This window comes from Helianthus annuus, chromosome 8 (genome assembly GCF_002127325.2).
Source record: "Helianthus annuus cultivar XRQ/B chromosome 8, HanXRQr2.0-SUNRISE, whole genome shotgun sequence".
Lineage (NCBI taxonomy): Eukaryota > Viridiplantae > Streptophyta > Magnoliopsida > Asterales > Asteraceae > Helianthus > Helianthus annuus.
The window spans coordinates 15475548-15547636 of NC_035440.2; the positions used below are offsets into that span (position 1 = coordinate 15475548).

A 72089-nucleotide genomic window follows, 5' to 3' on the forward strand; every position below is an offset into this window, starting at 1 on the left:
TTTTCTTATATAACCCGAAAATCGCTTAAAAGTGACTTTTTACGCGTTTAAAACCTATAGTATGAGTTAAAACTATTTTAAACATATAAGACTTAATACCTACTGATATTTTTAGTAAATTTTTATACGTCAACAGTAATCAAAAGTCTTGAACCCAGATTTCCAGAATTTTCCTTTTAAAGCCTATGTGAAATTACCAAAATGCCCCTTCGGTGCATAGTTTGGTTATAAATGATAAATTTCACATATATGCAATACCCTGCTGATATAACTTATTAAACTAAGTATTTTTACCGATTATATCAGACCTCAATCTCAGATTAATATTTAAACTCTTTTATAACCTTTAAAATGACCAAAATACCCCTACGGGGCATAATTTTTTTTTAAATTGATTTTGGGCATAATGGAAGGTATCCTACTGATATCACAGCATATTTAGGGCATACTAACTTAAGAAACCTGTTCATGACTCATTTGGTTACCCGATACGCATTTTTCGCGTTCGGTGCGGTTTATGTAACTAGTTTGCATAAATTAGCCGAAACGGGTTAAACGTTATCATTTTTATCTCAAAATCCAGAATGTGTTTAGTTTACCCATATTATACAAGTATACAAACTTGTCGGGTCTAAACCACATTCTAATCCGGTCTTCGCTTAATCGTGCGTTTTGAACCGTGTATCTTCCTTTAAAACTAACCGGTCTAAGTTTAGGCTTAATAAAGACCCGTTAGGAATCTAATAGGTTATTAAAACCTTCGTTCCAGATTTAGGAGCCTAGTAAAAGATACTTGCACTTGCTGAATTGTATACGGCTGGGATAAATTGTATAATTTGCTCAGGTAAATACCTTTAACTTATTTTCCCTATACGGGCTTAGGATACGGGGGTTAATGACCATGTCCCGGATATCCTTGGCATCATTCATTGAAATGGCCACGAGTTAAGCACGAGGTGTAGGCATACACCTGACAGCACTTTATGGAATTAACCTTGTGGGCATTATACCTGTGGTGTGTTAGTTAATCTTGTCCGGCTCTTCTAACCGGCCCTGACGGATGACAAATAAGTAAAACTGTATATAAGATTAAATTTCCCAAGTTATAAAAGATATTTTGTGCCTTGTGCATTCAAATCAATTTTCTTAAACTCTTTTCAAAATGAGTTAGTTAATTGTATTTACCAGTGTAAACTGATATATTTTCCAAAAGGCTCTTCTCACCGGCCCTGACGGACGACAAATAAGTAAAACTGTATACAAGATTAAATTTCCCAAGTTATAAAAGATACTTTGTGCCTTGTGCATTCAAATCAATTTTCTTAAACTCTTTTCAAAATGAGTCAGTTAATTGTATTTACCATTGTAAACTGACGTATTTTCCAAAAGTTTAAAGTGCAGGTACTAGACGGAATAGGCTGGCTACTCCTGAGTGAATAAATAAAAGTCTTGCAAGCTTGGTCACTTAAGATCTGTCGAACAATTATCTTCTATTTGATCCGCATGTGGATCCTATACATTCTGTTTGTAATACTCTAATATTACTTTTCATTCGGTTTGTAATATAATTATCTTTCGACTTCCGCTGTGCATTTAAACTGTGATAATTTGACCATGATGATATCAACTACGTCACGATACTCCCCACCGGGCCCACTGGTAATACGTGGAAATATCAGGGTGTGACACTATCACTTCCTCTTGACTGGAGGATAGTGTTCCACCATTCTAAGGCTGAGTTCTTGAATAGATTAGAGGCAAACATTATTTTATCTTCTTTGGCACACTTGCTTATTTTTAAAACTGCCTCAGTGTTTTCTATCCAGCGTAGGGCTGCAATGGGTCCTTCATTGCCCGAGAATTCTATTGGTTTGCAGGACCAGAATTCTTTGTAAGAACAACCATACGGCATGGTTCTTCTTCTTTTGGGGATGGGCACCTGAAGTACGGGTCCATTGTTTACGCTGTGTTCTGGTTCAGTTGGTCGCATACTCCCTATGTTTACTTTTATTATCAGCTTCTCTAACAGTTTGAATAATAAATGGCATTGCATCTATGATTCCTTGTGCCACTATGTGTTGGATGGCACTATTATCCATTTGATTTCCATTGTTATTGTTGTTTGGATTCTCATTATTCAGATTATCTTATTCGAGTGATTATCACTCTGGTTTTCCTGGTTCACTTCGTTGTCCACCTGAATTTTAAACATTTATCATGCATTAATATCACAAAATAATATTTAACATAGCCAATCACATGACACACACTTTGGTCAAAAGCGTCGATCATTGCGACTTTACTCTATTCATATAATATGCATCTATTACACACCAATACTGAAATTAAAATTACAATACCGACTGAAATTTAGAGTTACACTACTAGTAATAGGCATCCGTAGTTTTGTTTTTCATACACATACACACATATTTTATTATTATTATTATTATAATATTATTATTATTATTATTATTATTATTATTATTATTATTATTATTATTATTATTATTATGATTATAACCCTTTTCACCATCACTTCTACGGATATGGATTCATCCAGAAATCCATATTGCGTTCGCCGTACTTCCAGACGAGTCGCTCTCCCACCTGTCACATCCTTTCACTATTTTCTAAAATTTCCTCACCGAATGTCCTAAGTTCTTGTACGTTTTCTACACTCATTGGGGGTGCAGGTTCTTGGACTGGGTTCGGAATATGGGGTGCGGGTTCCTGGTATGGAGGTAAAGGGGCCTGGTACGGGTAAGGATTTTCTAGAATCTCCCTAATAAATACATCATTATCGTAATAGGGATCTAGTGGGTCTAACCCTGGGTAGGCTCCTAGGTTTTGCATGGGCATGTCTTCGTGTATCGGGTAACGTTGCACATAGTCCCTGTTGTCGTCCCACCATGGGTCGTAATTTGGGTCTAAGGGATTTGGTGCGGGTACCCTAGGTATTTCCTCTGGATTAAAATCATGCATTTCTACTTGATTTTCAGGGTTTTCTATTTCCATTGGTTGGTCAGGAATTGGTGGTTGTGGTTGGGGTGCTAACATTTGCTCCAGGTTAGGGTCAGCTGTAGTGGTTGCTAATATGTGGATATTGGTTATACCCCTATTAAGCATATCCTGGGCATAAGCATCGGTTTCTCTTTTTGCTGCGGCTAGTGCTCTCTATTCTTGTAACTTTTTCATACGCTTTCTACGCTCGTGTGCTACCCTACTGAATCATCCCCTCTTTTTCTGAGGAAATGGCTCTTCAGATTGAGCCTTAAATACGAATATTCCTTCTTCCGTATCAGCAGAGTACCCCGAGAGGGCAGGCTGAGAAGAGGCACCTTCGCTTCTAGGCTAACCAGACAATTGACGGTACGCGTCAGATGGTCCTTGGTCGCTCATACTGTAAACTAACAAATAGTCAAATAACACATAACAAGAAAATACAGTTATGCACGTATTTCCGTAATTTATTTCCTAACACTTTGAGTTTTGGTGTCAACAGAACACTTCTGTGGCTGAATCAGTGGCTTAGTTCTGATACCACCTTCTGTCGCAACCCCGTCCCCCTATTACAAACCCGGGAACGGGCGGTCGCGACCAGTTTCGGTGGTATCTTGTTTTTGTCTATTTTGGCAACGGAATTTACATCAGGACCGCAGTTAGGAAATATTTTATCAGAGTAAAATACCACACTTTCATAATACTAAACACATGGGATAAAACCTAAGTTTTCAATACACACATTTTTATAGGAATAAATCCTATTTTTATTTAGTAAAAACATCTGTTTCTTTTAGGTAACTTTATTGCCACTTTTCCAAGCCTTCAGTGCTGTCCAGCTGGCTTCTATTTGGCTTTTACATCTTGTTACCTGAAACGCGTTTAAAAACATTTTGTCAGTGGGAAATACTGGTGAGTGAATCCCAGTTCAATCAAGTTTTAATAAAAACCATTGTACAGTATTGAGGGCGGTCTCGCAATTACATTTGTTTCCAAGTCATATCAATTAACACTCACGGTACTGTCAACCCGACTTGTGGAAATGTTACCCCTCGCAAGGCAATAACATAATTTTGTATACAAAACCCCAACATACCGACGATAATTGTATTCTTACAAATACTCAATAACTGCTTAATATATAATTAATTGTGTGAGGTTTTGTAAAAACAATTTGCAAAAAGGAGATTACTCACAAAAAGGTTTACACAAAAAGAGAATTACTCACATTGTTGTCTTAGGATTTTCAGTAAGGATTTCCTGGGAATAATCTATAAATTACACAAATGCACATGTGTTAGTATAATAACCCATTTTAACATTAGCAATATCTTCCCCGAGACGGCATTCCAACGACTACGTCGGGCAGAACCACGACAGCCGTTACGGAACCCTAGATCAATCGGGCAGAGTATCTAATACGTATCCAGGGGTTATGATACTTACAACGAAGCAGAACCTCGTTATTTTGGGGGTAGTATGCCCGAGTATAGTGTATACTACTTGAAAATTGAGAGAAAGGAAAGAAATTTGAGCAAATTCTCGTCGCAATTTATAGGGCCTGATGTGGCTTTTCTCGTGGCCCGCGTAACGAGACCAGGGCCTACGCGGCCCGCGTAGTAGGTCGGGTAGGGTTTAGGTAATCCGGGTCATCGACTAGCTTCGCCGTGTGTTGGGCCACGTGGCGGCCCAGGGTTTCGCCAGCTTTTACCTTGTTGCGGCCCGCGTAAGGGTTGAGGGATGGCTTACGCGGCCCGCCTCAAACCCAAAATTCCATTTTTTAATTAATTTTAATAATAATTAAGGTAATCAGGGCCCGTTTTCACGTATGGGGGTATTTTAAGACATATTGGGGTATTTTTTAAATATATTAGGGTGTCGGAAAAAATATTCGGGAGGGTTGTTATATACACCTACACCTACCCCAACCGGACTACCCTCCAACTCCCCGTATATAACTATTTTCCCTCAACCACCACCCGGTTTCTCAACCGAGCCTACTCAAACACCACCCCAACCCCCTCAACCAACCCAACCATCTACACCACCGCCATCGGATCCACCATCACCAAACCCCACCATCCCAACCGAGCCTACTCAAACACCACCCAACCCCCTTAACCAACCCAACCATCTACACCACCGCCATCCAATCCACCATCACCAAACCCCACCATCCCACCTTCGGCACCCAGGACTCGTCCTCCTAATCTTCTTCCTAAGCCCAAACAACCTGCCTGTTATGATCCCGCTGCTTACACTGCCACCACCCACCCTGCTATACCTACTACACCCACATCCTTTACCGTTGCTAACAAGTCTTTAGAATGGTGCCATGCTATGGCCGACGAACTGGCTACGCTACATAAGAATGGGGCGTGGACACTAGTGCCTCCTGTACCCAATACTAATGTTGTTGATTGTAAGTGGGTTTACAGGTTAAAAACAGATCAGGATGGCAATCTTACCAGATACAAGGCCCGTCTTGTTGCAAAGGGCTTTCATCAACAACATGGTGTTGATTATAACGAGACCTTCAGCCTAGTTATCAAACCTGCTACTATTAGAACTGTCGTATCTTTGGCAGTCACAAACAAATGGTCTTTGAGACGACTGGATATTTAAACCGCTTTCTTACATGGTGATCTTAAGGAAACAATTTACATGCACCAACCCCCTGGTTTTGTTGACCCTACCAGGCCTGATCATGTGTGTTTATTAAATAAATCTTTGTATGGGCTCAAACAAGCCCCTCGTGCATGGTTTACTAAGCTATCTACTGCTCTTCGTCAACTGGGCTTTTATGGGTCCAAAACTGACCCGTCGCTATTTATTCTCAACTCATCGAGCACGCTTGTTCTGCTTGTGTATGTTGATGACATTATAATCACTGGTATTAATCTTGGCACTGTCACCAACATTATTGAGCGTCTTAACACTCTCTTTGCTCTTACGGATATGGGTCAGCTACATTATTTTTTGGGAATTGAGGTTATCCATCAGCATTCAGATCTGGTCCTTTCTCAACGGACACATGTGCTTGACATTCTTCAGCATGCTGGTCTTGCAGATTGTATACCCGTTTCCTCTCCTATGGCTACTTCTCAAGTGTTGTTACCTGATGATAGTCCTCTGCTTGATGATCCTTCCCGATACAGACAGACTGTTGGGGCTCTTCAGTATGCCACTTTGTCTCATCCTGATATTGCCTTTGCCGTTAACAAAGTTTGTCAGTTTATGCATGCTCCTACCGAGAATCATTGGGCTGCTGTGAAACGAATTTTACGTTATCTAAAAGGCACGGTCAACTATGGTTTACTGTTTTGTCACAACACGGGTTATCAGCTGCAAGCTTTCTCTAACGCTAATTGGACTTCTACACTTATTGCTTTTTCGGATTCTGACTGGGCTAGTTGCCCAGTCGATCGTCGATCCACAGGGGGATATGCTATCTACTTGGGATCCAATCTCATCTCTTGGTCTGCAAAAAAATAGCGAACTGTCTCTCGATCTTCAACAGAATCCGAATACAAGGCAATAGCTGATACTGTTGTGGAACTAATTTGGTTAAAGTCTCTCCTTCGTGAACTCAGTTTGGATAGCAAGGCACCCACACTCTGGTGTGACAATCTTGGTGCAACCTACCTTTCTGCCAATCCGGTTTTTCATGCCCGTACGAAGCACGTTGAAGTTGATTATCATTTTGTTCGTGAACAAGTTACTCAACGAGAACTAGATATCAAATTCATCTCAACTGATGACCAAATCGATGATATCTGTACGAAGCCCTTGTCCTCACAAAGACTTGAGTTTCTACTATCCAAGTTGCAGGTCGTTCCCTGCCCTCAACTTGCGGGGGAATGTTAGACTATGTTCTTATTATTAGACAAACTTATAATTGTAGAGGGTATCTGATTGTAATTAGCAACTCTATATATAGGACTTTGTATTCTCAATATTTCAATATACAATACCAGATATCCTTTTCACATAGTTTGATTCTCTTGCTACTTTTATTCTATTCTACAATTTGAAGTTACATATACAATAACTCAAGTGGGCCATTTTTTTGTTTTTTTTTTCTATTTTTTTAATCTTTACTCTTCAATATTTACTATTGGCACTTACAACCCTTTAACTTTCTAAAAAGAGTAAACTACCATTTTGGTCCCTGAGGTTTGGTCACTTTTGCCACTTTAGTCCAAATCTCAAACTTTTTGCATCTGGGTCCTGTGGTTTCAGTTTTATTGCCATTCTGGTCCAAAAATGAAATAAGGTTAGATTTCTCAAAAAAAACATGGGTTTTTGTCCTTTTCCTCAGGGGCAAAATGGTCATTTTATGATTTATTATAACAAATTATTAATTATTAAACATAAATAAAACTAAACCCTATAAAATAACTAACAATCTTCATCTTCCCCAGATATCTTCACCAATGCCCCAAAACCCTCACCGACCACCACCACCCACAACCACTACCACCACTAACCTCCGCCGCACCTTTCTTCGGCAGCGATTGGTGGACTTGCGGTGGAAGTGGTCGGTTAGTGCCAAGAACACCATCTTGCCAAGAGCTCCTCTTTTGTTGTACACCAGCCCTGTTTCAATCAACAAATTTATATATCATAATTCATAAACAAAGTATCGACATTTGCTGTTCAGATTTGCAACACCAAACACAAAAATGCTTAAACCCTCTCTCACTAAACTTCACCCTTTTCTCTCTTAAAACACACACATATGTTGTATCATCTTATCTCTCTGCACCCCAATCACTCTGGCTACCCACCCATCGGTCACCCACAATCCACCTGCACCATCAACTTGAAGAATTGTGATGTTAATTTGAATTGATTTGAGATATAGGGATATTGGGTTTTTGACAAGAGATGAGGAAAACACAAAATACTTTCACTAATACCTTCTTCCCTAAATAAATTCCTAATATTCCTTGCACTTGATTACAATCACTTTTCACTCATTTTTAAAGTGTAATCTTGCAGCTTCCACCACCAACTAACACCAAGGGAGGTAGACTTCACATCTGTGGTCAGAGACTGTTCGTCTCACATCTAACCTCCGGCCATTAGATCTTTACTTCACGACGGCTCTGTGTTTCGTTCAGATCTGCAACGACGGTGAGTAGTTCAGATCTGTAAATCAATTGTGAAGTTTAGATTTGGTAGGTGTGATGGTGGTCGATTTAGGAAATTACGGTTTCTTGGTGGCACTTGCAAGTGGCGGGTGTATGGCGGTGGTAATATGGGGTGTCAATCTGGCAGAAAACATTTGGGGATGGAAGGTTGGTGGGTGTGGTGTTGACAGATGATGAAGGTGTGGTGATGACGGTGGTTTAATTTATAATGAGTTATAATAAACCTATAATGACAAAAATACCCCTGAGGAAAAGGACAAACACCCATGTTTTTTTTTGAGAAATCTAACCTGATTTCATTTTTGGACCAAAATGGCAATAAAACTGAAACCATAGGGACCCAAATGCAAAAAGTTTGAGATTTGGACTAAAGTGGCAAAAGTGGCCAAACCTCAGGGACCAAAATGGCAGTTTACTCTTCTAAAAACTTTAGAATCATTTTTATGTGCTTATTTTTATGTATGTGTCGGTATAATTTCAAGTTGATTACGTTTCTTTGAAAATGAGTAGACTCAGATATTATATGTTTTTTTTATGCCCGTTTTCAATTAATCTACCTTTTCTCAAAAATTTTGTTTTACAATAAGTCGAGTCAAATATAATACGTTTTCGTTAGACTGTATATATTCGAATTGCTTTACGTTTCGCGCCACCACTATGCGCGGTACCATTTTTAGCTTAAAAAACATAATTTTGTACTTTTTTATGTATGTGTCTGTATAGGTTTAAGTTGGTGCTCGACATAAAGTTCTTTCTCAAATAAGCTGGGTCAAATATAATACGTTATCGTGCTTATTTTTATGTACACCTTAAGTTTATTTACGTTTAACTTTTGTTCAGAAACGATTCGGGTCTTGACGGTACAAATCCGAGTTACTTTACAGTTGGACCTGCCGCAAAGCGCGGGGAAATTTACTAGTTAATTACATTGTTCTTTGCTTCTATTTTTTCGGTATTATCCAATTTAGAGAGTCTGAAAATGCTGTAGAGACTTTGTTTTTACCAACAACATGCCCACCAACTGTTCGATGAGTTGCTGACCAGCAGGACCTAGGGTGATAATTTTCTTATGTAAACAGTTTAATTGGTCGATAAAATTAATGTAAATTGTGGTAAATGATTCCACAATGTCAGATGCCAAATGTGTTGATTTGGTTTGCAGTTCCTGGAATCAGTATTTGATGATATGGATAGGAGTTACTTAGCATTTTTTTTACCAGAAATTATGGGCCCGAGTGAGCAAAAATGCTCTGGGTTGAGGCAGGGGTTTAGGGGTTTCGCACGATGGGCTTCGGCAATGGGTTGTGGGTTATAATAGGCAAATATGTATGTACAAGTTAAAACAAGTTGGGTTAGGGCGTTGTGTCTTGGTTTATCTTATATTTTAAAATTTACAGTGTGACCCATTAGCAATAACTATGAGGTTGCCATATTGAAGTATCTCCTTACAAACAGATTGACATTGTCACCTTTACCTCTAACGGAATGCTAATTTTTCTAAAATATCTACAAATTTCACTGTTGACCAAGTACTTAAAGCTTGAGGGCTGTTAATCTTGTTTTGGCAAAGGCTTCTATCGTGGATGATTTCCATGGCAAGAACCAGGAGTTGATTAAGCGCAAATAGAAATTTGTGAGGTATAGTGGTTTTAATACCTTCTTTATGGGTAGTGATTAATTCTCTAAATAAATATATCCATGTGTATAGCATTCATTTATAAGGAAGAAGATAAAATCTATACATATAATAAAGTAAACCAATGTGTGACACGTGTCATTCATTGGAGACATCTATTTTTTGGTTTTCCCGCCTTTTTTTCATATTTATCTTCTAACAATTTATCTTTTAATTTGTAGATAATATTAAATAGAAAAATGTTTTAATAATTGTAAATAATATTAAATAGAAAAATGTTTATCTGATAACTATAACCCTCTTATTGAAGTTTTAAAGGGTTTCACGCTTTTTTGCACCTGGTCTTTTATGTTTTAAATTCTAGGATTTGGCTAAAACACACTTTGCCATAATCACATAATTTTTTTGGATTTATTAAAAATTCATGACTATATTATATACTTATAAGCTTGAATATATATGTCAAACTTAAAAATTATTCTTCAAAAATTCAGTAACATCTATACTCTATATATAGTAACACGTGTCATTTATTGAAAACACATATTTTTTAAGTTTTCCCGCTTTTCTTTCATATATATCTTCTAATAATTGTAAATAATACTAAATAGAAAAATGTTAATTGAATACAAAAAATATAGGATAACATCAAATGTATATCGATTACTTGATTACTTAAATGAGTATACACATGTATGAGATTTTTTTTACTATTATTATTAGTTTCATTATTTATCAAATATGTATAAGTGTGTCCATCTTTGATTTGCATTTACAAGAAATATTTATTATACAGGATTGGCTCAACCATTTTAGAGGCCTAAAGCAAGTTTCAAAATCGGGGCCCTTCTTGCCTATTTTTTTTCTTATCCAAAAAGAATAAATGACGGTTGATCGGCCTAACGGAGATTCAAACCCGCCCCCTTAAGGTACACAGATGACATGCGCGCCAACTGGGCTACAACCTTTTAATAACAAGGCTCATACCCATATAGTATAATTTTTTTTTTAAATCTTGATGCCCTATAATTTGGTGGCCTGAGGCCCAAGCCTCAAAATACTTGGGCTTGGGCCGACCCTGTTATTATATAGTTTAAATTGTTCAACCCGTGTAACACACAGGGAACTAACCTAGTTATAGATAAAATCTAAGCGTGACAACTATAGCCCATTCATCAAGAAATGGGTTGACCAATGCAGCCGGCAACAACACCCATAGCCACTAATCGCCATAATAGCAAATTTAATAGGCTATTCATTTTGAGACTTTGTCCCCTTAGAACGACCCCTTTCAAGGCAAGTCCATTTTAATACTCGTTTTTGACCTGAACCGTCAGAAACACTTCATTTTGACCCGAATCCAATTTGTTTAGACATTTGGCCCAAATAGACCCCCTTATAAATAAATGGATCAAAAATGTCATTTTTTTTTACCATTTGATTGAAGAAACTCAATTTATGTTTACAAATTAGGATACTGGAAGCCACACACACACAGACATAAAGGTCACCATTACCGAACCCCACCAATATTATCGGTTCATCAGATGGATAAACCATGAGCAACAGTCCTACACGTTGCATTCTTTAGGTGGAGTAAATAAATTAACCTAATTGCCCTCCAATAGGTTTTTGCATACAAAATCATCCTTCTTTCTAATTAACCAAAATGAAAATGGAACATCAAAGACATTTCTGTGATTCTGTAGGTGGCTTTCGTATGGTTCGAAACCGGTCTCATTGACCCAACTTGTAATCTGGTGAAAGAAAGGGAAATGAGTTTGAACGGTTCTTATCTAACCGTTTTACTACAACTCCTGTTTCCGTGTATGATGTTGTGTTTGTTATTTTGTATGGTATATAAAAGTGGTTGCTTGAGTTGGGTTTTTTTAGCTAATTTTTTTCCTTCTTAAAAGATATGCAGAAAACTTGTATAAAAGATCATACAGCTCTGCCTGCCTCCTGTTACCATCATTCTGATACGCTTAGGAAAGTTATTGTATTTTTCTCTTTGGTTTTATGATTCTTGCTATGTCGAAGCCTTAAAACTATATGATTATGAGTTCCTCATCAAATTTAGGATTTAGTATTCTCTTGTGTTGCTCAAAACTCATAGGTTTGAAGGTGCACTCCAACTGCTCGATTAAATGCTTCAACCAAAACTTCTGTATGTTAGTTCTGGTATGATTACTGTTGTACGTAATCTCCTTCTTGTGATACCATATGTGGACTGCTTCCTCTTGAGATTTTTTTAACATTATAATTAATTCAATCTTTTTACTATTTAGTGTATTTTTTCCATCATCAGTTTCTATTATTTAACTATGATGTACTATACATACTTACATACTCTGCTTGGATTTTTAGTAAGTTTAAAACATATTTTGACTAAACAATATTTCATGACGAATAATAGTCAGCTTGTTCGCTGTGATATACATAACGTTTTTATCCGTTTCTTCATTGGAGAAAGTTCAGTTGTTCTGTGCAGCTGCTATATAAATTACTACATTATATATGATGCTTTTTCTGCTGTTTTATCTCTTTTACTAGTCAAATTGTGGACCCTGAAGGACCTGCTATATTATTTCTTTGATTGGTTAATGGTTACCTAATGTTATTCTTGTGGTTCCTTCCAATCAGATGATGAGGAGTGGCGTTTCTTATTTTTGTGTTGTTGCCATAGTTGTCAAAAGCAGTTGCTGTGGTCGATAATTTGTTGCTCAAGCACTAAATGATAAAAGGTGTGTTTTAATGTATCTGATTATGCATGCTCTTCATTTTCTTTCTGTAAAAGTTTTTTTTTTTCTAATTATCTCTATTTCAAATTTAGGGTTGATACTATTTTTCTTTCAGGTATAAATAAAAAAAAATAGATAGACTCTGATGACCAGGGGCGATGCTTTGAAAGGGGGGGGGGGGGGGGGGGCTGAACTTTTCGCCCAGTAGTGTTATATATGTAGTTTTTGTATAGAAATTTTTTGGGTATATACGTTTTCGACCCCCCGGTTCAATAGACATATTTGGGTATATACGTTTTCGACCCCGTCTTCATGGTCAAGCTTCGCCACTGTTGATGACCTTTGCTTATGTTATGTGTCATGTGAAGCCAGGAAGTTCTTTCAAATCCTTGAAACAGGAATTGATGACGTGGGTAGTTCAAGCTTAATAAACTTGCTAGAATGCAATACAACTTAAAGGGTTCGGAATTGACCAACTGTCGTGAACAGCAAAAAGCACAAGACAGTGACCGGTCACATCACACTTTACGTGTGAACTCTCTCACTCAGCCGCAAAAGGAGCATTTGGGAGAATACATCCTTTTACCCACAGGTCCAAAACCTTTTACCTACCAAAAAGGGAAAGCCCTCCACTGCAGTCATGGATCATTAGTCAAAGGTTTCTTCTTGTGGCTAGCCCTTCCTCTATAAATGACAACACCTTGTCATTCAGCTATACACTCCTGAATCTCACATCTCATCTCTAGAACTTGCTCCTTACATGTCTATTCTTCACCCACTTTAATACAATCACATTACACACAAACATTCTGGGTTGAATTTTCTTCAATCCAGAATTCAAAGCAAACAATAACAAAGTTATCCAACCCTACGTATTTGCATACGTAGGGGTACCCCGCGATCTGCGTTAGGCAAACCGAAACCCTTGAACCCTTTTGCCTAACCCGTCCATTCACTATCTTTGGTCTTATATTTGTTGTAGCAACAGGAATTAATGACCTTAATGAGGAAACATAGATGCTTTATAACAAACATGTCAGCTATCATGAATCTATCAACTTATTTTGCTGACATTGTTTAGCATAGTTGTTTGTGTTGTTACATGTTTTGCTGAACCCGATCTAGGTTGCGTGCGTTTAGCTTCAGAGCTTAATCATATCATGCGTTGATTGAGTGGGTTGTTTTCTATGTGCTATGGATTGTATAAAGAGTGTTTAGGATGCTATTTTTTACGTTTGAATCTATATACTTCAGAAATTTGAGAATGCATCTTCCTTAATCATGGTTAATAACTTTTGTTTGTAACGGCAGGACTGAGTTGTATGGAGAACTGTTTTAACATACAGTTTGTTTAAAAAAAGCGTGTAATTGATCTGATGTAATGCAAACTATATGTTATAGGTGAAATGCCGTAACAGTTTTTTATTGTTTGAAACTAGAATTATATAAGAATAAAACTTCCCTTTCCTTTTTGTGCCCCCCTCTTGTTCGTTTCTTACAATTATTTTATTCAAACAAAACATGAGCATTGTCATGTATGGATATATATTAAGGCACATATTGAGAATATAAACATAATTTATATATGTATCTTTTTCAAAATCATTGAATAAATAGCCTTACACATTAGAAACATACTTTTTGCTATGAAACACAAAGTTCTAGTACAAATGAACTTTTCTTGAAACAATAGAATTTAACAACAATCAACATTGAAAAACGTACTTTATCTATGAAACATATATAGAATATTATAGTATCTTTGAAGCACATGATGCATGTTCACCGTCCCTGAAAACATCCAATGAAGAAGGGTATCTACAAATGACAGAATTTTAGTAAACAAATCAGTGCATGAATCTAGAGCAACACATATTTTGTTATGGAGTAAATTTTATTATTATCTCATTCTGCCAATCCAAGAATGTACCTGCTCATCAGAAAAAAGTCCTCCTTAGGCGAGCAAGATTCACTAGAATAGATACTGCTAGCCAACCGTAAACATTTTCAAGCATCTGAAAGTAAGCCACCCTCCACCTCCTAATGAAGTGCAAACTCCCAAATAGTCCCACAAATCCAACAACGAAACCTGGGCCCATGCCAAAATAAAACCACAAGCCTTCATCACCATCTTGACCTTTATCTTCACCAACATCATTATATGATGAATTGTTTCCTTTGCAACTACTTGATACTGGTGGTCCACATAGTCCACTGTTTCCTTCATAAATATAGGGGTCCACAAGAGTCTGGAGCTGATTTCCAACAGGGATTGCACCAGATAAGTTGTTGAATGATAGGTTCAAGTAGCTTAGAGAGTTCAAGCTAGTCAAACTTTGTGGAATCTGACCAGACAACATGTTCATCGACAAATCTAAAGATTCAATTTGTCTTAGATGTCCAATCATTGTTGGAATCTGTCCTTTGAGATGGTTTCTTGCGAGATTCAAGCTGTATAATCCAACAAGGTTCATCAAAACATCGGGAATTTCTCCTGTAATGTTGTTGCTTGAGAGGTCTAAGACTGTGAGAAATTGTAGTGTCTTGGTGTAGTCCCACTGAATTCCCTTCACAACAGCCAAAATATTTTCTTCATAGTAATAAATCGGGTTTACTGAGATCTCTTGATAGGTGATCATACCACTAAAATTGCTGAAGCAGTGAGGCACCGTCCCAATTATGTGATTCTGTGCCAAGTTCAAATATTGAAGAGCACTGAGCTGACAAAGCTGTAGTGGAATCTTACCAGTAAACTTATTTGATTGCAGATTCAAGATTCTAAGGTTTAATAGGCTTTCTCCAATCCAAGAAGGGATACTACCTGTTAGAAAATTGTTCCCGGTATCCAGTGTGATCAACCTCGTCAAATTCTGTAAAGAGAGCGGAAGATTACCCTCAAATTTGTTGTTGTGGAAATGTAATGACACGAGTTGTGTGAGAGAACCCAATGAGCTTGGAACAACACCCGTTAGAGTGTTATTTGAAACATCCATCGCTCCCAAACCAATCAAATTCCCTAAGCACCCAGGAAGTCTCCCAGAAAACTTATTTTGTGATAAATCCAAAACATAGATGCTAGGGACTTTGCATAAGTGTACTGGAATGCTTCCTGTGAAGCGGTTATTAGAGAGTTTAACAACTTCCAGTATTAAGTTCATTGTTCCATCTGTTTGAGGAAGATGTCCCGACAGTAAATTGTCTGAGAGATCCAGAATCCTCACATTTGATGGGAATGTAGCTAGCAATCCCTCAAATTTGTTTGATTTCAAATTCAAGATCCCATCGCCCCATCTATTGTCACTCTTATTAAAATGAAATCGCGGCAGTTTGCCACTAATCTGGTTATTGGACAAATCCAATACAAGAATATGAGACATGATGTTCTCAAACCACTCTGGTATTGTATCTATAATACTCGAGTTAGAAAGATATAATCTTTGAAGATGTGTCTGTGTTTGTAGCCAATTCGGGAAGTGGGGTCCATTGTTGCAGAAACTTGCATCAAATGTCTGCAGTTGGAAGGGAGGAATCCATAGAGAGCTGAAATTCAAGACTAACGAATTTCTTGACAACGCCAAATAGTTCAGATTCTGTAGCTTGCTGAAGTAAGTTTCAGAAAGAACGCCGACCAATGAATTGTAGGAGAGATCTAGATTCTTGAGCTTTGAAAGTTGCCCTAGACTCATGGGAATGTTCCCACTCAATTCATTACCCTCAAGATAAAGGTCTTCCAGCATCAAGAGTTGTCCAAAGCATGCAGGAATTTGACCAGAAAACCTGTTCTCTGCAAGGACCAGATGAACGAGGCTGCTCAAATTACATAACAGATCTGGCATCAAAGTTTCAAAGGAATTGGAGGAGAGATCTAGATTCTTGAGCTTTGAAAGTTGTCCCACACTCATAGGAATGTTCCCGCTCAATTGATTACCCTGAAGATCTAGGTCTTCAAGCCTCAAGAGTCGTCCAATGCTTTGGGGAATAGGACCAGAAACCATGTTTTGCGAAATGTCCAGATGAACAAGGCTGCTCAGATTACATAACAGATATGGAATTTCACCATGGAAGTGGTTATGATTTAGGTACAGATGCATGAGGCCAGTAAGATTTGATAACCAGACAGGAATGGTGGAATTGATGTAATTGAAAGAGAGGTCGAGTGAATTAAGAGAGGTGAAATTGATGAATTTAACTGAAGGGATATTTTTGATACCAGAGGATACCAGGTTCAATGTAAGCAAAGAAGGGAGCATGCTTATAGGATGGAACCAATCAATATGTTTACCAATACTTATCCCTGATAAATCTAAGTACCTTAATGACCATAGTGAAGACACCCATCCCATATCATCCAACACAGGCAGTCCTTCGAATCCAAAAAAACGATTAGGATCTTTGACAAAAGGATAACTAAGATCAAGATACTGTAACCTTGAGAGATTTCCTAGATGATGAGGAACTACTCCGGCAGGAAATGAGTGTGACAAATTAAGGTACTTCAAACGCTGAAACGATCCTAAAAATTCAGGAATATTTCCTGAGAAATTGTTCATGCTCAAGTCCAAGTAATGCAAATACTTCAAATTCCGTAATGAAGGACTCAACTCACCTTTCAGCAGTTTACCGTCTGGATACGTTTCCAGAGACACTTGAGACCTAAGATCAAGTTTGACAACATGACCATTTCGATGGTCACACCCAACTCCATGCCAATCACAGCATTCTACTCCGCTCCATGTTGACAGAAGGTTAAATGTATCTGTGAGGCTATGTTTGATTGCAAGAAGGGATTGCCTCTCTCTTTCGCTACATGTAACATTTAAAGAAGGCATAAGCATGTTGTTGCTTAAGCCAAATCTTTGCAGGAACAACAATGTTGTTAAGATGAAAAAAATATTGGTTTCCATTTTGGGGTAAGATAAATGTTCAGTTTCTCAGTAGTGGAGGATGTATAGCATGTTATATATATAATCTTTTTTTTTTTGTAATTCCAAAATAAAAACGAAAAAAATTAATTAATATTAGATATACTGATCATATCTTTCAAGAGTTGAATGGAGATTAGTCATGGGTCAAAGTCTTCCAAGAGTTCATGGCCGCACACTTACCTGTAATACTAGCTAGCCGGGTGCAGTTTTTTCTACCTCTTCTTTCCTATCAGCTTTTGTGCACCTCAACTTTCCTATCACGTTTTTTTTTTTCTTTTTGGAATTTGTAAATTTCTTGGCTTGTAATAGGATTCTATGTATTTTCCCGGTTTTTTTAAGGGTGTACCTAGTTGAAGAAGAAGATGTGTGGGAGTGGGGCTACTGAAGAAGAAGAAAGGGAGGGCAAGTAACTTAGGGTTAGAAATGGGGGTATGTTCGGTTTTTTTTTTTTTTTTTTTTTTTTGTATAAGACGGGGTTTAATGATAACACCGTCTAAAGGGTTCTTACATGCGTATAAGACGCGGTTTGATTATAAGACGGGGTTGTTCTGGATTTTGTTGAATATTTTAATCAAATATGTTATACTTATTTATATTAAGACGGTGTTACTGCTTGAACCCCGTCTAAAGCAAAATTGAACACCGTCTAATGGTTGGTTTTGTAGTAGTGACCTCCACCATCTATTTCGGGTTGGCCAATTTCTTGAGGAGTTATCGATTTGAGTTATTGAATATAAACGTTACTTTTGGTCAATGATGACAGTTGGGGATGATTTAAAAAAAATAAACCCCCTATAAATACATTTATATCGTTGTAGGTGATATAGAAGGAAAACATGAATGGCTTCAAAAGGGTTTAGAGGAGAGGATGAAAAAGAGTTTGACGACGATACAAAATATTACATAGGCCGTTAAACAACTCGCAAGCGGTAATCCTCCTGACAAAGCCAATGGGTATTTATGTTTTCCTATTTGGATATTTTTTTAATCATGTAATTTTCAATTAGTAAGTAAAGGTTACCAGGTACTTTTAAGAAGTATTACCAATAATTAAGGTGTTATAGGGTAATTGAGTGCAAAAGTAAGATGACAATCTATGATTGGTGGAATCCAGTGTACTCTCATCGAACAACTCTCCCATCCTTACACTATTATTTTTAATAGATTATTTTGTTAAAATAAAAGTTTATGTCAAGTTGATAAAGTTTCAAGTGATAAAATCAAGATTAGAAATAGATTTTTTTTAACAATCAACAAAACGCTTTATTAAAACGCTTTTTTAACACTAATGTGCCTATTGGCACACCAAACCCTAGTTGATCAGAGTTTACCTACGCTACGTATAGGTCTATACGCAGCGTATAGGTGACACCTATACGCTGCGTATAGACCTATACTCAACGTAGGTAAAGCATGGATCTCAGTGCCTAATCAGCAATCATTGCACAGAAAACAAGGGTTTATATACGCTGCGTATAGCTCTATACGCAGCATATATAAACCATCTAAACTTTTGGGGTCATTTTGGTGGGTTTGAAGCATCAGTTTTTCACAAGGTTATATACGCTGCGTAAACGCAGCGTATATAAAGGTCAGAAAATGTCCTTTATACCCTTGTATTGAGGCTATACAAAGCCAAATACAAGGGTAGTTGTGTCATTTTCGTTTCATACGCAGCGTATATAAAGCTCCATTTTTGTATTTTTTTTTGTATTCCTTTGTTTATTTATATAAAAAAAATTAATTGTGTGTATTTTGGGGTATTTCCATGTTTATTTATAAAAATACAATATTATTGGTAAATAATACAAATATAAATTATAAAAATTAAAATTAATATGAATATTATGAATTATAAAAAGTAAAATAATACAAATATTATGAATTACAAGACCTATAGGGAACCTATACGAGACTTATAGTATATACTATACGATACGATATAACACCCATATAGGCTTATAGGTGTGGTTTAGGTCCCATATTGACCTCGTATAAGTCTATAAGTGTGATATCGTATCGTATAGGTGTGGTTTAGATCCCGTGTATTGACCTCGTATAAGCCTATAAGTGTGACATCGTATCGTATAGGTGTAGTATAGGTCACGTATTGACCTCGTATAAGCCTATAAGTGTGATATCGTATCGTATAGCGTAGTATATGTCACGTATTGACCTCGTATAAGCCTATAAGTGTGATATTAGCGTAGTATATGTCCCGTATAGGTGTATAGGTGTGGTTTAGGTCCCTTATAGGCCTATATGCATATACAAGACCTATATGAAACCTATACGAGACTTATACTACACTATACGATGCGATACGATATAACACCCGTATAGGCCTATAGGTGTGTAGGCCTATATGCATATACAAAGACCTATAGGAAACCTATACGAGACTTATACAACACTATACTATACGATAGGATACTATACGATACGATATAACACCCGTATCAACGTGTGCAGATAGTTTGGCCCATTTTTTTATTTCAAGTTTTTGTATTCTTTGGGTTGCGTTATTTATTTAAATTTTTTGGTCTTTGTTTTCTCATTTTCTAGTTTTTGTATTTATATTTTCTTTACTTTTTCTTTAATGTAAGTCTTATTTTTTATTTTTAAAATATGTATAAAGTTTCAATCAAATATAAATTTATAGAGTAAATTGTCAAAATCGTCCCTAAGGTTTGGACACGTTTACCAGTTTCATCAAAACAACTTTTTTGTACCATTTCGTCCTTCACTTTTAAGATTTTTTTGCTATTTTAATTCTAACGTCTAACTTTTTTTTTTTGACAAAATCGTCCCTGAGGTTTGAGATTTTTTGCCATTTTCATTCAAATATATGCCCTCAGGGACGATATTGGTAATTTATAAGATATATCAAATTATACAATGTTTATAAAAATTAGTTTATCAAATAGATAAATTAGATTTTTGGAAAAATTACATGTTTTGTCCTTTATCTATATACCATTTTTGAGGCGGTGTCCTTTTCAACGAATTTTGACAGGTTTTGCCATTTATAGGGAAATTTGTTGCAAGTTACGTCCTTTGAGTCTAATGCAGTTAAACTTTTCTGTTAAATTTTATTACACATGGGTAATTTAGTCTTTTTATTTATTTCAAGGACAAAACTATTGTAATTTTTTCTTTAAAAAATATTTCAAAATATATATATATATATATATATATATATATATATATATATATATATATAGGGTTAGGATCATTGCAGTACTCTATATATTTACAGAACTTACAGAACTCTTTATAGCCTATCATTTTATTTGATTTATTTTTCTTTTATTTTTTAGTAAAGGGTAAAAAAGTAAATATTAATATCCCAAATTATCATGTATTTTTAAATCTCCTTATTTTTCTCAATTTCAAACGTACTATAACAAATTATCAATAGTTTATTTTGAAAAGTCATTTTAATCAAATCTTTCATTTTTTTATTAAATCATTTAATGGAAAATGTAAATCATGGGGAATAATATCTTACGTATACTTTTTTTTTTTTTTTTTTTTTTGCAATGAGAACTTTTCATTTCATATGCTTTTTTATATGTGAAGGCTACTGTCATCATATATTTAGTTCGAATATTTACATCTATATATATCACCAGTTTGCATGTATGTAATTTGCATTTTACATATGATCCATCCGATTAATTATATGTAATTCTTTATTTTTAACATGTATAATTGACCAAATTATATATGTGCAAGTATCCTATATAATTACAGTATATTAACACATATGTAAATCTTCAAATTGATCATAAATATCTTCAAAGCCTAACATCTATTTACATACATGAAAATCTTTATAGCGATCATATTTTTTAGGTTAACCATCTATTTACATAAGACTTCATATAAATCCTCCATTTTTCAAAGTGAGTGTTGATTTACATATATAATCTCCGTACCAATTATCAATTTTTTAAACTAATCGTATATTTAAATACACGTAAATCTTCAGGTTGGTCGTCTATTACATATATGTAAATTGTTACATGTATATACGTACATCTTCAAATTGGTCGTCTATTACATATATGTAAATTAACCGCTTACATATATGTAAATGTTCCACGTATCTATAAATCAACTATTTACACATATGTAACCAAACTATTACATGAAATTCTTAAATGAAATTCTAAATAAAACTTCAAAATTAATAGGCAAAATAAAATAAAATTCTAAATAAAACTTCAAAATTAATATTTATAACTTACTTGATCTGTATTCACTAGATCCACCCAATTAATTACTTTAAGGAAAGAAACAAAATGGATTGAAAACTTTTTGAAACTGTGGTACCAGAATGAGAATGAAAATCAAAATCAAAACTAATTGGAACACCACAATTCATTTTTGAAAAATGAAAAATCAAAACTAAAATATTCTAGACTTCCTTATCAACCAGGCTTTCATTTTGAAATTGCAATTTTAATCTATGAATAATTCTGCCACCGAAGATAAAATTTAGATACACTGTGAAAATAATATATGTTGTAGTTTCATCACAGAATTAATATGTGTGTTTTTCGATCCCATTTTTTCATCGGTCTTAAAAAAGTTTTTTTATGAAATGTAATTAATGGGTGATGGAGAGTAAAACATGGAGAAATATTAGGAAATGACTTTATGGATCTTCCAAATATACCCTTTTTAATTTATTAAAATGTGTCTCAAAATTCTATTTATTACGATAATGACATTATAATTTTGATCCATTGATCAAATGATCTAACGTTTGTAATTAGTTCTGAAAGTTCTGCAAAAAAATAGAGTTCTGAAATGATCTTGACATATATATATATATATATATATATATATATATATATATATATATATAGGGTAATCCTAGACAAAAAACCCTAAAAATTTTAGGAAACTCTGGAAACTCAAAGCTCCCGACTTTTTTTTTTTGAAAAAAATAACACATGTAATATACATGTTTTTAAGAGTTTTGGGCCAAAAAAAACAAAAAAGCACCGAGTACTTTTTTTTTTAAAAAAATAAACCAGTTCCAAAAACTTCGTTGACTAACATGTGTTAGACAAAAAATGCTGAAAGTTGCTAAAATTTGTTTTTTTTTTAAAAAAAAACCCTTCGGCGCGTTTTTGATTTTTTTGGCCCAAAACTCTTAAAAACATGTATATTACATGTGTTATTTTTTTCAAAAAAAAAAAAGTCGGGAGCTTTGAGTTTCCCGTGTTTCTTAAATATTTAGGGTTTTCTATATAGCCCAACCCTATATATATATATATATATATATATATATATATATATATGTGTGTGTGTGTATATATGGTCAAGATTTAGAGAAAATGGTGGAAAGTGTAAGAACGGTGAGAACGCTTATGGATCGACCGATCAAAACAATCTATGGACTAGATTGGCGCGGTGCGTTTTCGGAAATAACACGAATTCTATTAAGTGGACGCGCTTCATTAAAGGTAAAAAGGTCTTTACACTTCTATACCAAAATGCCAAATAATGAATAAAACGTCATTACGGACGAAAACACATCCCTATACAAACAAAAACATCACAGACATAAAAACACTCCCCAGAACCTAAAACGCCATATTTTCTACTATATACCATTCATCTTACAAACGCCAAAATCCCCAAAACACCAAACACACCTACTCAAAAAAACGCCATATTTTACTATATACCAATCATCTTAGAAAACTCCAAAACACTCAGACTTCAAAGATTCCAAAAAAATCGACGTTTCTTTCAGATACACTATTTCCTCAGTAAAACACCAAAAATGGTAAATATCGATTATTGTATATTCAATATTGTTCTACGCCAAGTTACGGAGAATGCATTCTTCCCTGAATTGATGTTATTGATGGGCAAATAACATTTTGTTGCATGAGACGGACAAATCATAAACAAAAAGTTGCTGGGTCAGACTTATGTCATTTTTTGTGTTTTGTTATTGATGAATATTATAATATCATGAAAAGACGAATGACACTGATGAGTTGTTTGAAGATACTTATTCAAAGAAAAAGCTTATGTCTTTTTGTCTTTCCAAACGGCCACAAAAACACAAGCCTGACAAAGCCAAACCGCCAGTGAACATGTTTGAAAGATAAAAGAGACTTATGAGTGAAGACTTGGAAGATGAATTGTTTCTATTTTTATTTTTTTAATTCTCTTTTTCTGTTGTTTGTTATGTATTTTTCAACTTAAAATAAAAAAAAACATTATATTAATAAAAAGGCAAACAGTCATAATGCTTGTGAAACACCATAAATGCAGTAAAACGCTAAAACTCCCAAGCTATAATAAAAGTAATTTGCAGAAGTATTAGTAAAAGCTAAAAATAAAAAAAAAAAAACGCCAAAAACTACTTAAATCCATTAAAAAACACCAAGCTTTGGGAGATGGAAAGTATATGACCCTAAAAACTCATAAAAAGCTTAACAAAAAACAGTAAAAATACACAGTAACCGAAACGACGGCTACTTTATTAAAATCATTTATTATAAATAAAATCCCGCCTAAACTACGCGCCAAAAATATCCTATTAGAGAGACGTCTCTGCACAATCAACTGATCACAAACAAAAAAAAAACGCCATAATTCCTAGAAACCATTCACTTTAAAAACGCCAAAAAAATAGTTAAAAAAGCCACAGATGCTGAACCTCGTTTCTTCTATATTGAGTATTGTTCTGAATGAAGTTTCACTGAATGGATTCTTCTCTGAGGTGGGTATCTCTATAAGTTTTTGCTGAATGAGATGGACAAATATTCAAGAAAAAGAGACTGATGACACTGATGTGTCATCAAGTCACTTTGTTCTTGATGGATATATTGATGGCATGAAGTGATCAATACAATAGAGCATGCGTTGATCTTCAACATGTCGTCAAACAAGTATATATCAACCCACAATAAAGGATGCCACAAAAAATAAGCATCTTCTATAGACGAGCGTTATGTAGGAAAATAAGGATCTACATAAGGTATTCAAAAACAGGTTCAAAACGCCAAAAAGGTTAAAGTAGAAAAGGCTGATGACAGTGAAGATTTGGATGAGAAATCAGATTATAATTTTTTATTTTTTTCATTTTCTATTGTTTGTTATCTAATTCTCTGTTGTTTATTATCTAATTCTCTACAAATAAAAAGAAAATGAGTATAAAACGCCAAAAACTACAAACACCAAAACGCCTGATAGTGTGAAACTGAGAGAATGGATGCTAGCAAAGCACGATGTTGCTATAAAACGCCAAAAATGCCAAACAAAGTATTACTGAAAAACTCAACACTAATTGACAGATGAAAATTGAACGAAACAGTAATTGCTAAACAGTAAAATGAAGAGACGGTAACATTATTGCCAAACATTTATTATATTAAAAGCCACTACATGGAAAATTGAATTTATTTATCTTTTCAAAACCCCATAATTGTATGTCACATTATAGACCTGTATCCTACTTGATATAATAAACATCAAGAAAATTACTGATGTTTTTAACATTATAGGCATGTATCCTGATCTAAAAACAATAAAAACGCCAAACATACTTAAAACGCCAAAATATTTACTATGATCCTGATCTAAAAACAATAAAAACGCCGCGTATTTATTAAACACCAAAAAAATGGAAACGGGATGTCACTACTAGAAAACTACATTTTTTCCTACAAAAGTTTCCTACAAATTTCCCACAACTCAAATTTTTTACAATTTTCCTACAATTTTTTGACAAAAAAGAAAAACAAAAAAAAACCCAAAACTTTTCCACAAATTTCCTACAAAATTGCCACACAATAAGCATTTGTAGCAATTTCGTCACAAAAATTATAACCTTTTCGACAAAATTCCGACAAAAATTATAAAATATTATATAATTTGTAACTACAACAAAATAAATAATTTAAAAAATATAAAATATTAAATTTGTCAGAAATTTGTAGCAAATTTACACCGGTTGCTACAAATTTCCTACAAAAAAGCTATTATTCAACATATTAAGAAGAAAACATAATTTAAAAAAATACATATGTGAGATTTGTCGGAAAATTGTAGCAAACTGACACCAGTTGCTACAAGTTTCCTACAAACAAAAGTAATTTTATTTGTTATTTATCAATTTTAGAAAAATAGATAATTTTTAAAAATAAAATGACAAGTTTGTCGGAAATTTGTAGGAAATTGACAGCAGTTGCTACACATTTGCTACAAAAAAAGTTATATTATAATTTTAAAAAATAAAATAATAATTTTGTCGGCATTTTTGTAGGAAATTTGTGGGTAAGGACAATTTCAGACAAATTTGCTACAAATTTGGTTGTCACAAACTAGACAATTTTCTAGTAGTGTGTGACACGCGTTTAAAAAAAGAAATATGAAAGGACAAAAAAGCCCCTCCGCCCTTCTCTATGTCGCGTGACACGTGTTGGGCCAGGATGCGTTCTCACTGTTCTCACACTTTTGAGCGTTTTCTCCTGATCCCGTTTCTATATATATGGGGAAGGTTCAAATGAAAACCACTAGTTATCGCGAAGACTCGAAAACTAACTAAAAAAGCCTAAAAAACATACCAATTTTTTTTGCATACCAATTTTGCTTTTTTAATTATATAAAAAAACGGTTTTTCAAAAAACAACTTGTAGTGCACATGTATATGTGTACTACACATGTGCACTACAATTTTTTTTTTGAAAAAAAAATTTATATAAAAAAACTAGCGATTTTTATAAAAAAAAACTCAATTTTTTTTTTGTGTTTTTAGGCTTTTTTAGTTAATTTTCGAGTTTTCGCAATAAAAATGGTTTTCATTTGAATCATCCCCATATATATATACACACATGTATAATAAACAATACAGATATTTATCGCTCCCCTCCCCCTCTCTCTCCTTTCACCTACCACCACCACCGTCTTCACCATCAAACCACCGCCTACTCCAATCTTTACGTGTACAAGAGTACACCAGTACAAATGAGACCCGTTCACAATAACCATTCCCCAAACAATAATATTCACCAAACATTATAGGGTTTCATTATCATATCTTTCTTGTTTTGTACAACAAAAATGGCAGTGGAGGTGAAGGTGTATTACAGAAAGAAAAGACCCCAAAAAGCAAACAAATTGATCATATTCCCAAGTGTTTTCAGCTTCCTAGAAGCGCTTCTGCTTCTAAACCTCGTACTGTGTTCTATCTTCCAATTTGATCATTCAAAGGTATTGTTTGGATCTTGATTTCTTTTGTTGGTTGAATTTGGATGTGTTTAATGGAATTTTTGATCTGGGTTTTGATGTATGAAGCATTTTGCGTTGATTTGTGTCGGAAATTTAGTGAAAATAATTTTTTCACTAAATATTTTGGACATCAATAATATTTATATATGTGTTGTATAAATAATTTATTTATGGGCTTGTGTTCAAACTATGTCCAAATAGAGCTAAGATGAATCAGATATCGAAGCTTGAAGTTGTATGTTTGGAACAAACAAAGATGAGAAAAATGGATTGAGATTTGTCACCTTGTCCCACATAGGTGGGATGACAAAACGTAAAGTAGTATATAAGGAGGAGCCCTCCTTGTAACTTGTTTCCTTAAAGGCAAACACTAGTGGGGACCAAGGGTGCATCGCACCCGCACTTATGCGCGCGTGACATGGGCTATAGGCCCAATGTGGTGCACTTTGAACTTCGCACACCGCCTTTGTATTTTTGCCCATGAGCGTGTGGTCAGATACATAGCGGGTCCGCTTATGGCGCACCTTTGGGTGGCGTAGGCGTATGCCATGGCATGGCACATGTCGATGCGGTGCGAGCTCCTTAGGCGCATGACGCACGTCATTGGCTATGGCGAAGTATGCATAGTGGCATCCGTGTGGCGCGCGAGTATGGATGGCGCATAACCAGGTGGCGTCCTGGTATGCGTAGTGGCATCCGTGTGGCGCGCGACTCCATATGGCGCAAGCTCCTTAGGCGTGCGGCTAAGACGGAAGTGCAGATGGCGCGTGGGCCTCGAAGGTGGATGACCAGCTGGCATCCTGGTGTGCGTAGCGACTTCCAATTAGCGCATGGCACAAGAAGGTATGTCTCCGCGGAAGCATAGTGCAGGCTCAACTAAGGCGCGCCTGCATGCGCGCTCGACCGGTCAAACCAGTCTACTTCCTAGAGAGTTAATGTTAGACGGTTTCCACTAGTGTCATAAGTTGAATGGCAGTTTCTTTTTACTACCACTTAATATCCATTAAGTTAGGGTTTAATCCTTTTTATTACAAGATTAATTATCTTGTTAATTACAATATTAATTATCTTGTTTATGTCAAAATTAAGAGGATTTAATGAGTCTTGAGGTATTTCATTATATAATGAATATGTTTTATTCATTTTAAAAGGTAGAAGAATGATATACTCAAGAATAATCTCTACATCTTATGAGACTTTAGAGAAGAGCATTCTCTAAATTATTCACAACTTCATCATTTTTACCAACATTTGTAAACACCATTATACTCAGTGTAATCTAGGGTGTGAGTGCCATCTCCGGCAGTACACATACGGTTCCGGTTGTTGTACCCTGGGAGACAGAACCGTCTTATAGGAGGTGTGAAATCTGTTTTAAGGGAAGCGTGTTGAACACGTGCCTCAGCCAAAACCATCAACAATTTTGCTTGTCTTGCAGCGGAGTTTCGATCTGGAAGGTGCGGTTGAAGTTTCCAAAGACGATTGCTTGAATCAAGATTGGTACAATTATATTGTATTTTATATACGTTTATTTAGTTTTTGTAACAGGTATTGTAATAGTCGAATTTCCCACAAATAACGAGAGTCTTGTTATTATTTATTATTTATTTTATAATATTTTAATCAAAATTGAACCTAGTTCTTACAATTTGGATTGATCAATTTTGGTACTTTTACATGTTTGTTTGGATTAGGGTTTTCTTTTAGAGATTTTTTTATATAAATTGAATAGGTGATGTTTGTTTTCTCCAGTTGAACTAAAAGCTCTTGTATAGAATGAAATTGTTATAGCAAAATTGGTAAATAATGGTACCATGTGCTTGCTTGAATTGGGATGGGAATTGTAAAAGGGTATTATTGTAAATTGACAAAGAAATGATCTTGATAGTTCTCTAAGACTTTTAAGAGGGTGATCGAAGTGTGTGAGTAGTAGTGATAAAAATATTGGTTTCCATTTTGGGGCAAGATAAATGTTCAGTTTCTCAAGTAGTGGAGGATGTATAGCATGTTATATAATCTTTTTTTTTTTTTTTTTTTTTTTTTTTTTTGTAATTCCAAAATAAAAACTAAAAAAACTAATATTAGATATACTGATCATATCTTTCAAGAGTTGAATGGAGATTTGTAGTCATGGGTCAAAGTCTTCTAAGAGTTCATGGCCACACACATAAGTGTAATACTAGATAGCCGGGTGCAGTTTTTCTATCTCTTCTTTCCTATCAGCTTTTGTGCACCTCAACTTTCCTGTCACGTTTTTTTCTTTTTGGAATTTGTAAACTTCTTTGCTTGTAATAGGATTCTGTGTATTCTCCAAGTTTTTTTTAGTTTTTGTGTTCTTTGGGTTGCGTTATTTATTTAAATTTTTTCGTCTTTGTTTTCTCATTTTCTAGTTTTTATATTTATATTTTCTTTACTCTTTCTTTAATGTAAGTTTTATTTTTTATTTTTGAATTATATATAAAGTTTCATTCAACTATAAATTTATAGAGTAAATTGTCAAAATCGTCCCTGAGGTTTGGGCCCGTTTGACACTTTCATCCAAAACAACTTTTTTTTACCATTTCGTCTTTCAATTTTGAGATTTTTTGTCATTTTCATTCAAATGTCTAACTTTTTTTTTGACAAAATCGTCCCTGAGGTTTGAGATTTTTTGCCGTTTTACTTCAAATATATGTGGAAACCTCAGGGACAATTTTGGCAATTTATAAGATATATAAAATTATACAAAGTTTATAAAAATTGGTTTATCAAATAAATAACTTAGATTTTATAAAATTAACTGTAAAAGATGGTGATCATGTGGAGGCGGGTTCCTTTGGGGCTTTTAGCCTTTTTGGTCTGTTGATGCACTTTTGTGTGGATTAGGTCGGTTCGATTCGGTTCAGTTCGGTTCGGTTCGGTTCGAGACCTAGGTTAACGACATTCCTCAGTCGTGAGACTAGGAGAACGAGATATAAATAACGAAGACACGATAACGGCACAGTTGGATAATGATGATGACATCATGATGATGATGTCATCAATGTGAATTGAAAGTTTTACAATGCATACTGTCGATGTTAAATGTATGAATCCAACAACATACTCTCGACTTCATCATGAACACTCGATTTGTATGATATACAATATAACTGTCGATCTAATCACAGTTACTATCGATCATACATGGACTATCGGATTCATGAAGACCATCGATCATCTCGCATCATATAACAACCCTCCTAAAACACACCTAAACATTCCTAATGTACCCCGAATATACATTAACGGGCCTAAATAACCTTAATATTATTAAAAATCAAATAAAACAAGAAATACTCGTCGCTGGTGGGCCGCGACCAAGATCCCAAGATGAGTCGCGGGGCATGACTGAGTTACATCTGGCGAAACCACATGTGGCCACATGTCTCTGTGCGTGTTAAAGCTACGGTGTTGATTCACCAAGGCTAGAACCTATCCTACCTGTCTTGCGGACCGCGAAGAAAAAGGAGTGGGGGCTCGCGGGGTGAGCCACCCCTCGACCGGCCTATAAAAGGGGGTTTCAGACCTCATTTGTTTCTGGTTCAGTTTTTCTTTCTCTCTCAAACTTCTTAATAGGCGAAATACTTGGGAATAATACCCCCTAAAACACGAAGCTCTGCCTCGTTGTAAGTATTTTAACCCCCAAGCACGTATTCGTTACCCTACCCGATCGATCTAGGGCTTCGTAATGCATGTCAAGGCTCTGCCTGACCCAGTCGTTGGAGTTCTGTCTCGTGTTGTGTGGCTAATGTGATATGGGTTATCTTACTAGCACGTGTGCATTGTTTAAATTTAATAGATAACAATCAGGATAAGCAACAGGAAGCTATAGTTTTACGTAAGTCTATAATGTGAGTCATTCTCCTTTTTCTCACAGTTTGTGAGCCATTATTTCAAATGTTTTTCCAAAACCATAAATGTTTATCAAATACAATTACAGTGATTAAGTATTCGTAATTCTACAATTGTTGCCAGTATTATAGGGTTTGTATATAGTACTTGATAACCTTCACAATTGGCCACGGGTATCAAATGTGTGATATGACCATAGTCACAGATCCGTCGAGTGACACGTACTGAATGAGTAATTGGGTAGATATAAACATTGTAATCGCCCTTAGTACTGTAATGTAATAACAACTGATGTTTTACAATTTGGAATGTACTCGCCAGTATTTCTTGCTGATAAAATTTTTTTAAAACGCATTTTAGATAACTTAATGTGAAGCCAATAGAAGCCAGATGGAGAGCACTGAAGGCTTAAAGAAGTGGCTATAAAAGTTACCTAAATAAAAAAGGAGTTTATGTTTTCAATAATTAGGGTTTATCCCTATAAATGTATTACAAATGAAACTTGGGTTTTATCCCATTTATTTATTATACAAGTTTGGTGTTTTAAACTCTTATAATATTTCCTAACTACGGTCCTGATGTATAAATTTCGCTGCCAAATTAATAAACACGGACACCACCCGCTCTATGTGCATCTCGTGGCACCCGCTCCCGGGGTAGGGGTCGGGGGCTGCAACAGAAGGTGGTATCAGAGCTATAGCCACTAGTTTAAGCCATTTAGGTGTTCTGCTAATGCCTAAATTTTAAATCAATTGTGTTAGGAAATAATTTATGTGATTTTGTGTATTATTATTTTGTGTTATTTAACAATTTCTTAGTTTACAGTATGAGTGAGCAAAGTACATCTGGCACTTATCGTCAATTAGCTAGTTCCACAAAAGATGAAGGAACCTCATCCCAGCCAACCCCCCCAGGATGCTCTACTGTTACCGATGAAGGAATCTTTATCTTTAAGGCACAGTCTGAGGAACCATTCCCTCCGAAAAAGAGAGGATGGTTTATTAGGGGAGCGCATGAGAGGAGGAAAAGAATGAAGAAACTTCAACAACGGCGAGTGTTAGCAAGAGAAAATAGAAAAATGAATGCCCAAACCCAGGACCAGGAAGTTAATAGACCATTATGGGAGGAGGAACTTGATAGACAATTAGCTGATTTCCATATGTTAGCAGATACAGCAGCAAACCCAAATATGAACCAAGTAGCTGAACCCGAACTTCTACCCTTATTCCCAGATCAACAAATGGAGTTAGAACCAAACCAGGAGAACCAATTCCCGATACCCGCATTCGACCCCAATGAGATCCCTAAAATTCCCGCACCAAACCCCATAGCACAGTATACCGACCTGAACCTTTTAAACTATGATCCGTGGTGGAACGATAACAGGACATATCAGGAATTATACCCTTCCAACCCAGTACCACCCCTATTAACCATCAATGACCCACGAATATATGCAGGAACTTTGCCAATGGGGCAACGAGTTAGTTGAAGAGGGAAACAACATCCGTCAGATAGGAGAGAAACTCGTCTGGAAGTATGATGAGCGTGAGATGCAGTATTGGATGAACGACACCTAAAATAATATATATATATATATATATATGTATATATATATATATATGTGTGTGTGTGTGTGTGTAATTTGTTTACTTTGATAAATGTATATATATATGTGTATATATATATATATATATATATATATATATATATATATATATATATATAATCGCAACTAGAATAGATAAACTAAAAATACCTACCGATGCATAATTACTAGTATGTGTAAGTTTCAGTTGTAAGTTGTAATCGACGCCTATATATAGATATATAAAAAGAGTAAAGGCGCAATGTTCGACACTTTTGGTTAAAACTATTTGAATGTTTGTTTGTGTTAATCTTAATCTGTGATATTAATACCTGATAAATGTTTACAATTCAGATGTCGAATGAAGTAAACCAGGAAAACCAGAATAACGATAATAAAGAGAACCAAGTGAATAAAAGTGCCATCGAACATATCGTAGCACAAGGGATTATAGACGCTATGCCATATATTATCAATACTATTAAAGAAGCAGAAAATAATAGTTCTGCAATAGGCATAAACGTCACACTACTGAACCAAGTCACAGCGTGAAGGAAAATCACGGACCAATGATACAAGCTCCAATTCCAAAAAGAAGAAGAACCATCTCATATGGTTGTTCTTATAAAGAATTCTTGGCCTGCAAACCAATAGAATTCTCAGGCAATGAAGGAGCCATTTCAGCCTTACGCTGGATAGAAAAGACAGAAGCAGTCATAAAAATAAGTAAATGTGCAGATGAAGATAAAATTATGTTTGCTTCTGATCTTTTTAAGAATGCGGCCTTAGAGTGGTGGAATACCATTCTCCAGTCTAGAGGAAGTAACAGAGTTTACAATATGGAATGGACTAACATTAAAGAGATAGTTGAAAGAAAATTTTGTCCTCCTAATGAAAAAGAACAAATTGCCAATAAATTCTTAAATCTTAAAATGACTGGAATAGATTGCAAAGGTATACTACCATATTCTTTGAATATGCTAGGATAGTACCAACCTTAGCCTCACCAGAGCCGGTGTTAATCTCCCGATATATCTGGGGATTAATTAGTGAGATCCGACACGTAGTCGCTAGACCCCAAACCATAGAAGAAGCAGAAGAACTGGCTAACACCCTGACTGATGAGTTGGTACGTACGCAAGAGGAAAACCAGAGAAAGAACCTAGCTCAAAGACTTACTTAAGAATTTTGTTACGGTAATTCCTACCGTGGAAAAGGAACATGTTCCTCTGCACCATACTACAAGTTTTGTAAAAAGAAGCACTCAGGAAAGTGTGCTGTGTCCTGCAACTTTTGCAAGTACTCAGGACATGAGGAAGAAGATTGTAGGAAGAAAGCTAGTGCCAGAATATGCTAAAATTGTGGAGAAGCTGGTCATATCAAACCAAACTATCCGAAACTAGCTCTAGCGACAATCAGCAAAGCTAAGGCAACTGAAGGACCCAAGAAGAATGCTAGAGCATTCGTTCTGAGAACTGAAGAAGCCAAGATGATTCCGGATGTGATTGTCGGTATGTTTTTAGTTAATGATATTTTTGCTAATGTATTATTTGACTCTAGTGCAAACCAAAGTTATATCAATACTTCCTTCTGCAAATTTCTCAACCAACCATTAATTAAAATTCAACAAGACTGTCTGGTAGAGACAGCAATTGGAGAATCCATTAAGATAAGCGAAATCTTGCAGGGAGCAACAATAGAAATTCTAAACCATAATTCTACTGCTAATCATTTTTTCAATGAATCTAGCTGGATTGGATATCGTATTAGGAATGGATTGTTTGGTAGCCAATCATGCCAGTATTTTATGTGATCAAAAGTCTGTACAAGTAAGTACACCAAATGGTGAAAACATCACAATTAAAGGAAATAAGCCAACCAGGTCAACAAAATTCATCTCTATGATGAAAGCTGCAAGTTATGAAAGGAAAGGAGGAATAGTGTATATGATTTTAGTAATCATTGACACTAAAGAAAAAGAATTAAAAGATATTCTTGTAGTATCTAAATTCTCATATGTTTTTTTCTAGAAGAGTTACCTGGATTACCACCTGACTGAGAAGTTGAATTTAGGATTCACCTAATACCAGGAACGACACCAATCACCAAAGCACCATATCGACTAGCACCAAGGGAGATGCAGGAACTAAATTAATAGTTGGACGAATTGCTTGAAAAAAGTTTTTACACAACCTAGTCCATCGACGTGGGGAGCACCAGTGTTATTTGTTAAAAAAAACGACGGTTCAATGAGTATATGCATTGATTACCAAGAATTAAACAAGGTTACAATTAAAAATCGGTACCCACTACCGAGAATCGATGACCTACTCGATCAACTTCAAGGAGCTCGATTCTTTTCAAAGATCGATTTACACTCATGATATCATTAGTTGAAAGTAATGGAAGAGAACATTCCTAAAACTGCTTTTAGAACAAGGTACGGTTATTATGAATTTACAGTCATGCCACTTGGTTTATCCAATACCCCAGCACATTATTGGACATGATGAACAGGATATGTAAGCCATACCTGGATTAATTCATAATTGTCTTTATAGATGATATTCTAATTTACTCTAAGAGTAAAGAGGATCATGCAGAGCATTTGCATACACTTCTGACATTGTTGAGAAAAGAAAAGCTTTATGCTAAATTCTCAAAATGCGAATTTTGGTTACAAGAAGTGCAATTCCTAGGATACCTGGTTGATCATGAAGGAATTCAGGTGGATCCCACAAAGATCAAGGTGATTACCAAATGGAAAGTCCCTGAATCACCAACGGAAGTAAAAAGTTTTCTTGGATTGGCAGGATATTATAGACGTTTTATTCAAGATTTTTCTAGAATAGCCATTCCATTAACCAAACTAACCTGTAAATCAGTTATGTTTGAATGGGGACCAAAATAGGAGGAAGCCTTTAGAATTTTAAAGCAAAGGTTAACCAACGCACCAATACTCGCATTACCAGAAGAAACTGAGGACTTTATAGTCTATTGTGACACGTCTAAGTTAGGATACGGATGTGTGCTGATGCAATGTCAAAAGGTTATAGCTTATGCCTCTAGACAACTTAAGAAACATGAAGAGAATTATACAACCCATGATTTAGAGTTAGGAGCCATAATTTTTGCCCTTAAGATTTGGAGACACTATCTCTATGGTAGTAAGTTTATTGTCTTCACAGATCATAAGAGTTTAAGATATTTTTGGGCAAAAGGAATTAATCATGAGACAGAGACGTTGGATGGAAATTCTTAGTGATTATGATTGTGATATCCAGTATCATGCAGGAAAAGCTAATGTAGTAGCTGATGCTTTAAGTCGAAAATATCATGAAAAGCCAAAACGAGTACGCTCTCTTAGATTAGATCTGCAGATAGATTTAAATGAGCAAATTAGAGAGGTACAGGAAACAGCAATCAAGGACGATGCTGAAGGGTTAAAAGGACTGATTAATGAATTAGAAAAAGGAACAGCTAGAATTTGGAGATTACATAAGAACAGGATCTTGATACCTATTCAAGAAAACCTAACAAACCAAATTTTAGAAGAAGCCCATAAGTCTACGTATACGATACATCCTGGTAGTGATAAGATGTATCAAGATTTAAGAAAGAATTTCTGGTGGATAGGAATGTAGCAAACTATGTTGCTAAATGTCTAACATGTTCACAGGTTAAAGCTGAACATCAAAAACCCTCAAGGTTATTGCAACAGTTAGAGATGCCAATATCGAAATGGGAATTTATAACAACGGACTTTGTTACCAAATTACCCAAGACACAAAAAGGTAATGATACAATATGGGTGAGGTAACTTAACTGAGTTTTTCGATGACATTAGCTGTAAAGGTTAAAAAATGTTACAAAATATGAACATAAAGGTTGGGTTTTGCCGATTTCATAGGGAAAGGTACGAAGTGCAGTTTAGGTATAACATAAAGGTTGATTTAGGCAATTTATTCTAAACTTTATTTTGGCATAACTTTTTTCGTGGGTATTGTTAAAACTTAAAAAATTTACAGGATGATCATATATGATGAAAACAAGAATCGTTCAAAATTTTGTATTTTTTTAGAATTTTTGAGAATGTTTAGTGAATTTTATACTGTTTAATGGTGTTAATTCGGGAAAAATAACAAAAGGATTCAATAAATCACCAAAAATTTCAAGGATGTTGGGTTTGACATGAGAAACATCCTGGAAAAATTAGGGGTTCATTGGTTGAGATTACATATTGTTTTAAAAATGGCGTTGTTGCGAACTTTCGACATCCAGAAACCCAGTTAAGAAAATTCAAAAAAATCTAAAATTTTTGCAAGGAGTTCCTGCACATATTCGGAGATGGCTGTGAATTTTTGGGATTATTTGAATGTCAGATCTTTGTAATCGCCAATTTGTCGGTTAAATACAGTTTTAAAGCGAATTTATTAAAATTAATAAATAAGTTAAATAAGTTCTGAAAATATTTTTCCTGAATTTTATGTATTTTTAAAAGTTTATGTAAAAGTTTTCAAAATTTTATTTAAGTTATAAATATAACTTTGGAAATTGTACGATTAAAATTCGTTATTTTAATAAAAACCGGCAAAATAAACGCTTAACAAACCTGCCGGAACTTGGAAACGGACTGAGTGCATATCTGGCAATAGTTGGAAAATTGGGGTATTTCCGGACTATTCCGTGGTAAATTGGGTAATTGGGGTACATTCCATGCTATTTTTGGGAAATCACCGACGACGAAAACGAACACGGAAATTTGAATGAGTTAGGCTCGGGTAACACCCGAACTTCCTTAACGGACAACAAATCATTTTATAATCTGAACAATATGGAACATTTTGTATGATCATCCACCTGCCCGAACATCTAGAACAGCTAACCATGACCGGCACGCAAAATAGTGCACGGAAGCCAAACACAATTTTGACACTAAGGCAATAACCATGGCCCTACTATTATGCTATGAGTTCATTTTCGGATGAATTTTCCCATCCGAGCCTAAGATATATCAATTACCGTCTCGAGAACTATTTTCGGTAGCTAACTGTTCAATACTGATACTAGGATCGGACTAGCGCAACGATTACATGATTGTGTTGTTATTACATACTATGAACACGCTATGTGGTATTAGACCTAGCTACTTGGATTACGCTATCAAGTGAGTTTTAACTACCTCCTTTTCAAACTGTTTTCTTGTTTTACATGGGGTGAATTGCATGTTACATACGTACATACTTGCACATACAAACGTGTTTAGATGTGAGTTATCTGTGTTATACTAACACATGAAAGGTCCCCACAAACATGAGTGATCAACTATAGGCCGGTGGATACTACTATCGGTTTGACAAACCCAATTGAAATGGTACAGATGCCAAAGCTACTACTGCAATTGTACATATCCATGCATAAACGAACACGCTATGTGGTGTTAGACATAGCTACCTGGGGTGTGAAAGTGCTGATGTGTCGAGTGTGGGACACGGTATTGTGAACAGTCAACGTTTCACTTGTGGGCTCAGTATAATTACATTGAATGTGCAAAACTTGAATTACATTTACATTGTACCATACAAACAGAACTTGTGAAACTCGCCAACTATTTGTAGTTGACCTTTCAAAATTTTAACATGCTTTTCAGGTAACTTGAGACTTGTGTAATACCTGCATTTGATGTTCAATATGTGCTTTATAGATGAATATATTTATAGAAGCATGTTGTTTAGAAGATTAGCGTGGTTCGAGGGAACATGTCGTTGTAACATACATGTAGTATGTAATCAACAGTGTAATCTATAGTATATTTGAATAATAGATATGGAATCTTTATAAACAATGTGCTTGTACCAGAGGTGTCTGTTGCATCTCATATTTTACTTCCATTTCGAGTCGGGGTGTGACAGTATGAGTTTGAATTGAATCGCATAGAAATTCAATGGAATTTGATCGAAGGAATGACCAAATTCAGAATTCAAATCGAACGGCAATTTTTCCCCAATTTATTGAATTAGGGTTTGAAATTAAGAGTGTCAAAGGATAAATCGCTCTGATACCAATGATAAGACCTAGAATTGAGCGAACGCAAGATTGTTAACAACGGTTGAGCTCAATTAGGGTTCAGGAAACTAAGATATTGAGCTAGCTTTCGAGAAGTCGTTAATGGTGGTTAAGAGAGAGTGATTAAGAAGAGTTTGTTATTATTTTTCAAAGATACCCTACACTGTTACAACTTGACACTTTTATACTCAACTTCTCAACAAACCTTTCAACCAACTCTCTAACTAACAACAACTCACACACAACCTATCAACTGCCTAACTAACTTCTTACTAACCACTTAACCATTTAGTTCGTATCAGTAAAACCCTTTGTCAAACAGTTTATTAGATGGTGACAAGCCGATTTTACTGTTGAGTTTGAATAAACTAATAATCATGTGAGAATCCCAACAAGATTGTTAAATAATATGACATAAGAGAAAGAGAGGTTTTAACGAAGTCAATTTCACGTGACGTTATAACAACCAAATCATGTAATAAGAGAAAAATGGCCGGATAGTCCCTGTGGTTTACTCTATTTTCACCTTTAGTTCCTAACTTTCTAAAACTACAGCCTTAGTCCCTAACTTTTTCAATTTCGTTCCCGGATAGTCCCTAGCATGGATGGAGGTTAGTTTTTTATGTTAAGTTGGTGTGAAATGACCTAAATCCCTTTACTGTCACTCCATCTTCCATACTCTTTACCACCACCACCACCACCACTCACCACCATACCACCATACCACCACCATCTTCCCCACTCAAATTTACCCGTAACCATGTGCACTACCGGAAAATCAATTGTGATTTGTGAATGCTTTGAGGCAATGGAGGAAAAAGCTCATTTGTCACATTTACAATCTCAAATATCTGTTATTTAACAGATCAAACAAATTAGTCAAAGCCATTCTTTAATTGCTAACTTTACCAATATTAATGAGTTAAAGTTGTTTGCATAAAGATGAATTACCAGTTCAGTTCTACTGAGATGACCAACTCGATGGCATCTCTGGAGACGACAACAAGTCGTCCAACCCTGCATCAAGATTTCTCAACAAGTCATCCAACTACTAACAGATGTTAAGTTATGATGCTAATTTAGAATACACAGGTGAACCGGGATTTCCCGGCCACCAAAAATAACAATTTTAGAAAACAAAATTGATTTTGAGTTTCAAATAAGTGATTGAGGACAGATACATCTGATGGAAGAAGGGGGATTCAATGTCGCTACTTCCGCTTATAATATCCGTTGAATCAGTGAATCCAGCTCCAATATTAGTCATCGGTGACACCCCTACACCATCGTAGCTCCCACCGACGGCATCACGTCTCCGTCTTCTCTCTTCTTCGTCTAAACACCGAAGGTCTCTTCTGCCATCTCTCTCTCTCTCTCTCTCACTTTCTCTCTCTATCGCCTCTCTCTATCTCCGACGGTGAGTTTTGAAATCAGAGAAAGAGTTAGAAAGGGGAAAAAAGGGGTGGGTTGGTAATGGTGGGCCCACATATTTTTTTAATTTAATTTATGTTTTTCTTTATTAATAGAGTAAATTACAAGTTTTGTCCTTTATGTTTACACTAAATTGCAGGCGCTGTCCTTTTGGCCAAAAGTTTACAGGCGGTGTCCTTAACCTTTCAAAATCTTGCACGTTTTGTCCTTTAAGCCAAAACTGGTTATAAATCTCAGTTAAAAACTGTCATGTGCAATGCACATGATGGTAAAATGGTAATTTCCTCTTAACCTAATCCATTTATAACCCTTGCCCCTCTTTCACTCAGACGACAACCACAAATTCATCAGCATCATCGCCCAAAACATGGTTCCAAACACCTCATTGCAGTCGTATCGAACAATGCTATGAATCAATCGCATCTGCCTTCTTTCAACTCACTCAGACGACTGTTCTTGATTTGCTGTTATCATTTTCTGGTAGCTTTCGAGTAGATGCAGCAGCAGAGATAGAGAAGCCTTTAGGTAAAGAAATATTAACTGAACAAGCCGAACCCAATTTAAGTGTAACCGTTGTTGGTGCTTCAGGTGATCTCGCCAAAAAAGAAAATATTTCCGGCCCTGTTTGCTTTGTTTTATGAAGATTATTTACCGCAGGTTCTTATTTTCTTCGCTTAGTCGTTCATCATGATGTTACCATTTTTTAATATTTGATCATTAATTTGAGTTGTTGAATTTATGTGGTTTCTAAAGTGGATTAAATTTCTTTACTGTATGTTAGGTAAAGTTTGTTCTTCAACAAAATCGGACTACAAAATGATTCTCTCCTGTCTTCTTAATTTTGCACTTTGTATAATATTCTTCACCTTGCAATCAATTTTGGAACCATGTTTTGGGCGATGATGATGAACTTGTGGTTGTTGTCTGAGTGAAAGAGGGGTAAGGGTAATAAACGGATTGGATTTGAAGAAAGAGGGGGGTGTTATAAATGGGGAATAGAAAGGGTTAAGAGGAAATTACCATTTTACCCTCATGTAAATTGCACATGACAGTTTTTAACTGAGATGTATAACCAGCTTTGGCTTAAAGGACAAAATGTGCAAGATTTTGAAAGGTTAATGTCACACCCCCAAAATCCACTCGCGGAGTACCACCGCTCGGAGGCGTGACATGAACATGATCAAGCCACCAATCATATTGAACATGTAATTAATAAGTAAAAGTAAATGTCAATCAACCCAACCAATATGAAAGGTGTTCAAAACATAAGTATAATATCACTGTTTAGCGGAAGCATATAAGTAAAAGCCCCACATGAACAAAGTATGAAATGTCATGACAGTGTTTATCGAAACATCCACAATCCGTGCCCACAACGACCGCGCCTCCCGTGCAAGCTCCTATAGTACCTAAGGTCCTGCAAGGCATGTAACAGAAAGTCAACAACTAGTTGAGCGAGTTCACAGTTGGTAGTTCATAATTGCAATAGTATAGTAAGCCTTATGTTCGTTTAGTAAACCATGTATCGTATTAATTCGTATCACTGCCCTCTAGGCATGTATGCGAAGATTAGGGGGAGTTTCCCAAGTATTCTAGACTAGGTATATTTGTATCGCAGCCCACCCGGCATGTGTGCGAAGTTTAGTGTACAGTTCTCAGCCATTCCAGGCATGTGTGCGAAGATTAGTTCTATTATCGCAGCCATTCTCGGCGTGTGTGTGAAGAGAAGTATATGTATCACTATTCTAGCAATATCTTATCAATAACCTTCCTCTCCCGAGGCCTATTGTATGTAAATCCGATAACAGTTAAGTACGAGAAATCATTCAACACCCATTCCCAACCCTGGGAATCCCATGCCTTGGTAAGAGTGTGAACTCACCTTGGTTTGCTCGGTATGCTAAGTATGTGCTCAGAGTTAATCAATCACGTCCTAAAGTACGCACGTATGCATAATCAGTTTATATTCATGTTGTTCACGCATAGGTATAATCACAATGGGTAATGAATCAATTGCTGAGCTAGTAATACTAAACACGTATCCAATATCATACAAGTCATGCGTATAACTTAACGGTAGTTAATAAATCCAGTTAACTTCTAACAGAGTTAAATTAAGTTACTGTGCAAGTTATCTGTCCGATGAAACACCCCTTTGTTTCGTCGTTAAGCCCCTTTGACGAAACACCACTGTTTCGTCGTTGACACCCTTGGCGAAACACACATTTGATTCGTCGTGACTGGTTCTGACGAAACGCATTTGTTTCGTCGGATCTTTTTCACCGTGAGTTGGTTTCGTCATTAATTCAGTTACGTCGTCATCATATCAGTTACAAAGATTAACACAGAAAACCCTAGTTGCCGTCATCATCTAAACAGCAATCATGCAGAAATCATTTAGCATAGCATCAATATCCAACCATTGATACAATACAGTAATCACCCAGTCATTATAGTTCATATGGAAAACGTTAACCAATTCGTATTATAATAACTCATCTCTAGCATGAATCCTAGATCATGAGATGACCCTAAATAATGAAATACGCGGACCCGATGATCATGCTCTTTTAATCGTAATACTACTGATAGTATACAAAACCAACAACGACTAAATACCACAGAGATGTAAAGCATTCAGGAACAATCATCACATGTATACGACACCATACATCTGAATTCATGTAGTTTACTAACCCTAGTTAAACACATAAGAGCATCAATAAACAGATATTCACTTGATAGGATTTACACAGACCGATTTGAGTTGAACAAACAAGGATTCAAGAGGTAGAGATGATGGTGAACGATGGTTGTTACCGTCGCACAGTGGAGAGAACTCTTAGGGTTTCTTATTTGCCGAAGGTGTGAAACAGAAGTCGTTACACGCTAATATACACGAATTAACGTTCTGGGACCGTGATGGGCTTCGGCGTAACTGGGCTTGGCGAAACAGCTTTGTTTCGTCGAGATATGTGTGACGAATCACACACTTGTTTCGTCGGAGAATCGTATGGCGAAACACACTTGTGTTTCGTGGGGTTGTGCATGGTGAGTGGCACTTCATTATACAAGGCTTAAATAGTTTAAGTTTCCAAACAAGTTACATGCTATAACAACAAACACAAACACATATGCAATAATCACAATACGTCTTAACATATCACAATGTGTACAGTTACAAGTCAAACAAGTCAAACGATTAAACAGTCAAAGTCAATGTGCATTAAATGCAAAAGTGAAAGTCGGAAACTCGAGTTGTCACATTATCCCCAACTTGAAAGAAATTTCGTCCCGAAATTTAGCATGCGGTTACTGAGGAAGCTTGGTAAGTTGTATCGTTTATTGGTTTTCCTGGGGTGTCACATCATCCCCCCGTTGAGTTGGAATTTTGTCCCGAAATTATGTAGTAGCTTCAGCCTCAGTAGTGGTTGCATTGGTTTCGAACAACTGGGGATATTTGAGTTTCATTTGATCTTCTCGTTCCCAGGTGAACTGTGGGCCACGACGGGAGTTCCAACGAACTCGAACAAGAGGTATTCTAATGTGCTTGAGGACCTTAACATCCCGGTCCGTGATTTCAACTAGTTCCTCGACGAAGTGTAACTGTTCGTCGATAGTGAGCTCCTTCAAAGGAACTATGAGGGTCTCATCTGACAGGCACTTCTTCAGATTCGACACGTGGAAAACATTGTGAACTGCCCCGAGTTCTGCTGGTAGGTTCAGTTTGTAGGCCACTTTGCCTATTATTTCTGTGATTTCGAACGGTCCGACATACCGCGGGTTAAGTTTGCCTCGTTTTCCAAAACGAACCACACCCTTCCAGGGTGAGACTTTAAGTAAAACCTGGTCCCCGACCTGAAATTCCAAAGGTTTCCTACGCTTATCAGCGTAACTTTTCTGATGGTCGCGAGCTATCGCCATGCGTTGTCGTATCTGTGCAATTCGTTCGGTAGCATCAACTACAAGTTCTGGTCCTGTGATTTGACTATCCCCCACCCCTGCCCAACAAAGAGGTGACCGGCATTTACGTCCGTATAATGCCTCGAATGGAGCGGCCCAAATGCTGGTGTGGTAACTGTTATTGTACGAGAACTCCACTAAAGGGAGATATTTTTCCCAGCTGTTGCTGAAATCAATAACACATACCCGAAGCATGTCTTTTAAGGTTTGAATCGTGCGCTCAGACTGCCCATCCGTCTGAGGGTGATATGCTGTGCTCATGTCTAGCCGCGAGCCAAAAGCTTTGTGTGTTGCTTGCCATAGCTCTGAAGTGAATCGTGCATCACGATCCGAAATGATAGAGGTGGGCACCCCGTGCCTCGAGACCACTTCCTTTAAGTAGATGTCTGCTAATGTGGAGAATTTGTCCATTTCTTTGATTGCCAAGAAGTGTGCAGACTTTGTGAGTCGATCCACGATCACCCAAATAGTATCGTTCCCACGCTGGGATCTAGGTAGGCCTGTAACAAAATCCATGGAAATTTCCTCCCATTTCCATTGCGGTATCTTTGGTTGCTGGAGTAGGCCTGATGGTTTCTGATATTCAACTTTGACTCTCGCACAAGTCAAACACTTGCCGACATAAGTCGCGATGAGGGCTTTCATGCTCGGCTACCAATACGTAGTCTTGAGATCATGGTACATTTTATCCGACCCTGGATATACCGAGTGCGAGACTTGTGCGCTTCATCCATCACAAGTTCTCGTAGACCGCCATATAGTGGGACCCAAATACGCCCCGTTACATAGTAGGCACCGTCATCCTTTTGTTCCAATCGTTTCCTTGAACCACGTAAGGCTTCAGCCTTGACATTTTCTGGTTTCAATGCTTCTACCTGAGCATCTCGTATCTGTGCAGGAAGACTAGACTGGATTGTGAGCTGTAATGCTCGTACACGCCTAGATGTAGTATCTTTTCGACTGAGTGTAGGTCCCGTTTTCCCGGTGGATCGATAACGTAAACCTATCCTTGTTTATCAAGAACACGGTAACGGGTGCGGAATCCCCGTGACGGTGCAAACCAAATAAAGTGTAAAATAAGAACACGCGTAACCAAAAGATTCAATATCTATTGATTAGGGATGAGTACAACCCGAAACATATACAAACAATGTTTACAGAGTTTCACTAAGTCTCACAGGTCTCTCATACTCGTCCATGTTTCACACAAAAACTATGAGAGCTATTTACAGTAAAACAGACACAGACCTTGACGAAACGCATAAAGGCATTCGACGAAACACTAAAGTCGACGAAACACATTCTGTTTCGTCGACATACATATATTCTAATTTATGTTTCGTCAATTGAAGTTGAAGCCCAATCCAAGTCAAAAGCCCACTTCAAGTCTTCGGCCCATGTGAGAATTACCACCCGGATATGCTTTCTGTTTACAACTTTTATCAATTTAACATATGAGACAAGACTATGTGACATCATCATGACATCACAAAGGTGATGTCATGGTGATGTGTTTGCGGGAAAGGCTTGCGGCGATCCGTGCTTCGCGTGTCGAACTCTGGGGCGCACGACGGAGGAATGTCGTGACGCCGGGCTTGAGCCGGACCTAACCTGTCGAAACCAAGTCGTACCGAGCCGAGTCGAACCGAGCCGAGTCGCGTCCACACAAAGTGTATCAACAAACTCCCCCTTGGACGCTACTCGTGGTGGTTCGTCTTCTGTGATTGTTCGTCTTCTGTGTCTTTCATGTCGGAGGATCTTCAAAGTCTTCACGCTTCGTAAGAAGAAAGTGTATCAACAAACTCCCCATTTCATGTAGGAAGTGTGTTAATAAACTCCCCCTTAGAATGAACTCTCCATTGAGTCATGCTTGTGAATATTTTGATCTTCAATTCTTTAGATCCTTGTGGTGTTGATGAGAGGTCAGCTGCAACTCGATCATGTTTATCTTTTGAGTGCCTTCACGTCGTGTCTTCATTCCGAAGCTTGTCATCGAACATGTTCTCCTCGCCTTTAGCATTTGCACATGCAAGAAATCTAAACGCATAATGAGAACAACCGCTTGGAATATAGTTTCCATAAACAAACGACACATGTGAGATCGAATCTCAATCAAACACCAACCAACAACAGTTTGAAAGTTTAGGAAATGTTCAGTCTTAATCTTTTAACTTTCAAAACTCGTTAACTTCGACCACTTATGAAGATGCAATTGTTTTCCGGCTTACGATCAGGATTTTGGGTAGGATAGACTCGAGTTCCACCATCGGTCAATCAAAAATAAAATAGAAGCAAAATCTTTTTGGATTTTATAAAGTTTATATTAAGACACACCTAAAATCTTTTTGGAATTTTTCATTTTTTAAATTTAAAGACGGAAAACAATAAATAAATATATACAAACATTCTTTTTGCGAGTTTCGAGGGTAAGAGAATCATATCAGTGTACGGTCATGTCAAAACGCTCTTGTTGTTCAATTAATTAACATTTAGATAAGCATCCTATAACAATTATCGGTATTGTTATCCACTTAAGCTCAACTTATCAGATGTAATCATGGCGAGGGGATACAATTAGATATGATTTAAATTTACCGACCGGTGTTCATCCACACACGACACATTCCCGTATCAAGGTATGCACGAGAATTCATCTTACCGGTGAGTATACCGATTATCATCTGTTTGACCGTATAACGATGTGAGATACTCACTTATTTTGATTTGAAAACACGCCCTTTGTGATAAAATCACTTATTGATGAGGAACTTGATTTTCGATGCATGAGGGCACAGGAGCAAGTCCGTGAACAGGTCAGTACTTTCGTACAGCAGAGAGACGAACTTGACTCCCGGATAAATGTGATATTTTATCACTTATTTGTTTGGACATGTGATTGTTGATCACTTATTTAGGTCGAATGCAATATGTACACATATGTTTAGTATCATGGAAGATCTAGACTTGCGTCCCCGTTATTTTTCGGTAAAAGATACAACCATGATACCCAGATGATAAGCAGCATAAAGACCGAATATCTCAGAACCTCGGCAATCTCTCAAACGAAATTTCGGTACTAAGACCATATGCCAAAGAATGGTTCCCACCTGGTCTTCAGTCGATTAAGGTTTATATCACCCTGCACACTTTAAAATGATTGTGAGCCTAACGATCAACCTCAAATTTAGCCTGATCAGCTTCCAATTTATTTAAGGTTTAAAGAGGTTTGGATAGACCACTGATGTACTATCATTTTCTCTTTCTCGCCAGGAAACTCATTTTTGTTTTTCTATTGTTTTTGAGTTTTTAAATTTTTCGATGTTTTTGGATTTTTAAAATTTGGATTTACTCCCCCTAAAATCAACAAACTAAGATAAATTTTAAAAACACAAAGGTATTTACAAAAACGATTTAAAAACACAAAGGTATTTACAAAAACGATTTTCCGATGATGGTTAACTCATGTTTTACCTCAATGCCGTTTACCAAAATTAATTTTAATCAGAATTGATTTGATCGAATTTTGGGAAAATGAGTTGGCACGTCGGTAAGCGGTGCGGACCAAGACAACATTGACGAGTTTCATAGTGAAACAATCACGTGTGAGGTGATATTCGAGATCAACGTGTCAGGTTAAAGAGTGTTGTACGAGATGATAATAATTCATAAAGCAGCTTAACCATCGACAAGTATAGGAGAGATTAGAGATTTAAAACCGTAATCTGCAACCGCTTCGTGCATTGCCAGGAATTTGAGTGTTCTCCCAAACTGGATATCCACCCGGTGTGGATTTCAAAGTCGATTTTTGTAGCTACTTCAATTAATCCAAGAAAATCTTCACAGCAACAAGATCATAAACCTCTGGTTCTGGCTGGTCTTCCACATTGCACCCGTAAAGTTCTTTGTCTTTCTCTTTCAGAAGTAGTGTGCGGTTGTTCAATACACGCCAAGGCATCCGCATACCCGGTTGGTTTGTTCAACAAACACATTTTCTTCAATTACACCACGAATAAATGTACACTGCACGTTCATTTTCTTGATTTTGAACATCAGACGTGTTGCAGGCGCGTACAGTTTGATTTGAATCTATCCTGGGGACCCGATTAAAGCCTTTAACAATCACATTTTGAAATGATTTTTCATTTTATTGAAGCTATCAATTTCTTTCAACAGACAATTTTTGTCAACTTTTCTTTTTCTCTCCATCAAAGGCAACAGTTTCTTCTGTCGCCTGTCTTGTGCAAGGACGTTGCACTATCAACAATCCTATGACTATCGATAGTTCCTCCTGGAACTTCCTGCACACTCACTCAGAGATTAGTTGGAGAGGGGGACCCAAGCCTTCATAGACTTGGGTTGCCCCTGAGAATCAAAAAATGTAATTTCAATCTCTTGATGATTTGGAAATTTCACGCCTCCCCCTGAACCTTCACCCGTTTTAGGTTTCCAAACTTGTTTTTGTTTACTGGATTGTGTATTATTTTTACAGATTTAGAAATCTCCGGTTTTAACAGTTGTGACAAAATTGGTTTCCTTTTAACAGTTTCTGGTTTTAAAGCCTTTTCGATCACCTTCACATTTTTACGTCGTTGTTTTGTTTCCTTTTCTTTAACTGTGCGTCTGTCAGTTTTTGGTGACACAGGACGCCGTTGTTGATGACCTTGTTCAGAAGGGGCTCTTTCAACAAAATTTGGTTTGGGCGCGTTTGTGCAGTCTTTAATGATGTGCCCAAACTTCCCACATTTAAAACAAGTTCTCCTTTCAACAAACTTAGGAGAATCTGATCGACGACCCGACGTAGAAGTTGTAGACCCAGAGGTACTAGCTTCACACTCGTTTGTGTGTTGGGTGTAATTGTTATCACTATTACGTTTCAAAATGTTGACTTTTTGTACAAAATCGGTATTTGATTTATTTTCAAAAGTCTCCACTTTATCAGTACCTTTGGAGGCCACAAACTTAACGTCTTTTGTTTTCTTCTTGTAACGAGCTCCTTTTGGTTCAACCTTAGCCTTTGGCTTTGGAGCTCGTTGTTGTTGTTTACCCTTAAAAGCAATTGGTTGTTGCTTTGTCGGTGATTTCTGTTTTCCAAATTGTTTTCTGATTTCAGCTTTTGGAATTGGGTCACATTGAGTTACAATGACTTCTGGAATTGTCTTTTCCAAAAACTTGTTTGTAGTATCTTCAAACACTTTGTCAATCAAAGATTGATTGACGTTTTTGATTGGAAAATCTTTGTCTGAATAAATTTTACTATCACCGACTAAAGTATACAACAAGTTATTGCTTTTAACAACAGACACACTTTCCTTGTCATCTTTGACATCCTTGACAGGATCTATCACTTGCTTGGCAACAGGTTGCACGCCAGGAGTAGGAGGATCACAAAGAATATGATTCTCAATTGGAATTTCTACTCCTTTTGTCTCATCAAGTGATTCATCCTGGTCACTCACATCTGATTCATCATCTGAAGAATCATAGTCCTTAATGGTTGGAGGACTTTGATTTGAAGCACATGATGACTTTTCTTTGTTATCAGATGAGCCCTCCGATGAATTGTCCGTTTCGAAACCTAAACCAGTTGTAACATCCTCATAATCGAGAGGTACAGATGGTTCAAAACGAGGCATATCCTCTTCATCGGGCATTTTGGTATAGTTGTGTCTTAAAGGGGGTGGACACGCCTTATACCCTACGCCTTTCACGTTCCCTTTCAGTTTTTGAACGTCTATGATGTGATCAAGCACAAATCGGGAGTTAGAATAACTCTCCAACTTTTGCTTGATAGCATCATGCTCGCATTTGGCAATGGCTAACTCCTTTTTGGTTTCCTCAACAATGTTAATGTAATCATTAATACTAACTTGTTTATGATAAACAACTTTGTTCAATTCGGAAACACTTTTCTTTAGGGTTTCAATTACAGATTTAAATTCCTTTTCGTTTCTAACCAGAGCCATATTTGCCTCTTTGCACTTTGACAGTTCAATAACCAAACTCTGATTGTGACTATGAACCGTTTCAGATTCACGTTTCAATTCGGCACATTCATGTTTCATCTTAGCACAATCACTACATATGCTAGGAGTTTCAGATTTTACCTGACTTGTAGAAGTTGTGACATAAGCCATAAAGGCAGTCTTAGAAGAGAAAGATCCATCTTCAGTGAGAATCTTCTCCAATTCGTTCGATGTAGCATCAGCTTTCTTGATCAAGTCAGATTTTTGACTTTTTGTCTCCTTGGCATCATCCGACAAATTATTAGCTTCAGAATCAGTTCCTTCATTCAATTTCGATTCTTCATCCGAACTGCCACTATATCCTGAACTGTCATCATTTCCCGAAGGTTCACCATCATTGACAATCTTGACAATTTCAGCAAGAAACGCAGTTCCTGTTTGATCACCGTTTCCCAACTGTATGGGCGGACCACAATCGACACTTGGATCATATTGAGGTTGTGTTGTGGAAACGTGGGCTTGTGGTGTGGGTATTGATTGTGAAAGATAGGCACTTTGATCGAACTGTGGTTGGGCTTGATTGAACTATGGAAACATAGAAGAGCTTGTATTGGATACAAACGCCGTTTGAAGCTTCGGTTGCTGAACAGAACTAGAACTAGGTGAAGGACCAAAACCAGGCAAATACATTTCTGTGTTTTGAGTGGGCGCAATCCTTTTAGCTTTCCGTAGTTCCTCTTTGTTTTTGTGCTCCAACTTCTGAATGAATTCATAGATATTAACATTGACAGCATCTAAGACGCCCGTATGCTTTAAAAGCTCAATGAATGGGCTCCACTTTGGAGGTAGAGCATCAGCAAACCGTGCTACCATTTCCTGTTGAGATGCAAGAACACCAAAATAATACATTTCACATGTCAAATGATAATAACGAGTAGTTATATCATTTAGGGTTTCATTCTCTAAGAAATGAAATGATTCGAATTTCTTCTTCAACAGATCATGGCGTGTCTTTCTAGTAGCTGCATATCCTTCTCCTCTCGCTACCAAAAGATTCTGTATGTTTTGATTTGGATTCGACAACAAAGCCCATTGACTTGCGTTTATGGATGGTTGAGGAAACATATTTCTTGCCCACGCGGCTGCGGAAGTTTGATCTTGACCTGGCTGTGGGTCCATACTCCAATCCCATGGACTTGTACAACTCATGATTGATGTATGGAAGTGAAATTTTTTTTTTTTGATGAAACCGTGATATTTAGAAGCGCGATTCAACTAAACTTGACGAACACCCGACCCTACTCCCACCGGATGGAAGTCCACGAAAAATATGATGTGTTTTCTTTCACAAGTCAACTTGTTTCCAGCCCACTTAAGACATCTCACGAAAAATGATAATCTAAAATGGCTCCACAAATTAATTATCTTTCTCCAGCCCAAACAAAGAACAACTTGATGGATCAGAATAGAAGCCCGCAAAATAGATTAAGTGTTTGATATCCAGCTCACTTATCCAATAAGCTTCACAAAATAAGACCAATAAACATATAAAGTGAGTAGTTTTGGTTTTTTTTTTAATCAAATCATTAAGGTGGCCGACAACAACATTTAATATCTCATACAAACAGATGAATTAATCTTTGACAATTATTAACTGCTCACATACAAATCACTTTAACACACGCACACTAACCAACTCACATGCAAACAACAAGAATCTCTTGCAATCTGATCATGAATTAATGCTTAACATATGACATGAATCACTAAAGCATTATCTCATTGGACCGTTAGCCAGCACATGCAATCTTGTGTATTGTTAATTAATTTTTTTTTAATTAATCGACGAAACGGATTCTGAAAATATGTGTGCGACGAAACTCAAATATATTTAAATAAAGACGCCAAAACTATTGACGGGTGACCACTTGTTGACTGAATGAGTTTAATTAATCTTTGCTGATGACGAAACAGAACACCTCTTTTGACGAAACCAAGAGGTCTTTGGGCTTTCACGAAAATGATTTGTTACTTTGGGCCTTGAAGACGGCGACAAGCTTGTTAAGCCATTTGGGCTTTCTTGAGCCCATGAAACAAACTTTAATTGATGAAATGGACATTCTTTAATTGACGAAATGGATTATTTTTATGTTATTGACGAAACAAAATTTTGTTTCGTTGAAAAACACTTTGACGAAAATGATTCTTATTTCACCAAAAGACTTCTGTTTCGTCTATTGTCTGTTTCGTCAAAAAGACAACCAGGGTTGGTGAAAAAGTTGGTGACAACTTTCCGATAGACCTTATCTGTTCTGACACAAGATACAACCTTTTCAACACATTCCCATACCCAGCGTACCAACCGGTAAGGTGTGTAATATTTTAATCCTTTCTCACTTCTCAAAGCACAAACAACTTTCCAAATGATTTTTAAAGATCAAAAAGTGAAACATGAAGAACCCTTTGAATATAACTGAAGAACACGATGATGATTTGAACTTTCCAGTGACCGAACAATTTTCCGAAAACCCGAAAATGCACAAAACTTTTACTAAAAACCCGGTGTATCACAAGAACAATCAATTTAACAAGGTTTTTGATAAAACTTTTGGCAAAACAACAAGGTTTTCACTGATTTTAGCTACTTTTTCAGAAAATATATGTGATTTTCAAGAACAACTCGATAAAAACCGAAACTTGTTTGGTTTTAAACAAGGATTAGAGCCAAAGCTCTGATACCAATTGTAGGTCCCGTTTTTCCGGTGGATCGATAACGTAAACCTATCCTTGTTTATCAAGAACATGGTAACGGGTGCGGAATCCCCGTAACGGTGCAAACCAAACAAAGTGTAAAATAAGAACACGCGTAACCAAAAGATTCAATATCTATTGATTAGGGATGAGTACAACCCGAAACATATAAAACAATGTTTACAGAGTTTCACTAAGTCTCACAGGTTTCTCATACTCGTCCAAGTTTCACACAGAAACTATGAGAGCTATTTATAGTAAAACAGACACAGACCTTGACGAAACGCATAAAGGCATTCGACGAAACACTAAAGTCGACGAAACACATTCTGTTTCGTCGACATACATATATTCTAATTTATGTTTCGTCGATTGAAGTTGAAGCCCAATCCAAGTCAAAAGCCCACTTCAAGTCTTCGGCCCATGTGAGAATTACGGCCCGGATATGCTTTCTGTTTACAACATTTATCAATTTAACATATGACACAAGACTATGTGACATCATCATGACATCACAAAGGTGATGTCATGGTGATGTGTTTGCGGGAAAGGCTTGCGGCGATCCGTGCTTCGCGTATCGAACTCTGGGGCGCACGACGGAGGAATGTCGTGACGCCGGGCTTGAGCCGGACCTAACCGTGTCGAAACCAAGTCGTACTGAGCCGAGTCGAACCGAGCCGAGTCGCGTCCACACAAAGTGTATCAACACTGAGGGCGTCAGCCACAACGTTGGCCTTGCCTGGATGGTACTTGATGGCACATTCGTAATCATTAAGTAGTTCAACTCATCGTCGTTGACGCATGTTCTATTCCTTCTGCTTGAAGATATGCTCAAGACTCCTGTGATCGGTGTAAATAGTGCACTTGGTACCGTACAGGTAGTGTCGCCATATCTTAAGTGCAAAAACAACAACTCCCAGCTCTAAATCGTGCGTCGTGTAGTTCCGTTCGTGAACCTTAAGTTGGCGCGAAGTGTAAGCAATAACTTTATCCCGTTGCATCAATACACAACCAAGCCCCTGTATCGATGCGTCACAATAGACCACAAAATCGTCCGTGCCCTCTGGCAATGAGAGGATAGGTGCGCTGCAGAGCCTATCCTTTAAGTGCTGAAAAGCAGTTTCTTGAGGATTACCCCAACGGTAGGTGACACCCTTCTATCTTGGAGTAGAAGCTCAACCCTTGCAACTGGTCGAATAAGTCATCAATACGTGGAAGAGGGTAGCGGTTCTTCACTGTCACCTTGTTCAGTTCACGGTAGTCAATGCACATCCTGAAGGTACCGTCCTTCTTTTTCACGAATAACACTGGAGCTCCCCAGGGCGAAGAGCTAGGACGGATAAAACCCTTATCCAAGAGCTCTTGTAGTTGCTTTGACAGTTCTTCCAGTTCAGTTGGAGCTAAACGATACGGTGCGCGAGCTATTGGTGCTGCTCCTGGTGCTAGCTCGATTTGAAACTCGACCTGGCGATGAGGCGGTAGACCAGGTAAATCTTCAGGGAACACCTGAGGATAGTCGCGCACTACAGGAATATCCTCAAATCTCTTTTCCTTTGCTGATGCATCAGTAACCAGTGCCAAAATGGCACTGTGACCCTTTCGTAAACATTTCTGAGCCTTCAGGAAGGAGATGATGCCAGCCACAACACCACTCTTGTCGCCTTGAATTTCGAGAGGTTCTTTACTAGAACGAGGAATACAAACTATCTTCTCCTTGCATAAGATTTCTGCTTGCTGCAGGGACAACCAATCCATACCAATAACGATGTCGAAACTACCCAGAACTATAGGGATGAGATCGACCGAGAAAGTTTGACCAGCGAGAATAAGATTACAACCCTGAACTATGTGTGTGGCCTCTAGACTTTTACCGTTAGCTAGCTCTACGACATGCTTAGTGTTCAGAAGGTTAGGTGTACGTTTGAGCATTTGACTAACTTTCAAAGACATATAACTGGTATCCGCACCCGAATCAAACAAAACAGTAACGTAAAAGTCGTCGAGAAGAAACTTACCCATGACCAAGTTGGGATCGTTCCTTGCGTCACCCTGACCCAGCACAAATGCACGTCCCCTAGCTTCATTGCCATTATTGTTTCCCCCATTGTTGTTTCCATTGCCTTGATTGTTGTTGTTGCGATTCTGGTTCTGGTTTAACTGGGGGCAATCCCGCTTGAAATGGCCTTCAGCACCACACTGAAAGCATCCCCTGTTGCCTCGCTGTTGCTGCTGGTTTTGAGGAGCTGGGGGTTGTTGCTGATTCTGATTCGCAGGTCGTGAGCTCCTGCAATCTTTAGCCTCGTGCCCCATCTTGAGACATCTCTGACAGCGGCCCTTGTGACACTGACCACTGTGGTGTCTGTTGCATCTGTTACACAGTGGGTGAATTCCCCGATATCCACCCTGCCCCTGACTGCCTGATGATTGCTGACTCGGACTCTAGTAATCATTAGTCTTGCGCTGCTGTGTTTGAGACTGAACGGAAATTGATCCCTTGCTGGAATCCCCATCCCATTTCCGCTTGTTGTCACTGGGAGTAGCAGGAGTAGTGGTAGCAGTAGTGGTAGCACTTATGCGTTTAGGCAGCCTATTCTGTTCCACTGCTTGATCGGTGAGGCGATGAGCAAGACGCTGGATGTCCTGGATGTTGTTAAGGTTAGCCGATGTCACATGGCTCTGAATCTCTGGCGCAAGTCCCTTGAGGTACAACTCAATGCACTTAACTGGAGGGTCCACCATAGTTGGACACAAGATGGCCAGCTCGTTTGACCGTTTCGTATATGCTTCAGTTTCCGACCCTGTCATCTTCAGATGATACAACTCCACCTCCAACTTGTGGATGTCATCACGTGTGCAGTATTCCCTCTTGATAAGTTCTTTGAAATCATTCCAAGGGGTGGCGTTAGCAGCTGCCAACCCTAAGATCTGTTTCTTGCGCGTTCCACCAAGTTAGCGCTATTCCTTCGAGGGTACCAGTAGCGTACTTCACCCTGTGAGCCTCAGGGCATTCACACATTTCAAATACCGACTCGAGCTTTTCAAACCAATGGAGGAGTCCAACCGCTCCTTCGGTGCCACTAAACGTGCTAGGACAACAGTCCATGAAGTTCTTGAAAGTGCAGACAGGTTGCTGAGCGTGTTGACCTATTGTGTAAGAATAGGACAAGGTTAAACACAAGAGTTGGTTTAGGAATGTAGGATCTAAAGATCCTGGTGTGAGTCACAACTGCAGGGTGTACTACCTGCTTGTGCAGCTGCAAGTGCCGCAGCTACTTGTTCGTTGATAAGAGCCGTCAACTGGGCTTGAGTCAAGTTAATGCGTCCAGCCATTGATCTTCACATCAAAGGCAACATAAGTGAGAAAGGTTCGCGAAAGTGCGATGACAGAAGAGAGTAAGCACACAAGTGTTCTCAAGCAATAACGAATAGTAGGCAATGTAATCTAAGCATACCACGAGCAAAGTTCTATGTAATTCTAGCATGTAGGCAATAAACATAAACCTTATTACCTAGGATATTAAGTCTTGCACATGGAGCGAAGCGTCGTTGTGGATCGTTGAGAGCACTGTTCTGGTTATAGTCTGGTTTTAATAAAAACGTTTTCCCCTTATTAAAACCGAGTTCTCTATAACCAATGTCTCTGATACCAATCTGTCACAACCCCAAAATCCACTCGCGGAGTACCACCGCTCAGAGGCGTGACATGACCAGGATCAAGCAACCAATCATATTGAACATGTAATTAATAAGTAAAAGTAAATGTCATTCAACCCAACCAATATGAAAGGTGTTCAAAACATAAGTATAATATCACTGTTTAGCGGAAGCATATAGTAAAAGCCCAACATGAATAAAGTATGAAATGTCATGACAGTGTTTATCGAAACATCCATAATCCGTTCCCACAACGACCACGCCTCCCGTGCAAGCTCCTATAGTACCTAAGGTCTTGCAAGGCATGTAACAGAGAGTCAACAACTAGTTGAGCGAGTTCACAGTTGGTAGTTAATAATTGCAATAGTATAGTAAGCCTTATGTTCGTTTAGTAAACCATGTATCATATTAATTCGTATCGCGGCCCTCTAGGCATGTATGCGAAGATTAGGGGGAGTTTCCCAAGTATTCTAGACTAGGTATATTTGTTGGTGCACTTGTGTTTGTACTTTGTCTTTATTCTGTATGATATAAGACGATGTCCTTTGTTAGTCTTGTAAGTTTGACCAAGTCAACCATCCTCCTGGTTTGACTTGGTCAAACAGTTAGAACATGATTGTAACTTGTCTGTGTCGAAGGATGTCTCATCGAAGGATAGTTTAGATCCTTCGATGAGCTCGAAAGATGAACCTTCGATGGATGTTGATGGACCTCGATAGATCATCCTTCGAGGTAAATGTAGATCCTTCGACAGGTTTAACATCGATAGATGATCCTTCGATCCATCTACCTGATCCTTCGGACAGACAATCTGTGACGGGTATATATACCCATGTAGTGTGTTCACTTCACTTTAGACACTAGAAAGACAAGGAGAGACACTTCACTGTGAACACACACACACTTAGAGAGTTTGCAAAACAGATTTGTAGACATTGAGCTTGTAACCGAACCTTTCATACGTATTAATACAAGTGGTGTTAATCGGTGAAGATTGTGTGTTGTGTTTGTGCTTGTTTCATCTCGGTTTGCACTCTAGCTTGGATTCCGCACTTGCTAGTGTGTTTCACATAACAAGGTTAAGGTTTGACCTCATCCTCAGAGGGACCTACAAGTGGTATCAGAGCAAAGGCTCTTTTCCTTGTTAAAACCGAGTTTTTACAAGACATTGGAGTGTTTGGACACATGGTTTAGCACCGTTTTTAGTGTTTTTCTCGCATTTCTTTACGTAAAAACGTGTTCTAAACTAACTGGGTGTGTTAAAGGCCGGGTTGGGTAACTTAAAAACTTGTTTTTAAGAATTTGGTGATTTCCGGCCAAAATTCCGGCTTACTCCGGTGACCGGTTTCTGGATAAGATCTTTCCATTTTTAGTATATTTTATTAGTCAAATCTGGTTTGGTGAAAAAGTATGGTCTGACCATACCTTTCTGCCGAAAGATCTCTACCAACCCATCACCTTTTCACCAACCTGTCACTTTTCGTGTCAGCTGTGTCAGTAGATCGAAGGATATCCTTCGAAGTCGAAAGATCATCTTTCGATCAGAGGAGGTTCGACAGATAATCATCCTTCGAACATCCTTCGAAGTCTGTGACTTATCTTTCGAGCCAAGGAATCTTTTCGAAGGATTTATATTCGAAAGATAAGGATCTTTCAATTGTGAATCTTTCGAAATCATTGTTCGAAATTCAACAGTGATCTTTCAAACACTGTTGATCCTTCGAACAAGTCTTGATCCTTCGATCTTAGTCTGTTTAGGGTTAACAGGTTTGTGTTTGTTTTGTCTTTCGATCAGGATTGGATCCTTCGGCTGGCTGTTATCTTTCGGGATATTCATATAGAATTCAATTTTCTTTTCAAGCATGAATCCGAGTTGGTGGGGAACTCCGGCTCCAGATAGTGGAAAATACACAAGTACAGGTTCCACTCCCTCATGGTGGGGTACACCGGCTCCAGATAGTGGAAAATACACAAATACAAGTCTATCTCCTTCATGGGCCGAATCTCCGGTGTCGACATCTTCACAAGCAAATGCCATATCGTCAGGTCAATGGGCATTAGTATCAAATCAAACTCCGAGCATTCAAAGTATTTTATTGAGCGAAAGCGAAACCGGAAGTTTGAATCGACCTCCAAAGTTGATGCACTTAAACGAATATCCGGGCTGGGTTGATAGATTTCGTACATATGTTCTTGGTCAAAATACCGAACTGTGGATACGTTTCACTACAGATTTCGATCAAGCTATAGAGGTTGCTGCTTCAGATACTGCTACGTTTGCCGATCTTCTTGAAGATCAAAAGAAAACGTATGATCTGGAAAAGAAAGCATACGCCATTCTCACTCAGGCGTTAAGCAAAGATATCTACCACCAGTTTGTCAGTTTCAAGACAACGAAGAAGTTGTGGGACGGGTTGAAAACCAGAGGAGTAGGGAATGAAGCAACACGCCAATTGCGTCATGATCTTTTCAAGAAAGAATTTGACTGTTTCACATGTATAGATAAGGAGTCTTTGGGAGACGTGACAAGCCGGTTTTATCACTTGCTTACAGAGCTGAACAATTTTGGAGTAGCGACAACTACAGCAGAGGTGGTGAAGAAGTTTGCTGATGCTTTGCCTCCCCAATGGAGTAGTTTCTTGGAAATCTTGAAGTATAACGGAGTCTTGAGAACTACAAACATCAACGACTTCGTGCAGCTTTTAGAAAACAAGGATCAGGAGGAAACATTAAAAGCAAAAAGAGTTCCATTGCCACAAAATCCAGAAATGTATTATGGAACTTCCAGTTCTTCGTCTGCAAGAACCGGTCCACATGCTCCACTTCAAACGGCGTTTGTCACAAGCACAGATATGTATGGCAATCCAGTACAAGTTCCTGTTAGCCAGCTCCCACCACAGACATGTATGGAAATCCAATACAACCACCTCCTCCTCCTCCTGCTCAACAACATGCGTGTTATGGAGGGACATCATCTGCTGGTCAGCAATCAAAACCAAATACAGTATAGCTCGACACTTCAAGCCTCTCTAAGGTCAGTGTAGAAGTAGCAAGGGAACACATGGAGCTGCTTAACACTGTAGTGAGCGCGTACTGTGGGTTAGTGGAAGGTCAGATTGGCAACATTAATCTGACACAAGAAGACTATCGGCAGATTGATAAGGAAGAGATGGACTTGATGGATATCAAGTGGGCCTTTGCTAGTGCTGTAAGAAGGGCAAAGGATTTCATGGAAAGTACTGGCAGAACCAGCTTGGAAAGCAAGAAAGACATCAAGTATGGGTTCGATAAACAGGCAGTAAAGTGCTTCAACTGTGGTGAACGGGGTCACTTTAAAAGGGAATGTACAAAGCCAGCACAGCACGGGAACCAGAACCCCTTTAGAAACCAAGGCAACCAGCATAACCAGAACAGGAACAATGAACGTACATTGATACCTGTCAACAACCAGGGTCAAGCTGGAACATCAAATGCCAACCGGGCACTTGTGGTTCAAGTGGATGAAGGTTGTGACTGGTCAATCCAGTTGAGTGGTGATGCTCCCGATGGAACAGCATGTTTTGCTGAAGTTGTGAAGGATTTAGTTCACACCAGTGGTGGAGAATCTTCCGCCAATGGTGGTGAATCTTCTGAGGATGAAGACTCTTCGGATTACAGCAGGAGTTCAGATGAAGAATCCTCGAGTTCAGGCGATGATCATGTGGGTGAGACATCTAGTGCTTCGGTTGATGCTGATATTGATGAACTTTTGGAGGAAGCTGAAGCAGGAACTCAAAGAAGATCTATCTTGGGGGATCAAGCTGCTTATTCTTCGTCTTCTCTCCATTCAGCCTTTATGGCTAATGTCGACAGTTCATCAAGTCAGGTATGTGTCCATGAACCCACTGCTATTAATTGTGATAATTGTGATAGTTTAAGTGTTAAATATGCTGAGTTGGAAGCAAACATGTCTGAGTTGCAAGGCAAACATGATGCTTTACAAGCTAGTTTGTTTGACTTGCAAGACAAACATGTTTCTTTGAATGCCAAGTGGTGTGAATTGCAAAGCAAACACGAAGCTTTGCAAGAGAAGTATGATGTGACATTCATCCACAATCAAAAGCTGACCGTGCATCTTTCAAAATGCACTGAAGCCAATATGTTTTATGAAAATCATGAAAAGGAGTTCAAATCGGTAATTGAAAAGTTAAAGAAAGATAAAACCGAGTTAACTAAAATGGTTTCCAGAAAACAAACTGACATTAATTTGTATATATCTGGTCTTGAGACTATGCAAAAAGAGATGGCTTGTGTGAAAACAGAAAGTGAGGCGATCCAACTTAAGCTAGACAGTTATTTGAGCTCTAGCTATGTGTTGGATCACATCATTGACGTTTAGAAAGAGAAACGGGATGTCACATGCATAGGTTATAAGAAATGTCCACCACCAGTGAGACACAATTATGATGCAATGCCTGACGAGGAGGATAGAGTGTTCTTTGAACCATCTGTTCCTCTAGATGTAAAAGAGTTTGCTACAGGGCTCGGATACAAGAAAGAAGTATCATCAGATTCAGATGTATCAGCAGATACATGTGTGTCTTCTGCTGACCTGAATCAGGATCCTCCAGTCATTACTGAGGATGCTGATTCTTCTGATGATGAATCTGATGATGCTGTCCCAGCAAAGTCTGATGCGGTAGTCAAAGATGAGGACATACCTCTTGAGAATCACATTTTTTGTGAGCCTTCTGCAAAACCCGCTAAGACTGTTGCAATCGAGTCCTCTTCTGAAAAAGAGTCGGAGAGTGTGAATTTGCTGTACACTCTTGTTGGTGATGATAAAATTTATTCAGATAAAGATTTTCCTATTAAGAATGTTAATCAATCCTTAATCAGTAAAGTCTTTGAAAATTCGACAAGTAAGTTTTTAGGAAAGACTGGACCACGTGTTACAGTTACACAGTGTCCTCCTATTCCAAAGGCCGAAATTCGAAAACAATTTGGGAATAAGAAATTACCAACAGTGCAAAAACGGCAAAATCACACCAAGCCAAAAGGAAAATCACCGGCTCAAGCACAAAAGAAGCCGAATCAAAGGAAGAACAAAAATGTAAACTTTGTGAAATCGACGGGAACGGACAAAATTGAAACGTTTGAAAACAAATCTAACTTAGATTTTGTTAAGAAAGCAACTGTACAGAAAAGAAATGAACCAAGTAGTTCAAAACCTAGTACCTCGGGATCACAAAGTTCATCATCATCGGCAAGACGATCACATGATACTTCGGGGTTTGTTGAACGAAGATCATGTTTTGAATGTGGAACAATTGGACATATAATTCGAAATTGTCCATATCTTCATAAACAAAAAGGAAAAGTTGATGTTCCCCGTGACCAAACTGACCGTAAGCAATCTGTTTCTGTAAAGCAAGATCCCCGCCTTGTAAAAGAAAGGGAAAAGAAACAGAGACGCCAACAGGTCAAGAAAATTGAAAAGGCGATTAAAACCGATGTGGTTAACAAAACAGCTGTTTCTGTCAAACCAGAAAATTCAAAAACTTCAGACAACCATGAAGTTAAAATTTTAAAGAGTAACACTGGTAAAACAAAACAAACCTGGAAACCAAAAACGGTTACTGAATCCCGGGGGATCATCACAATTTACCAATCATCAAAGACAAGAAGTTATTGTTATTGATGAAAATGAAAGACCCAAGACCACAATGGCTTGGGTCCCCATCTCCAACTAATCATTTGAGTTCATGTGCAGGGTGTTCCAGGAGGAACTATCAGTAGTCATTGGATTGTTGATAGTGGGGCATCCAGGCACATGACAGGCGACATGAAGCTTCTCTACGACGTCAAATCTATTAGAGGAGGTTATGTTGCTTTTGCTGGAGATAAGGGAGGATATATTACGGGTGAAGGAATGATATCCAACGGGATTGTCAGCTTTGACAAGGTCAACTTTGTGCAACAACTTGATCACAATCTTCTTAGTGTTTCTCAAATTTGTGACAAGCAATTCTCAGTACACTTTGATGCTAATGGATGTTATGTGCTGAAACCCGGCTTCAAAATTCCAAAAGAATGGATTCTCTTGTCAGCTCCAAGGATAAATGATTTGTACGTCCTTGATATGAGCCAAGCTATTACTACGTCTGCACAAGCAACTTGTTTCGTTTCCAAAGTCACAGAAAAAGACTCTATCTCTTGGCACAGACGAATGGGTCACATTCACTTACGCAAAATGAATCATTTGGTTTCAAATGAATTGGTGAATGGTGTTCCTCTTAAAAACTTCCATCTTCAAGACGTCTGTGTTTCGTGCCAGAAAGGAAAACAAACGAAGAAACGACACCCTACTAAGAAGATCAATACGGTGGCAGTTCCTCTTGAACGTTTGCACATGGATTTGTTCGGTCCTGTCAAGCACAAGAGTATTCGGAATGATCAATACTGTCTCGTCATTACTGATGACTATTCAAGATTTTCTTGGGTGGCGTTCATGGCACACAAGAGTGAAACCTTTGGTATTATCAAAAACTTGATCATTCAGATTGAGAATTTGTATAAATTGAAGGTTAGGCGGATACGTAGCGACAATGGTACTGAATTTAAAAATCATGCCATGGCGGAGTTTTGCACTTCAAAGGGTATTCTTCATGAGTTTAGTGCAGCTTATACTCCTCAACAAAATGGCGTCGCAGTTGCTAGGACTATGTTGGTAGAGTCGCAGTTGCCCATTCCATTCTGGACTGAAGCTGTGGCCTCTGCATGTTACACATTGAACCGAGTCCTTACAGTCAAAAGGCACAATAAGACCTGCTTTGAGCTTCTTCAAAAACGGAAACCAGATTTGTCTTATCTTGAACCGTTTGGAGCTCCATGCACAATCATCGATCCTAATGGAAAGTTTGGGGCAAAAGCAATTGATGGATACTTTCTTGGGTATGCCACCCCTAACTTACGAGTCTGGAATCTAGAGACTAAAAGGGTCGAGGAATGGTCTGAGGTCAGAGTACAAAGGCACACCTTGCCAGTCAAATGTCCTGGTCAGCCTTGGATGTTTGAGTACGATGACTTTTTCAATTCGATCAATGTTGAAGCTGTTGAAGAAAGTGCTGCGGCAAGGATGTTTTTCGAGAGTGACAATGCAACAGTTTCACCGGTGGTTCGTCCAATTCTAGTCAATCAAGAACCATCTTCGGTGAACAATAATGCTCTCGACAATGAGGATTTTCATGATGCAACCGAATTGAACGAATCTTCAGAGGATGATGAATTTCTAGATGCAGATCAAGAAGCCCCAACAACAGCAGTTCATGGTACTTCAGAGGGTACTCCTCCAGTGGATGCCCCTAGAATAGCTGAAGCAACTGCATCATCCTCTTCGTCAATTCCGGGTATTGATTTAGTTGTTGATCTCAATTTCAACAATCTGGGTATAAATATTCCAGTTCCAGATAATCCAGAAACAAGGATTCATAATACCCATCCTCAACAAAACATCATCGGAAATGTGCAAAGTGGCATTCAAACAAGAAACATGTTGCGAAACAACAACAATGAAGGCCTGTATGCAGCTATTCGAGAATCCGGGCAACAAAACGATTGGTCTTTCGCGTGTTATGTTTCACAGGAAGAGCCAAGAACTTGGAATGAAGCCATGAAAGATAACTCTTGGGTTGAAGCAATGCAGGAAGAACTGCAACAGTTCCAGAAGCTTGGTGTCTGGAAACTAGTAGAGAAACCTGCTGGTTACAAGAAGATTGGTACCCGTTGGGTGTTTAAATGCAAAAAGGATGACCGCGGAGTTGTTATCCGGAACAAAGCACGTTTAGTCGTTCAAGGTTTTCGTCAGATAGAAGGAATCGACTACAACGAAGTCTATGCACCTGTTGCACGTCTGGAAGCAATTCGGATCTTTCTGGCTTATGCCTCATTCAAAGGATTCAAGGTTTACCAGATGGACGTCAAAAGTTCATTCTTACATGGTGTGGTTGAAGAAGAGGTGTACGTCGAACAGCCTCCAGGTTTTGAAGATCCTATCCATCCCGATCGGGTTTGGTTGCTCAACAAAGCTCTCTATGGTCTTCATCAAGCACCGCGAGCTTGGTATGCAACCTTATCTAACTATCTGCTGGAGAACGGTTTTCGAAGAGGTCTTATCGACTGTACTCTTTTCATCAAAGAACAAGATGGAGATCTTCTTCTGGTACAGGTATACGTTGATGATATTATTTTTGGTTCTACTAATGATGTTTTGTGTAGGAATTTCGAGCGCATTATGCAGGATAAATTCGAGATGAGTGCTATGGGGGAAATGACTTTCTTTTTGGGCCTACAAGTGCAACAAACTGAGTCTTGGATATTCATCCATCAGACTAAATATGTTGGTGACATCTTGAGCCGGTTCCAGATGTCTGATGCAACGCCCATTGGTACCCCACTGCCACAAAATCACGGAATTACTCCAGACTTGAAGGGTGAAGCTGTTAGTCCTTCATACTATCGCGCAATGATCGGATCTCTTATGTACCTCACAGCATCAAGGCCAGACATAATGTACCCAACGTGCCTGCTTGCCAGATATCAAGTCAACCCGAAGGCCTCACATCTTGCAGCTGTCAAAAGGATTTTTCGTTATTTGAAGGGTTACCCTGACACCGGTCTATGGTACCCTAGGGATAATAACTTTGAATTGGTTGCATTCAGTGATTCTGATTTTGGCGGATGCAAAATCGATGGCAAATCCACAACGGCTGGATGTCAGTTTTTAGGAAATCGCCTAGTCACATGGCAGTGCAAGAAGCAGACTTGTGTCGCTACATCAACATGCGAAGCTGAATACATTGCTGCCTCAAGTTGTTGCTCCCAAGTTCTTTAGATCCAACAACAATTACGCGACTACGGTTTTGAATTCCTAACTACTCCTATTTACGTTGATAATTCTGCTGCATTACAGATCACTAGAAATCCTGTGCAGCACTCAAAGACCAAACACATCGAAATCAAATATCACTTCATACGTGATTGCTTTGAGAAAAGGCTAATCGATGTTGTTAAGGTCCACACCGATGACCAACGTGCCGACCTTTTTACCAAAGCCTTTGACAAATCAAGATTTGACTTTTTATTATTGGTAAACGGCATTAAGGTCAAGCAAGAGTAAAACCAACATCGGAAAATCATTTTTGTAAATATCTTTGTGTTTTTAAATTTGTCTTAGTTTATTGATTTTAGGGGGAGTAAATCCAAAACTCTGAAAATCCAAAAACATCGAAAAATTTCAAAAACACAAAAACAATAGAAAAACAAAAATGAGTTTCCTGGCGAGCAAAAGTGAAAATGATAGTACATCAGTGGTCTATCCAAACCTCTTTAAAACTTAAATGAAAAACGATAAGCAGCTCTATATAAGATGTATCGGTAGGCTCACAATCATTTTAAAGTGTGCAGGGTGATATAAATCTTAAATCGACTGAAGACCAGGTGGGAACCATTCATTGGCATATGGTCTTAGTACCGAAATTTCGTTTGATAGATTGCCGAGGTTCTGAGATATTCGGTCTTTATGCTGCTTATCATTTGGGTATCATTGTTGTTTCTTTTACCGAAAAATAACGGGGACGCAAGTCTAGATCTTCCATGATACTATACATACGTGTACATACTGCATTCGACCTCAATAAGTGATAAACAATCACATGTCCAAATCAAATAAGTGATAAAATATCACATTTTCCGGGAGTCAAGTTCGTCTCTCTGCTGTACGAAAGTACTGGCCTGTTCACGGACTTGCTCCTGTGCCCTCATGCATATGAAAATCAAGTTCCTCATCAATAAGTGATTCTATCACATAGGGCTTGTTTTCAAATCAAAATAAGTGAGAATCTCACAACATATACGGTCAAACAGATGATAATCGGTATACTCACCGGTAAGATGAACCCTCGTGCATACCTTGATACGGGAATGTGTCGTGATGTGGATGAACACCGGTCGGTAAGTATAAATCATACCTTAATGTATCCCCTTGCCATGATTACATCTGATAAGTTGGGCTTAAGTGGACAACAATACCGATAATTGTTATAGGATGCTTATCTTAATGTTAACTAATTGAACAACAAGAGCGTTGTGGCATGACCGTACACTGATATGATTCTCTTACCCTCGAAACTCGCAAAAAGAATGTCTGTATATATTTATTTACTGCTTTCAGTCTTTACATTTCAAATATTAAAAATGCCAAAAAGATTTTTTTTTATTTTATTTTCGATCGTACGATGTTGGATCTCGAGTCTTTGTTACTTGAAACCTGAACGAAAACCAAAGTGACTAAATCTTCATAAGCGGTCGAAATTTGCAAATTTTGAAAGTTAGACACTAAAATTGACAAATTTACTAAACTTTCAAACTGTCGGATGGTGTTTGATTGAAACATGGTCATACGTGTGTCATTTGTTTATGCTAACTATATTCCAAGCAGTTGTTCTCATTACGCGTTTAGATTTCTTGCATGTGCAGATTCTAAAGGCAAGGAGAACACAGTCGATGACAAGCTTTGGAATGAAGACATGACGTGAAGGCACTCAAAAGATGAAGATGATCGAGTTGCCGCTGACCATCATCAACACCACAAGGATCTCAAGCTGTAAAGATCAAGTCATTCACGAGCATAACTCAAAGGGGAGCTTATGTTAAGGGGGAGTTTGTCAACACATTTCCTACATGATACGGGTAGTTTGTTGATACACTTTCTGCTTTCAAGACGTGAAGACTTTGAAGATCCTCCGACATTGAAGACTTGAAAGGACGTCAGAGATTTGAAGACACGAAGATCAAGACAAAGCTACAGCCAAGGGGGAGTTTGTTGGTGCACTTGTGTCTGTACTTTGTCTTTATTCTGTATGATATAAGACGATGTCCTTTGTTAGTCTTGTAAGTTTGACCAAGTCAACCATCCTCCTGGTTTGACTTGGTCAAACAGTTAGAACATGATTGTAACTTGTCTGTGTCGAAGGATGTCTCATCGAAGGATAGTTTAGATCCTTCGATGAGCTCGAAAGATGAACCTTCGATGGATGTTGATGGACCTCGATAGATCATCCTTCGAGGTAAATGTAGATCCTTCGACAGGTTTAACATCGATAGATGATCCTTCGATCCATCTACCTGATCCTTCGGACAGACAATCTGTGACAGGTATATATACCCATGTAGTGTGTTCACTTCACTTTAGACACTAGAAAGACAAGGAGAGACACTTCACTGTGCACACACACACACTTAGAGAGTTTGCAAAACAGATTTGTAGACATTGAGCTTGTAACCGAACCTTTCATACGTATTAATACAAGTGGTGTTAATCGGTGAAGATTGTGTGTTGTGTTTGTGCTTGTTTCATCTCGGTTTGCACTCTAGCTTGGATTCCGCACTTGCTAGTGTGTTTCACATAACAAGGTTAAGGTTTGACCTCATCCTCAGAGGGACCTACAATATTTGCATCGCAGCCCACCCGGCATGTGTGCGAAGTTTAGTGTATAGTTCGCAGCCATTCCAGGCATGTGTGCGAAGACTAGTTCTATTATCGCAGCCATTCCCGGTGTGTGTGCGAAGAGAAGTATATGTATCACTAGTCTAGCAATATCTTATCAATAACCTTCCTCTCCCGAGGCCTATTGTATGTAAATCCGATAACAGTTAAGTACGAGAAATCATTCAACACCCATTCCCAACCCCGGGAATCCCATGCCTTGGTAAGAGTGTGAACTCACCTTGGTTTGCTCGGTATGCAAAGTATGTGCTCACAGTTAATCAATCACGTCCTAAAGTACGCACGTATGCATAATCAGTTTATATTCATGTTGTTCACGCATAGGTATAATCACAGTGGGTAATGAATCAATTGCTCAGCTAGTAATACTAAACACGTATCCAATATCATACAAGTCATGCGTATAACTTAACGGCAGTTAATAAATCCAGTTAACTTCTAACAGAGTTAAATCAAGTTACTGTGCAAGTTATCTGTCCGATGAAACACCCCTTTGTTTCGTCGTTAAGCCGCTTTGACGAAACACCACTGTTTTCGTCGTTGACACCCTTGGCGAAACCCACATTTGATTCGTCGTGACGGGTTCCGACGAAACGCATTTGTTTCGTCGGATCTGTTTCGTCGTGAGTTGGTTTCGTCATTAATTCAGTTACGTCGTCATCATATCAGTTACAAAGATTAACATAGAAAACCCTAGTTGCTGTCATCATCTAAACAGCAATCATGCAGAAATCATTTAGCATAGCATCATTATCCAACCATTGAAACAATACAGTAATCACCCAGTATTTATCGTTCATATGGAAAACGTTAACCAATTCGTATTATAATAACTCATCTCTAGCATGAATCCTAGATCATGAGATGACCCTAAATAATGACATACGCGGACCCGATGATCATGCTCTTTTAATCGAAATACTACTGATAGCATACAAAACCAACAACGACTAAATACCACAGAGACGTAAAGCATTCAGGAACAATCATCACATGTATACGACACCATACATCTGAATTCATGTAGTTTACAAACCCTAGTTAAACACATAAGAACATCAATAAACAGATATTCACACGATAGGATTTACACCGACCGATTTGAGTTGAACAAACAGGGATTCAAGAGGTAGAGATGATGGTGAACGACGGTTGTTGCCGTCGCACAGTGGAGAGAACTCTTAGGGTTTCTTATTTGCCGAAGGTGTGAAACAAAAGTCGTTACACGCTAATATACACAAATTAACGTTCTGGGCCGTGATGGGCTTCGGCGTAACTGGGCTTGGCGAAACAGCTTTGTTTCGTCGAGATATGTGTGACGAATCACACACTTGTTTCGTCGGAGAAACGTATGGCGAAACACACTTGTGTTTCGTCGGGTTGTGCATGGTGAGTGGCACTTCATTATACAAGGCTTAAATAGTTTAAGTTTCCAAACAAGTTACATGCTATAACAACAAACACAAACACATATGCAATAATCACAATACGTCTTAACATATCACAATGTGTACAGTTACAAGTCAAACAAGTCAAACGACTAAACAGTCAAAGTCAATGTGCATTAAATGCGAAAGTGAAAGTCGGAAACTCGAGTTGTCACAGTTAAGGACACCGCCTGTAAACTTTTGGCCAAAAGGACAGCGCCTGCAGTTTGATGTAAACATAAAGGACAAAACTTATAATTTACTCTTATTAATAAGGGTATTTAGGTCATTTCACACTCGCTTAACACCAAAAACTAACCTCCATCCACACTTGGGACTGACTATCCGGGAACGAAATTGCAAAAGTTGGGGACTATAGCTTTAATTTTAGAAAGTTAGGGACTAAAGGTGAAAATGGAGTAAACCACATGGACTATCCGATCATTTTTCTCATGTAATAAAAAATAAATATAGTTTTCTTTTGACAATTCAAACAATGATACAATCAACTAGCCACTAAAAGTTTGGTACAGTTGTGACCACATCAAATTAGGTAACTAATTTTTAACTGAACCAATGGAACTTTTAGCCGTGGGCAGTTATTAGCTGTTGTTAGACCAAGTCTAATGGGCATGAGATACCACCCCCAGGGAGCTTGGGAGCTTTGGGCTAGTCACAATCATAGGATGAGGACAAAACTGAAACAACGTTTTTTAGTCAATTAGCCAAATCCACACATCACACTCGTTCTTTCATATGCATAAGTATATGAAAGAATGTTGATAGTGTTATATTTCTCAACATCCAAATTATATAAACTCTTTTATAACACATACACACACATATATAAAATGAGATCTGACTTGAGACAACTACTGCACACATATAATAGTCTTTATAAACTAATTTAAGATGTTAATATTTTATTTCTAGATAGTTGAATTACACTCTCAACTACTTTGATTTATTTTCTCCTTAAAAGATCTTTTATTATTCTTGTTTTTTTTTGTCTTTGAAGGATATATTAGATTTTTCTTATGCATAACCAATATAGTCTTTAAAATTCATGTAATATTTCATTATTTTTTATTATTAACTATGATGGCGTATGGTTTTTCTATCAGACCAACCAATAAGCAATAGTGCAGTCGATTCGATAACTGGTCCTATTTTCAAAACATTGCCAAAAGCGTTTGTGTATAGAGGAGTATAAAGGTGCATAAAACGGTTTTAAAGCCCAAACCTTATCTATCAACAGAAGTCGTAACTGGTTCCGGTTCTAACTGGCTTTTTAGTTAGTCTGGTTCCGATCTTAACCAGTTCCAACAAGGGGGTAACTGCATATATAGGTTAATCCATGATGGTTTGTGAGCAATCACGTCCTTCTGAAATAAACACTTATAAATATTGGATAGAAACATTGCAAATCGTTTCTGAACTGATTGAAGTGGCCTTCGGACAGTAGCCACAACTCTTTTGTATAGAACCAACACTATACATCGACCAGTTTATTTTGCGCCTCAACAATTTCTTTTTGAACCCCCAAGTTAAAATGAATAGCGAGACGGGGCCATCTAGATTGAACCAAACCAACCATTAACCACTGAAAGTGCCCATCAAAATGCAAAGTTATTCTCAGTGGTTATGATGCGTATGTGACAAGGAAGCCAACTTATAAACTTAATTATTTCAAGTATCAAATGGCTTCATATTAAATAGCTACATTTGCATAAAAAAATGTATATTTCATACTTTTCCAAACAGGAATGATTAAACAATACTATCGTCAAATGGCTACATTATTGTCATCAGGATGTAACCACAAAGATTAAAAAACAGTAGCTTAATGTCTTTATAATACTCATCATATGCACATAAATTTTCACACTGCAGATCTTCGGTTACCAAAATGGTGACTTTCTTGAGAGTTTTGATAAGCCTACTATGTTCTATAGTCCTCTTAGCTCTATTCAAATTCTTTCACAAATTTTGGTGGGTTCCAATGCGCATAAATCGTGTAATAAGTTCACAAGGAATACGCGGACCTCCTTACAGTTTTATCTATGGCAACATGAAGGAAATTTCCATCATGATAAAGCAATCCACGAGCTTTCCCATGGACATATCACACGACATATTTCCACGAATTCAACCTCACTTTGATTCATGGTTGCACATATACGGTTAGTATTGTTCATGGTTCATTCAACGCGTGCGTTAATATACGCGCCACAGGTGTTTTACATGTCTGTTTTGATACAGGGAAGAATTTTCTTTATTGGCAAGGTCCTCAACCTGAATTAGTTGTCACAGAACCGGAGCTCCTAAAACAAATAATGAGTGTCTGAGAGCTTACGACGAGGATACAAGGCACGGGACCTGCATTTAAAAAGATATTTGGAGGTGGTCTGGTTTTTTTCTCAAGGTGAAAAATGGGCAACACAGCGAAAATTAGCAACTCACGCTTTCAATGGTGAAAGGTTGAAAGTAAGTTCGTACAAACAACAATTTATCAGGGAATTATTATGGAGTCACTACGAGTCAAGCCACCGAGTCATGAACATGTGTTGGTATGAGTTGTTATTGAGTCAAGAAAATCTATTGGAGAAAGAAAATATTAAATTTTAATGAAATTTATAATGAAACTAATATGTATATACAGATTACCCTCTTCATTTGTCTTCATGTAGTATTAAAAATATCAAAGTCATAGTCAAAACATGTCATGAGAGTTTACTTATATGCATGTCTTATGTGCACATATACAAGAACATATTCTTGTGCATACATATGTGTTTAAATACTAATAAGCATGCTCAATACAGGATCATTAGTTCCTAGAGAACAAGATTATGCATGAATTTATGTGTTGGGATTAGTATACGTAAAACAATATTAGTTCCAAAGTATACTTGATCCATCGGATTTCCTGAATATGGGAAAGGACACTTGTTTCGAAACAAAACAAGAAATCTTTTAGGGACAACCAAACTCATTTTTCTTGTTTGTTTGGCTATAGAACATGGTTCCAACAATGGTTGAAAGCGTTGACATGATGCTAAAACGGTGGAAAGATGCTGGAACCAAAGAGAAAGATGTCCAT

General features: G+C 37.6%; 1 protein-coding gene, 1 long non-coding RNA gene and 1 pseudogene across 3 annotated transcripts; 2 read left to right on the forward strand and 1 right to left on the reverse strand.

Annotated features, from left to right (window-relative positions):
* Window positions 1-11251: 11251 nt before the first annotated feature.
* On the forward strand, window positions 11252-14357 carry LOC110872189. 2 transcript variants are annotated; one of them, XR_002554258.2, is made up of 3 exons: window positions 11252-11976; window positions 12439-12539; window positions 12905-14357. It is a non-coding gene; the product is annotated as an uncharacterized LOC110872189 (long non-coding RNA). The 2 variants fall into 2 exon arrangements; XR_002554257.2 differs by having other exon boundaries at window positions 11252-12539.
* Window positions 14142-17489, reverse strand: LOC110872190 (receptor-like protein EIX1). Its single transcript, XM_022120980.2, has 2 exons — window positions 14467-17489; window positions 14142-14354 (listed from the first exon to the last, which is right to left on the reverse strand). The coding sequence occupies exon 1, from the start codon at window positions 17438-17440 to the stop codon at window positions 14474-14476; it is 2967 nt and encodes a 988-aa protein (XP_021976672.1). The 5' UTR covers window positions 17441-17489; the 3' UTR covers window positions 14142-14354; window positions 14467-14473.
* A 53406-nt stretch (window positions 17490-70895) lies between these two features.
* The window catches only part of LOC110872192, a 2415-nt pseudogene continuing 1221 nt past the window's right edge, over window positions 70896-72089 (forward strand).

Excerpts from the sequence above, each read along its gene's own strand:
- LOC110872190 (XM_022120980.2), bottom strand. The coding sequence starts at position 17,440 with ATGGAAACCAATATTTTTTTCATCTTAACAACATTGTTGTTCCTGCAA.